Source organism: Corvus kubaryi, unplaced genomic scaffold (assembly GCF_017639235.1).
Source record: "Corvus kubaryi isolate FWS band 111438036 unplaced genomic scaffold, C.kubaryi_AGA036_p1.0 37262, whole genome shotgun sequence".
Lineage (NCBI taxonomy): Eukaryota > Metazoa > Chordata > Aves > Passeriformes > Corvidae > Corvus > Corvus kubaryi.
The window spans coordinates 296,140-366,693 of record NW_024581078.1 but is presented as its reverse complement, the minus strand read 5'-3'; the positions used below and the strand labels follow the sequence as shown (position 1 = coordinate 366,693).

The following is a 70,554-nucleotide window of genomic DNA, read 5'->3' as shown; positions in this document are numbered from 1 at the left end:
GAAGCTGCAGGAGATTTGGCTCCATGTCAGCCTAAGAAGCCCCCAGCGATCTAGCAACTCCCAGGTGCTCCCACCACAGGCCCATGGAACTGACAAAGTGAACCATGAAGTGAAGGTTTCCCCATCCTGGAGGAAGCTTCTGCATCCTGGAGACCTGCATAATGGGAGATGGGACCAACCTCTTTGCAAACAGCTCTTTTTCTAATTGAATTTCTCCCCCGCGTGGGTCCCGACACTTTGCTTGTGCACGGGGAAAGTGGAGTTTAAAAGGGAATTTCTGTCTTTTATTTCCCTGCCAGTGCAGGCGGGTGGGCGGGCGAGGCAGTTGGAAGGATGTTTTCCTTTCGTTTTTCAGTCTCATTGGGCCGCTATATTTAGGCCAGTTTCTAATTTTCTGGGCTTAATTAATGAGCTGAAGTTTTCACGCACAGGCGCTCGAACAGCTTGGGAAGTTCAGCCTGGCCACTGGGCAGGAAAAAAATTGTCTTTCTTCTCTGCTAGTTCTGGGAAGTGACCTGTAGATAACCTCAGAGGAAACATCTCTCTGGGGTCACTGGGACATGCCATCCCTGACCCTTGGGCACGCTGGGCATAACACGGCTTTGCTCATGTGATGCCAGATAGCCACAGTGCCTGCGTGCACCCTGACGTGGGGCTGTGCTGTGTGTGCTCCCAGCAGCCATCAGGTGCCCGTCCCAGGGACACAGGCACCCCCTGCACAGGGGGTTCTCCCTGTGCTCCCAGCATCTGTCAGGTACCGATCGCACCAATACACCTGGATGCCATCATAGGCACACAGGATGCTCTCAGTCTGTTTTTCCTTTTTTCTGGAATGGGTCTTGGATGCCTCATGGCTGCACACTGGGTACAAGCAGTCCTGCTCCTCCCTGAAAACCGGCCCATGGCCATTGCTCTAATCATGTAAAAGGGCTTCGGAGTGCAGGGTGGCTGTAAATCTTTCGAGTTTTGAGCCCCTTTCCAGCTTCAAGTTGCCACCTGGATGCTGGCCAAATGGCTTGGCTGATTTTCCTATGGACGTGCCAGATGCTCTTGGAGCAGCTCCAAAGGCACAGTGTCCATTTGTCCATATCACCTGCATGGCTTTTAGTGTTTGCTGGGGCGTGATTGTAACCCACTGCCAAAGGCACAGGGTGCTCAGGGAGATGGGTGCACAGCCCAGCTCATCTCCCCGGTCACCCATGGGGAGCCAGAGCAGAGCCATCCCTGGGATTTGCTGATTTTTCCCCAGCTGAGCTTCTCCTCACCCAGCACCTGCGGGGTTAATGCTGCAGAGGCCCTGCCTGCTCCCTGCCTGCTCCCTGCCTGCTCCCTGCCTGACGAGCTCCTCTCCGTCAGACCGATGCTCATCTGCCCAGATGTGTTAGGGCTGAGCCACCCCACGCCTGCCAGATGTGTCCCTGCACCCCTCTGCCCCCTTGCTGTCTGACCAGGGGCACTGTGGCAGAGGGGACATGCAGGTGCTGCCCTTTGCGTGCTGTGTCACCCCCCCCCACCCCGGGATAGGCTTAAATGTCCTGGAAAATTGGGCTAAGAAGGAAGGAAATAAGAACTGGGAGGGGTTTTGGTGGGGTCTATTTTGCAGTTCTTTTGTTCCCTGGTGTTGACTAATAATAACCGTGGCATTTGCCACCCACTTCACTCCTGGCCCCGGTGAGGATGTCACCCTTCCCTGGCACTGACGTGGCCACTGACAGCGGTGTCACACAGGCACAGGGAGAGATGCAGCTTGGGGCTGAACCACCCCTCACTCTGCACCCACTGCCCAGCACAGCTCTCACATTGGTCCCAGCTTGCTCATTGGGAAGTAGCAGGGAGAGCTCTCAGCGCTGTTCCCCACACTGATGTGGGGGATCAGGGATAAAAATCTGGAAACAAGGTGTTTCTGAGTGACAACGGCACAGATTCCCCCCAGCTCCCCATGTAAACACATGTACTCTGCTTCACTTCCCCCAGCACCAACACCACCTTAAAATAGATCTGCCTTAAAATAACACCTTGCTAACCCCAGGCAGATGTGTAGTTTTTCTTTTCCAGCAATCAGGAGGTTTTTTCCAGCCAGAAACTATTTAGCTAGAAATAGGAACCAGGGAGAGGGGGATGATGGCACCAGAGCTACAAACTGCACCCTGCAGCCACTGGCTAGGTGGCCCCTGGCTGCCCTGGCTGAGCAGCCCCCAAACTCTTTTGGGTTGAAATCACTCAGATTTGTGGGCAAGGAGGACATTTCTGGCACAGGAGGTGCTATAGCAACCGCGTGAAGGTGCTTGGAAAAAGCTGAGAGGGGAAATAAATAAAATAAAAGCGTTGGTGGAAAGTAGAGGGATGGTAAAAGGAGGAGAGGAGCAGGAGATCCCCGGGGTGGAACCTGGTGCCAAAGCACCCAGTGGTATTTCCCCTGGGCAGCTTTAAACTAAAAATTTCCCAAGAGCAGAATGGTACAGGAAGGAGAAGTAAGATTGGGTCCTCTGTGTATCCCAAACTCCCATGTAGATCCCAGCTCCATGTCCCTACAGGGTCTCTCTCACACCTCCCAAGCAGTGGGTGCTGTCACCCCTGGTCCCCCAGCACCATCCAGCCTTCCATAACACCTGTGTTTTTGGGGCTGATCCTCCACCCCACCCAACTCTTTGTTCTAAATAGAAGCTGGAACTGTGTCCTTGCTGGTGAAAGCCTTGAACTGGCTGGTGCATCCCTTGCTCAGGGGTGCTGTGATGTGCTGGGCACCACCCTGGCCTCATGCTGAGCACATGGGAAAAAATCCAAAATCTGGGGAGCTGTGTCAGAGGGCTGGAGCTGCTGCACGCCCTGGCCATGGGAAAAAAACACCTTTTGATTAGAACTTCCTCCATATTACATTTGATTTTATTTTTCCCTTCCCTTCCCAGCCCTTTCCTCGCTGCCACGTTTTGGCAGGATTAATTCGAGATAAAGTTACCCTGAGCTACGGCCTTTGCTTTTGTGTTCTCCTTGTCTATTTTCCGCCTCGCTAAACCTAGAAAAACTCCAGAGAAATTCTCCAGCTTCCAGCCTTACCAGGGGGCCCCGGCTCAGCCGACACTCATCTGCCGTCTCCGCGTTCAACCGCGGAAAAAACCCACAACACCTTCTGACAAGGGTTATTTTTATTTCTAATGAAAAGCGAAGCCTGCTGTGCACAGGTGGAGTGGGACGGATGACAGGCGCCAAGGTGCACACATCAAAATGATTGAGGGCTCATATTTCCCAGGGGAGACTCTTTTTGGGAGGTGGGGGAGACCCCCCAAGCCCCTGATGTTTTATGGTTTTGCAGCCTGATTGGTGACAAAATATCCCCTTTGTGTCTAGGAGGGATGAGGGTGGGGGCTTGTGGCTGCACCAAGCCAAGCCTCTGCTTTGTACTTTGCCAATCCCCCAAGTGCGGGGTCAGTTCATGGGCATAAATATGGGACTTGGTGTAAAAAACATGCCAGGGGCATGAACACGAGCCATGAGCCAGGGCTTGGTGTGTTCTGTCCCCCAGCAGGGTCCAGGGTGGGTTTTCCTCCTTGAAGCGAGGATGTCCTGAGCTGGAGCGCTGTGCCCAGCCCTCGGAAAAGGATGAAACGAAATCGGTTGCAGTAAGCCACTTTGAGCTCTCTAAGTGTCCAAGGCCAGGCTGGACAGGGCTTGCGGCAACCTTGTCTGGTGGAAGGGGATGGAGGATGATCTTTTAGAATGGCCAGCTTGTCTCTGGTGGGCTTCAGGCAGGGACGGTGATGCGCAGAACCGGAGCTGCTGCTGCTGCCCTCACTGGGCTTCCATCCCATGAGTTCAGTCAGTTATTGAGCTCTGTTATTACTTTTTTAACATTTATTTCTGGACTTGCAGCAATTATTTCTCCAGCAGGGTGGAGGTTATTAGGATAACTGCTCCTGTGGTTAGTTTAGATTAGTTTGGGATGGAGAAAGGCAGAGAGAAGCTGTTGCTTGGGAAGCGGTGTGGTTATGCATTGGAAAGGGCAGCTGGAATAGAAGACAGGGGAAGTCCTGCTGTCCCTCGAGGGCTGCTGGAGGGTACAGTCCTGCTCCCTCCCAGGAAGGTGGACAGGGAGGCAGCATCCTGAAACGCAGACCTGGAGAGCAGACCCCTGCTGGGAAGGCCGTGGTGCTCAGCCACCGTGGGAATTGGCACACGGGAAGCTTCTCCATGCAAGCCCCTGACTCACCAAGCTGAGCTGCAACTTTACTTGCGCCTCAGGAAGGCTCTCCCAGCTTACTCCAGGTTTGCACCACCAGGCACAGGAGGCAGTGTGTGCTTGTTGACACTCTCCCCCTCCCAGCCGCATTATGCAGCCCCGGTAAATGCCCTTTCCATCTTGCTCTGATCATTAGCTGAGAGTATTCCGCTCCAGAGCTCTGCAATAATGAAAGGCACTGAACTTCGGGATCTCAATTAACTATAGCAAATGCTCTAGATCCTAGGAAAATGCTTTGCTCAAATTATATTGCAATAATAATATGTGCATCCATTTGCTCCCCGGGAGCGTGCGCCATGGATCTCAATCCTGCTCCCTCTCACGCCCTGAGCTCCGGCCGTTCGTCTCCTTCCTGCCCAATGCACGGAGTCATTCCTAATTCCTGGGCTCCTCTGCCATCTCCCAAAACAAAATCGAGTCCTCATGCCACATGGCACTCCACCTCTTGCCTGATAAATTCATTCCAGCTCTTAATGAACGATACCACGTCGTTATAATTAATAAGGAGACGTGCCTGGTCCTTTGGCTGCCGACTCCCTTAATTGCAAGGCTGTCACTGCAGCAGTTGAGATCTTTACAGCTCAAAGGTCACGCTCCAGGTTTGGGGGGGAATTTGGGGAGGGGCGAGAAGAATCAGGATCTGCAGCCTTTAAATAGGAAAATGGAATGAGGCAGTGATGGGGAAGGATCTGGGCATGGTGACCTGCATGGTCACCTCCACCCCACCACGGCAAGCCTGGGAGGGTTGTTGTGGGAGCAAGAGCAGGAGATGAGTTTAATTTGCCTGGATCCACGTGAGAGTGGGTTGGAGGTGGTGCCTGTGTGGGATGTGGTGCTGCCTGCACGGACAGGGCCGGCAAAGCTGTGCCAGAGCCTTTACCCAGCCCAACAGCGCTGCCTTCCCAATCTCATCCAGCCTGCAGGAGTCTAATAAAACAAGTCCACACGTTACAAAATCAATTTCCTCTCTATTAATTTGGGTCTCTTAAGATTTATCATCGTCTTTCATCACCAGATTAAAAGCAATTGGCAAAGTCTCAAATAACCTTTTAATTCTGAACTGGAAGCCAAGATCCAGATACATGGAGCTGTGTCCTCTGGGCGGGGCACTGCCCGGATGGGATGGGGTCCGGCACCCCAGTTTGGGACTGGGCATGGGCACATCCACACCTGCCCTCCCCATGACGAGCCTCAGCCTGGCTCTTGCTTCGTGATGGAATTAATTACAGTTCTTCCTCTGCCTTCAATCGAAGGCTGCACTTTGATATTTATGTTCCCAGTTGTGGGTTGTGGCCTTGATTCATTAAGATTTGCATAGTAATTGTTTTCTTCTAACGATCTGGGGGGATGGCACCGCGGGGAGACGCGCCCTGCGCACGGGGGTGGGCAGGCTGGGGCACACAGCTGAGAAGCACCACCCACCCCAAGCATCCCCTCTGGCCAGGGTCAAAACAGGGCTAAAATGAGGCCAAAGAGAGCCAAAATGGGGCTAAAATAGTGCTAAAGGCTCTGCACCCCATCCCACTGCCCTGTGCTTTGTCCAGAACAAAGGATTGGGTCCAGCTCATCTGCCACAAGCCCCGGGGCGAGCGGGTGGTCCTGGATTCACATCACTGGAAGGGACCTGCAACCATGTTTTCATTGTTTAATATTTTTTCAAGTTAAACATCAAATTTCCCGCTGGACAGACCAAATTTGTGTGTGTTTCCTGATTTGCACATTTGGTTTTGATGGACAAAACTAGTCTGAAATGATCAGAACTTCCTTTCTGGTGCTTAGAAAGAAAAATTCCCCTGTTCATCCAGCTTGAGTTGGGAAAAATTAATGTATGAAATGAGATGAAAGACAGGAACCATTTCCAAATGATGGAAATACCTGATATTACAGAAATCCTCAGCCAGCACTGCCCTTTGCCCTCTCCTGGCTCCCCAGCCTTTGCAAAACCTCCAATTCCCGTTAATCTGTGTTAAATGTTTGGCTCTGGACTGGGATGTGAGATCTGGGAGAAGAAAATTCCCTTGCTGGGAGGAAAATAAAAATTAATAAGGAAGAAGAAAATCTTGTTTCCTTGCTCCAAAGCAAACCCCGAGTCTCTGAGCCCATCTTGGGAGCTCGGGGAGCTGCCGCTGCCTCCCAGGAGTGGCTCGGGACGGATGGAAGCGCCTGGCTCCCGGCCCAGATTGGATGGCTCCGCTTCCCCTGCCCTTCCCCGCTCCTCATTATATTTGTATATTTGTAGATGATTTAACATTTGTGTGGCGCTGGGTCTCAGTGGAGAGCAGCGCCTTGGCAGGGCAGAGATCTGTAACTCCATCAGCAAAACACCAACTTCTGCCCCAAAATGTGTTTGGCTTCTCCTGACCATGGCAAAGGCGATTTGGGCCAGCACAGCCATGTCTCTTCAATAATTTGTGAAGATCTCAGTGCTCCCAGCCCTCCAGAGAGAGATTTGATCCGTGCTGCTTCCCCACAACCTGATCTCAGCTGTGTTCTGCTTTTGTAGTTTTCATTTATTTTTTTCTTTCTTATTTTTTTTTTAGTAGAAGGGTTAAGCCTGTCCAGGAGCCTGAGAGAGCAACTCCCAGGCTGCAGTTTATCCATGACTATCACAAAATCCCAGACTGGTTTGTGTTGGAAGAGACATTAAAGCCCATCCAGTGCCACCCCTGCCAGGGCAGGGACACCTCCCACTGTCCCAGGCTGCTCCCAGCCCCAGTGTCCAGCCTGGCCTTGGGCACTGCCAGGGATCCAGGGGCAGCCCCAGCTGCTCTGGGCAGCCTGTGCCAGGGCCTGCCCTGTCCAGGTGTGGCCATGGCTGTGCACAGGTGTGGCAATGGGTGAGCTCCACATCACGCTGAGACCATGCAGGAGCTGCCCCAAACCTGCAGGATGGAAGGAGGCTGGAAGTAAATGACTGCGCAGCTCTGCACTGACAGGAAGAGACCATTTAAATCCAAAGCAAAGGTTAATGATATCGTGACAGTGCCGGAGGATTCGCAGCTTCCAGAGTGGGAAATTGCAGCTGAGCGGCGGCCGCACGAGCTGGAATAGCAGGGACGGGGTTGGGCTGGGAATCAAATCTACAGGGACAGCAGCACTGTTTCAGCTGACAACCCAGGAGGTTGTGTGGGGGTGACAGATATTTATTTGTATGTTTTTCTTATCAAAGGAAGTTCTTGTGTTGGCTTGGCAGGGTGAATGGCAATCCTTCACCAGGTATGTTCCTCCTCCTGTGGGGCAGGGTACAGAGGAAGGGTTGGAATCCAGCTCTGCTTTGGGTGAGTAGCTGCAGAAGAAAGAGGAGGATGATGATGATGGTGATGATGATGATAATAATAATAATTATTATTATTATTTTGTTTTCTTATCTCTGTACAACCCATCTGTTTGCAGAAGATTTTTCCTCTCCCAGGGCAGTGATGGAGATCTGACCACTGATCTCCTAATGGGGCCATATTCAAAGGGGAGGTGAAGAGTTCCTGGATAGCTGCTCACCTATGGGAGCTGCTGCATGGGTGCTCTCCTTCTCTGCCAATGTAGAGGTTTGTCCTCCTTGTGCTGCTGCTGTAGCGGCCCACAGATTTCCTGGGAACACCTCACACTGCCAGCGGTCTTGGCACTGAGATTGGGATTCAGGCTGAGCAGGGAGGGGCACAATGACGCTGCCCTTGCAGGTGGCATCGGAGCTCAGCTCGCATCTTAAGGGAGATCAAAGCTCTGGGTTCAATATTAAAAGAGCCACCCCAGCTCCCCCAGCAGCTGCCCTTTGCAGCCCCTGTCCTCTTTTCCCTAGGCTGGCTCCTGCCCTCCTTCTACTCTCATCAGACACACGCTGAGCACTTTGCAGCTTCTTCAGCTGCTCCTCTCCAGCGTCCCGTGGGATCCAAACCAGAAATGCCTCTTCTTTGAAGGGCCCACACCAAAGCCTGTATCGAGCTTTGAACCTACCATGTTTCATTGCCTGGAATAATTAAACATTTGCTTGTGGGGGCCAGAGCGCCTCTCGCTCCTGGGCTGTGCCAGGGAGCAGGGAAGGGTTGGGAGCATCTCCAGTGGGTTTTTGGGATGGCCATGGGTCTGCAGAGCATTTCTCCTAAAGCAATCATTTTGGCAGACAAAATTCACTGTCAAAGCTGTACCAAGTACCTTCTACAAGTTGTCGGGGCTGGGGGGGGGGGGGGAGGGAATAAAAGAGCAGCAGAAGGAGAGTAAGAAGAATTCAATATTTCTATTTGTTCTTACCCAAATAAATTGAGATGTATTTGTGGAAGTGTCAGAGAAGCCCGCAGGAATGATACTATAAAATAACACAGCTGCTTCATGAGTCTATGACAGACAGCACAGATTAATGTACCGGGGTTTTTATGGTCTGTTAACAACTGATATGGGTTTTAAATATATTATCTCCCATTGTATTGTCTGTCATTTTAAAAACTGCTCATGTCTATTGTGTTTGCTTTTAAGAGGTGCTTATGGAACAATCAGCCAGTCGCTTCCCAATCTCTCCTCTTCCCCACTTCCTAGATATATCATTATCTCACCCTCTTTCTCTCTTTTTTTCCCTAGATAGGTTTTCCCCAGCACTTTCATGGGCAATTTATTCCAAAACCTATCGAAGCCCCCTCATGTTCCTTAATTTCAGGAGCTTTAAAAAGCTTTTCCACCTTCACACCTGGTTATCTGGGAAATGTGGGTGAGCTGGGAGAGGGGCCAGGCTGGAGTGGTGATGGGGACAGAGGGGCTGGAGGGGTGTGGAAGGGGAAGGTGGGTGCCTGTGCCACCCCGGGCCATCCTCACACCCATGGAGTGACATCATGACCAGAGATGCTCGAGACCAACACTGACTCATCCCCATGCTTTATCTTCAGCCCTAAAAGTGTCCTTTTCCTCCACCTTGCACCCCTTAAAACTGGGCAGCCGTGGGGCTCCTGTGGGAGCTTTGCTGTGGGAGTCAGGGGTGGTCATGGATGTGCGTTTGCATCCATAACTTTCTCAAAAGGCTTGAATTTCTGTATTTGGAATTATATTAGATTGCAAGAACAAAGATGCCCTTTTGATGCTTTGTAGCAGCACTGGAGATAATGAAAGGAGAGGAATTTTGATAAGGATGAAAGATAGCTTCCTTCAGCTTCCCATGGCTGATAAAGAGCTGCCCAGATGAAGAGAACTTAGAATTAAAAGCACCACAAAAGTAAAACAAAGTAAACACTGCCCAGCGCATCTCTAACAAGATAAAATTACGCTGTGGAGGGGAGACAAACAGGACAATAAAGAGAAGCACTCAACACAACATGGAGAAGGACAGCATGGATTTGAGATGGGAACAGAGGCACTAGGAGTTGTGATGAGGGAACCAGCAGGCAGGAAATGCGCTGAAGGCATAAAGTTTGGGCTCCTGCATCCCTTGCTGCCATGCATGGGCAGCAAAGGGAACGGCCCCTTAATGCTGTTGTGAAGATGGGATTGAGAAAAGGTGCCAGGGTCACCTCCTCGGCGTGTGTCAGTCAGGTGGGAATGGGAAAGGGTGGATTTTCCATAAGTGCTGCCTTTAATTGGTGTCAAAAGTGCTGGGTCTGGCTGTGGAGTGGCACAGGGGAGGCAGCTGGGTCCAGCAGGAAGCCGTGGCCAGGGACACACTGGAAAAGGATGTCCAAGAACGTTCTGGAAAACAACGACCAAAGACATCCTCACTGGAAGCAGTGGCCGAGGAGCTCCTGGGTGGGGCCGCTGTGTCCCTGCTCTCAGGCAGGGTCTGAGCCCTGCTCCAGGGCCCCGGCTCTGCTCCTTGCTCTGCTCAGGGTCTCACTGCAGTTTTGGGGCTGCCTTTGGCAGCGGCTGGGCCCCGGCTGGGCGTGACCAGTGCTGGCCTTGCTCAAGGCAGTGCCGGTGCTGCCATGGCAACCAGGGATGCACAACTGCGGCTTAAATCCCCAAACAAACAAATCCTCCCCACCACCAAACACAAGGCCCCCTTCTCACCTTGCTCCCCACAACCTGTTTTTCCTCTTGGGACCTGCTGAGGAGCTGGTTCTGCCTGGTGACACGCTCACACCAGGGGTGCACCTTGCAAGTGTGCCAGTGCACGTCCACACCTGCAGGATCCTTTGACTGTGCACACAGGAGGAGCTCAGGACAGGGATGCAGCCACGCACACCACGTAGCATGTGACAGTCGTAGCCACAAGTTTTAGGTGTTTGGTCCGGCCCAAATCTGGTGTTTATATACATGATGACTTCTTGTTTGCCTGAAAATTGAGAGTTGTTTTTCATAATGGGAAATATTCCCCTTTTCACCTTCATCAATACTCACTGGCTGGGTCAAAATGCCCAGCTCAGGCGAAGCCAGGCTGTGTGGCTGCTGCCATCTCACCAGCCTGGACCAGATCTCCCAGCAAAACCCCGTGTAGGAGGCTCCAGGGCTGCACTGGGAGCTGCAATAAGAGAGCAGTAACTGATACGAGTTACTCCCTTGGGAATCCCAGTAAGTGCTTATGAAAGAAATCCTAAGAGAGGCTTGTAATATTTAATGGGGATAAAAAACAATGGGTGTCCATGGAAAGGATCGTAGGGAACAGCAGCCCATCTCCTGTTGGAAATGAATCTGTAGAAATGCTGGAGGATCATGAAGATCTCATTACATTTCTCTGAGTATTTTAAAACCTGGTGGGGTGAAGTGAACATGGAGAGTTTGCCTTTAACTGAATGAAGCTTTGGAAAAGAAGGTGGAGCAGTGACAAAGTGAGCGCTGGAGTCAGAGCATCCATCAGTCTGCGAGGGGGATGATTTGTGGCTGAAGGACTCCGCTGATATTTTGGGCAGCTTTTAGGGAAGGGCCTCTGTGAGGCCACCTGGGGTCGTCCCATCCCCACTGTGACAGTGGAGGGTGATTTCTCCCAACCCCTCGGGGTAACACACACTGCTCCAGAGCATCCTCTGATGGCAAAGGAGCCGAGGCCTCACTTTTGGGGGCAAATGGGGCACTGTGGGGACACTTTGCTGTCCTGGTTTGAAGTTCTCTGGTGGCATTGGGTGGGTCTCCTTGGGATGGGAGGACATTGGGGTTGCTGCAGGGATAGTCACGCTTCAGAAAGGAAATGCAATAAATATTTTCAAAGGCAACTGGGAAGAAAAGTTTTGAGCAGATTAGAGTTTAATCATTTGATCTCCCAGGTAAATATTAACACTGGAAAGCCATTTGTTTTATTTTCTCCAAATGCCTGCAGTGTTCCCAACCAGGCAGGATTTAAACCTGTTCTTATCAAGCTCTGGAATCTGTTATTGGTCAGCTCCTGCTGGGATCAGAAGCAAAAGGACACAACATTGGCTGGTCCCAAACCAGCCCTCGATCTTTGGGATCCACATGTGAACCTGTTGGGTTGTAGGACAGAGGATCATCAATCAAAGGCTGATTGACTTCCAAGACGTGCCTTCTGGTGGGTCTTCACACCTCACTGTTCATGAAGATCCCAAACCAGCCCTCGATCTCCAGGGTCCAGGTGCCAGCTGGCTGGGTCGGGGGACAGTAAACTGACCAAGGTCATATTGGCTTCCGAGCCACTTTCTCTGTGTCTCCATGTCTCGGGATGCAGGACCAGGGGAGGTTTTACTGCATCCCCTCCTCTGTTTTGGGTGTGTTGCACTGGGAGGACCACTGGTGTCCTTGTTGCTCCTGCTGATGCCATGCTACCAATCCTAAATCTTGGTGCCGGGAACGGACAGCACCTGGGTTCACCCCAAAGGATCAGCATGGTGGGGAAACCTCTCCATTCCCCTGTCTGCTGTGCATACCTGGTTACGAAGCCCTTTACAAATCCCTACGAGGCCAAAGCAAAGGGATCAGCAACGTGATCACCACAAGAAAGGGGAATCCTGAAGAGAGGGACTGAAACTGTTCCTGGAGAGAAGTGATGCCTCCTCTGGTGCCCATCTCCTCCTCATCCAACCCCATGCTCCCATCGCTCCCAGTCATGGCATCAAATGGAAAATTAAGTCATCAAAACCTTTCTGCACTGATTTCTTCAGACTTGTCTTCTGAAGTCCCCATGTGCTTGAGAACATGTGAAAATACAGAGGGAATAAACAGCAGAAACAGTCCAAACAAGCCCAAACAGATTGGAAACCTCAAATCTTACAAACCTTATGCAGCTTCACGCTTCAAATCACCTTAAGTATTTGCAGCACGCACCAGGATCTCCTTTCTATCATAATTAAATACGTCTGTCTCCAAGCAAAGGGAGGAGAGCTCGGGGGAGTTGTCACCATCCTTAATCTCAGCTGCCATTCCTCAGCAGTGCTATCAGGGCAGTTTCAAAACAGGGGTTTGGGGTGAAAAGTATCTTCCAGGATGGACTTTGAGAAATGTCCCCTGTCTTTGCAGCCTGCCTCGGTGTTTAAAAGCAGGGTGGATCCAGCCCGGGGAAGTGCAAGGTGGACCTAGAGCAGGAGGAATATTCTGTAGAGTTGGGGTTCCACTGGTTGAGCTGGACTCCTGGGCATCTTCGGGGCTAAGGAGGAGGGAAAGGGTGAGGGATGTGAGAGCGCAGGGTGCTGAGCCACCTCTCTCCACGGGCATCCTGTCTGGGCTGGGCAAGGAGCCAACCTTGTCCACCTGGTGAAAAGCTCCAAGAGGAGCTGGAGGCTGTGCTGGTGCCTGGTGAGCCCTGGCCCTCGGCAAGAGAAGCTCCCCAAATCCTCGCAGCCATCCGGCTCCATCCCTAGGTGGGATGCCGCAGCCGTGGGCAAGCACCCGTGCCCTGACCGTGGAAAAGCCCCGTCTCCTCCTCCGTGGGGGTAAAAAGTCTCACCAGGGGAAGGCGCCTCTCCACAGCATTTTCACTGATAAAAATGGGGCTGGCTTTGAGCGAAAATGCCACTGTGATTCCTCCAATGGGAAATCAATAGGAGTCCAAAATTAATTAACCGTGTCTGCAGTTGGGGCAACCAGTTAAATAAAGCTGAATGAGGCTTTCAGCCCGCAGCTGGGGCAGGATCCACCCGTCGGATGCCTCCATCTCGGCTTCCTTTGACCATCCCCCTCCATCGATTCCGCCCTCTTGCAGCTCCCCCTCCATCCCCGCTCCCACCGGGAGGTGCCGGCAGGTCCTTCCAGGGAGAAGGAACCAGAGGGCCCCACCACGAGCTGCTGAAGGTCAGACCGACTGCTGCTTTCCGATGGGGCGGGCTCCAGAGAGTAAACAATAATTAACCTTAAATTAAATCTGGTTGTAATCTTTGATTACCCGCCTGGTTCTGCGATGTGCCAAAGCCCATTTTGTTTCTGGTTTCCTTGGAGATACCACCCGGTCTCCCCACCCCCTTCCAGCTCTGCTCCAGCTTTTTTTTTCTTTTTTCTTTTTTTTTTTTTTTAAAGCAGGTTTAAAAACAGCTATTAGGAGAGCTTGTTAATCATCATCCCAGGCTGCTAATAGCACTCTGGCCACGGTTAATCACAACGAGCTGCAAGGATGCTGCAAATGCTTTCAGTGGAATAATTGCCCCCCTATTCGTTCCCTCCACGGCATCCCCTTTTCCTTTTATGCAGATTCTCTTCTCTGCCCAGGTTGGGAAATCTGGATGCAGGATACTTCTGGCTTTTTCGATTTTGGCTTGGCTGGTGGTGACACCCTGACCGAGTCGGGGAAGGGCTGTGCCCTGCCGAGACCCTGTTTGAGTTGCAGCTCAGCAGCAGCTCTTGCTCATCGGGTGTCCAGCAAGAGATGGGGATTTGGGAGCGCGGGGCTGTGTCCCGGGAAAGGCAGGGCTCGAGCCGGAGATCAGACGTCCCTGGGGATGTGGATGCTGTTAATAACACGCTGCGGCTGCAGCCTCCGCCTTTTCAAACCTCCGAGGAACTTCTTTTTTACTCATCAGTGCCCCGTACTTCAGATGTGCTGTCAGCTGCACTCAGAGCAGCCTTCTCTCCGAGAAAATAAGTGGAGGGGGATGAAGCTGGAGATAACGTACGTGATGCTGGGCTGGCTTCATCTCTAGGGCATCCTCCTCCCCCCGGAGCTGCTCCAGCTTGCTGCTGCAGTAGGTGGAGGAAGGTTTGGCCTCCCAGCTCTTAAATTTGTAAATCAGTTCAGCACATTGTTTTTTTCTGAGTTAAGCAGTTGCTTGAAGACTTCCCTGTACAAGCCCAGGACATCGGGCTGGTGCTGTAATAAATAAAGTTCCTGTCTACAACATCCTCCCGAGAGGAGGCGGAGGGCAGGCACTGCGGGGAGGGACCCCGAAATCCCTGATCCCAACAGCCCTGGCTGGCAGCGGGTGCTGCTCTGCCCCCGCCGATCCCATTTAGCGGGGTTTGAACCAGCGACCCACCCTTGCGGGTCTTAATTGTGGCTCTGGCTGCTTCTGCTGAAATGACAGATAGGGGACAATTCTGCCGGTTGACAATAATTGTTCTCCTAATTACAGCAGTGACATTTACTGGAAAGCCACTGCAATCCCATTACCTTCTTATGCTAAATTCTGTGACTTTAAAATTACATTCCCTGTCTCCTCCTCCTGGTATGAATCCCTCTGGATACAGGCGTGTTTACCTGCACCCATGGGGCATCATGGACGGTCCTGGGGGGCCCTGGAAGAGATGCTGTTCATTTGGGTTTGGGTGGGGTTTTTTTGAGGGAGATTGATATTTTTTGCATTTCTTATCCTGCATTTTTTAACCCGTCACCTGGATGGGGGATGCTGGAATGTTCAACTGGCTGCAGAAGTGACAACACCCAGGCTCTGCCACCCCAGGATTAATCCACTGCATTGATCCATCACCCCCAGAATAGCAGAGGACACTGGGCAGAAGGAGTTTGATAGCAATATTTCTTTTTCTGTGTTGCAAGTAGCCCCCTCAAGCCTGTACATCCTCATTCTCCCCCATCACCAAGAGAAAGGTGCCTGTGAATAGTTAATTTTTAAGACCCTTAATATTTTATAAATGGTTCTAATGAGCCGATGTTCTGTTTTGTTTGGCTGTTTGTGTGTCGTTAAGTCTGTGAACAAGATACTTTAATTTAATGTGTTGCCCTCAGAAATATCTTTTAATAAACACTAAAGCTCTTCTCTGGAGAGCCAGCGTTTGGTTAAGCTGGATAAATGATGATGAAGATGATGTCTTTCCATAGCTTCTTCTTTCCCCCCCTCCTCTGTACTTGCTTCACACTGAACCAGCTCAAGTCAATTATTTAAAAGGGGGGAAACTCTGATTTTCAGGATTGGGAAAGCTGAGGTAGGGTCATGCACAAGAGCTGTGCCCTAAAGCTGGACTGCCTTCCCGGACCACGATGCACCAGCACGGTCACGCCCGGGGTGTGGTAAGGAAAGGGCTGAAATTCAGACACAGAACCACTGCAGAGAAACCAGGGCCCTTCCCTCTGTGATTTGGAGAAGTCAAAGGGGTTGGACCACCTCCAAGGCAGAGAGGAGCAGGAGCACCGTCTCCTCTTTGAATTATAGCCCTCCCTTTCTAAAATAAAAAAAAAAAAAAGAGGAAAAAAGCCTTTTTCTGTCTCCAGGATGACTGCTGGGACGGGGTCATTTTTCTTTGAGAAACTGAGGCTCCCTTGTAAAACTTATGGAGAAATAAGGTCATTTGTCAATTCAAGTCATTGTCTTCCATACATAAAAAACATGGCAAGCGCAGCTTTTGTAAAATCTAAATTGAAAGTAAATAGCGAGCGGGCAGTTCTTGGTGATAAAACCTCCCATTCTGTAGATTTCTGGCACAATATTTATTTTATCCTCTTTATAACTACAAGGGCTGTCTCTGTGTGTTATTAAAGTAATGCATTTGCTTAACCTGCACTTAAATTCCCTCCCAACCTTCCCTGATTGTACATCTCACTGCTACATGTTCCCAGCCTGCTGGTCTCAGCTGGACAATTATATTAACTGCTTCTATTTGCAATTACTATGAATCATAAAGCAAGTCTGAATTGATTGTTTTTCTTTATTGAAAATGTTTAAACTTAATGCGTCGCAAATGTCACAGCCATGGGGCTGCTCCTCGGCTCTTTGGGAAGTGCCTGGCTGCTGATGGAGCATTAGGGATGAAGTTTGTCATCTCCTCCCCTCTGCCCATCTCTTCCCTGGCGATACTGAGTGTTCAAGGCCTGGTTGGAATGACCTGGTCTAGGGGAAGGTGTCCCTGCCCATGGCAGCGGCTGGAACACGATGAAATGCAAAGCCCCTTCCAACCCAAACTATCCTGGGGTTCCATGAATACACTGCACCAAAAAAAACCCCCAAACCCACAAGCAGTTCCCTTCATGTCTCTCTGAGAGGGATAAAGGCCCCCTTTCCAAAATGCCCACAGGTGCTGGCAGTGAGCTGAATTCAGAGGAGGCTTGAGCCTGAGCTCATCCTGCATCTCTTCCCTTGGGCTGTCTGCAAGGTGGAATATTGTGCTGCAGAGATGTTCTCCAGGAAATTTTGGAAAACACCCGGGACAAGCACAAGGTCACAGGCTGCAGCCACAGGGAACAGTCCTGGTGCTTCCCGCTGTTTCTTCCAGATGTTCCTCAGCTCTACCGACTTCATTTGGGGTCTCCCTTCAATGTCCCCCCAAGGTGCTCCACCCCGAGTTGGTAGGACAAAGTTTTGGAGGTCTCTGAGGCTCCTGGATATCTTTGGTGTCTCTCGGTGCAGAGGCAGGTGAGCACCAAGGGGATGATGGATTTTGTCCAGCAGGAATTGGATGATATCCCACAAAGCACTCTCATTCCCGCAACTCATCTTGCAGCCTTCAGTTCCACTTCGACTCTTTTTTTCAGTCCAGCCAGGACAAATTCTCCTTGTGCCATGGCTCTGGGGTGGTGGTTGGCCCTGGATTGCACTCGTAAGGAAATGGAGGTGACCTAAAACCATGGAAAACTGGGAAAGAGAAGAACACTTCTGGTTCTGGCAGGGCAGGGAGAGCTGTGTGAGTGGAGGCTTGAGCTTGGACAGGGCAGGTTGTGTCTGTGCCTGTGACTGACAGAGAGCTGTGCTTGGAGAACGGGCTACAGGAGACGACTTTGAATTCTTAATTATTATGTTTTAAATGTCACTGCAGGGCGGGTTGTGCCAGTTAGCTGAGAGAGCCAATGAACAGAGTACAGATGGGCCTGACCCAAATGCTGGCATCCCACAGCTCCGGGAAGGTTTGGATTTGGCTGGGATTTGTGTCTACCTTGCTCTGTCACTGTTGTCTTTTTGTTTTGTGGAGCCCAGAACACGAGGCTGATGATCCAGCTGTGAGGAAAAGCTTGGCTCACTTGGGAATGCTGCTCTTGGGGTGGGACCGGGATGTGTGTGGGACATGGTCCCTCCATCCTGTGGCCTCATCTCATGGAGGAGCAGGAGGGAAGCCCTAGGCTGGGGTGAAGATCTGTGCAACCCCTTTGTTCCCTGGAGGAGGCCTCAAGGTTTGCTTTTCTGCATTGAGGATCTGCATTTCTGACACTACAGGACTTGCACCGAGGTGGAGCCGCGCCAGCCCGGAGCATCACGGTGGGTAGAGCTGCTCCTCTGAGCTCACTCTTGCTTATGCCATAAACTGGGAGTAACTCCAAGGACGTGGGAGAGGTTGGACAGTGGAGAGCTAGTTCAGGATGAAGCAAGGCTGGCTGAAAGCCAAAGCAAATCCAATTTTCCTTCCACCCCTGAGACAGAAATTTGCGGAGCTAAGTTCAGATTCGACTCCACGTTTTCGTTCAGCTCAAAGTGCTCCCTCTCTTTTAGTCTCAACATCATCAAAGTCCCCTTCATAAGATTTGTATCTCAGACACATTCCTCTGCAGCTTGTTGCTAATGCATCCAAAATGGCAACGTCCCACATCCCATAATACTTGCATTTTTAAAGAATCATGTGCTTTTCCCCCCTTGTTTTTAAATCACTTTTTAGGTCCAGGCAGAGCGAGATAACGGTAGAGATGGAATCAATAGCACACAGAACCGATAGAAATTACCCAGCCTTAATAAACTTCACGCATGGCTTCCTATTGCAGCTGTACATCACCCCCCAAACAAACAGAGATGCTGCGCTGGGGGGTGGTGAGGACACGTTGGTGCTGGCTGAAATAAGATGGTTATTAAAAGGGTTACAGATGACGCAGTTTTCATCTTTTTTGCATGGTTTGGTTTCCTCCTATGCTTTTATTGTGTTCCTGATGGTTGTGGTTTGTAGCAAGAAATTTTTCCCCAGAAAATCCTGCCACAAGTCGCCGTGTTCCTAATCACTGTTTCCTCCCCTTGGGGCTGGGCTCTGCCTGGATGCACAGTCCCCGTTACCAGCCCTGCTCTTGAGTAATCGTGACAATTTTGGAGGGATTAATGTTAATATTCCCCCCAAAATGTGAACGTCCATCTCCTTTCAGCAGCTGCAACATCCTCCATGTGGGCGACAGCCGCAGAACGAGGTCCCTCTTCCCCTTCCCGGGGGAGATGTGGGAGAGATCAACACACCAAAGCAATTAAAAAATAATAATCACAGACCAGTAGAAAAGGAAAAAGCATAAAAAGTGGGACTAATTTTATGACAAGAAATGAGGCTGTAAAACCAGGAGCAATTAGAGCACAAAGGCAATTAAACCATTTCAAAAGGCTCAGTGAAATTTATTTACTTCTTCCTGCTTTTTTCTGGGAGGCTTTTGGGGACTGGGGACCTTTTTTTTCCCCAGTGCTAATGGGACCTGGCACCAGGAGTTTCCTTTTCACCTCCAGATCTTAACTCTGTGTTTCTGGAGTTGAATTTTTTGAGGAATGGAAAAAAAGGCAGGTGCTTCTCCTGGCAGCGGAGCAGCAGGAGCCATCCCTCAGGGCACGGGGCTGCTTGTGAAGGGTTGGGTTACTTGCTCCTCCCAACACCTCTCCAGGCAGAGATTTTAGGTAGTTCTCCTCACAAGGATGGATTACGAGGGTCAGGGAAGAAATGCACCCATGATGGGGGCAGGCCCTGGCACAGGGTGCCCAGAGCAGCTGGGGCTGCCCCTGGATCCCTGGCAGTGCCCAAGGCCAGGCTGGACATTGGGGCTTGGAGCAGCCTGGGACAGTGGGAGGTGTCCCTGCCCTGGCAGGGGTGGCAGCGGATGGTTTTAAGGTCCCTTCCCACCCAAACCACTCCATATAGGTGATGGCAGGGGGGGGAAGCTTCTGTGACTCCCCAAACCGTGGGTTTATATTGGTGTGCTTGGGAGCCGGGGTCCTGGGCTAAGCTGAGGATGTAGATTTAAACCTGGTGGTGCCCCAAGACTTCAGTGGAACATCAGGAAGATCCTTCGATGCAACCAGGGTTCCCTCACGGAACCAGCCTTCCCTCACGGAAAGCACTGGCCTCTGCATCAAACACGCCTGGAGACCGTGTCCTTGAGCATCCCACCACCTATTTTAGGCATCCCATTACCTAAGTTACAGCACTTAAAGTGCATCTCTGGATCTCACCCTAAATCCCGGGAAACTCAATAAGTGCTCACATGTTATGATGATGAGTTGCCTATAACTCTCTGAACACGTCTCTATATATATCTCCATATTCACTTACGGGATGAAACCAGCTGCCTGGAATATTTATTGCTGTGTTATTGATGCTCTGTGTTCCTGCAGGGGACCCTCAGCCCAGCCATGGGGTTTTGTGGTCCCTGGGGACATGTGAAGTCCTCAGTTCTCTTCCACAGCCTGTGATTGGAAATCTTGTGGAAGATTTGTGGAAAGTCTCCAAATGGCAGTCTGGCTCCAAATTTCCCTCTTCAGCTGTGTTGAACGGGGACACTTAAATGCATTTTGTGGACAAGTGGATGGACTGCCCCTGATCCCAGTGAGGTCAGTAAGAGACACTGAGGAAAACGTAATTTCCACATATTTTAGGACCTCAGTGAAATTTCTTTTCTGGAATTGCAACTTTATTCAGCTTGAAAATTACCTTGAAAAACTTGAACGTACTTGGTGCTTTGCTTTCCTTCTCTGCAAAATGGCTCAAACCCCATGGAGCAGGAAGACCTGGCTGGGAACATCCACAGGGCCCCCAGGGCGCTACTTTATCACCCTGATAATGTCTCCTTCCACCTCGGTCAGCAAATTGCAGTGCCTCTCAATGGCAAAGAGGCAACATAAAATCACCCTGTTTATTACAGTTACACCCTGTCCTCTGCAGCGCAAACCTGATGTCCTGGCTTTGGCGGTTGTCTTCCAAAAAACCTCTCCCTGCTAATAAAGATGCAGAGGTTGAAAATGAAACCCCAGTTAAGAGCACTGGGGATGCTGTAGGAGATGCTCTCTGGGGTGGACACACAAGGGTGGGTGCCCCTGTTGCAGATCCATCAATGATAATGATGAGATGTTTCATAAAGGAAAAATTCCCCCAAATTTAGAGCTGCAAGCTCACAGCCAGCAAAGAACCTGCTTCGTTCCTTGATGCCCAACTTAAATTTGTCTGAACCTCTCCTGATTTCTCCAGATGATTTCCTGGTTTATAACTAGAAGGAAATTCGGTTTTGAAGAGCCCGTAGCCTGAGATTTATTCCATTCCTGCTCCCTTTGAATCAGGAGCCATCAATAGTCATGGTGTGTCACAGGGTATCTAAATTACAACGCACCATTTCAGCTGCCTAATTGGATGAATGAATTTTAGAGAAAATTAATGAATGGTGAAGAGCTCACTTTTTAGGTTGGGTTTTTTTTCCTTTTTTTTTTTCCAGTTTTTTTTTCTCCCCATGCAAATTTCTGCCGATGTAAATCAATTGTCTGCGCTTGAAATTCATGAAGCGTCGAGGGGATCCCCACAGCTTTCCCAGCTCCCTCGTGGCTGCCTTGGGAACTGATGGATAAATACAGCCAGCCAAAAATGTTGATTTCCTGGAATACTTTTACAAACGGTTCTTTGGGGTGTTTTCCCTGCTCTTTTTCTGGCCCAGAGAAGGAGGATCTGCCTCCTCCCCCAGGACCCTGCAGCAGCCCAAGGACGGGAGCGAGGTGGGTGCAACCAGCTCTGGGCTCAGTTCATTGCTTCGGGCTTTGGCTTGGTGTAAAGAGACCAAGAATATAAAGGGATATACATGTGTGTGAGATATATATATATATAAATGCATAAAGTAATGTACCAACTGTAAAAAGTAATAGAATATAGAGTAAAAATATCTATATAAGTGTATATATATATATATATATTTGAATATATGCATACAAGTGTGCGTGTATTTATATATATATGTAGGGGGTTGGAACGAGGTGATCTCTAAGATCCTTCCAACCCAAACCATTTTACGACTCTCTCTGTCTATATAAAGAACTGTGGGTTTTTACTCTGCACACGAAGGCTCCGTGGCTTGTTGCTTTAGGGCTGCTGCCCTGCCCTAGGATTTCCCAGGGGGAGCAGGGGGCTCTGAATGATGCTCAGTGCTGCTGCAGAGGGGCTTGGATTATTTTTGGAGCTTTCTTCAAGGCGTGTTTTCTCCTTCATTTATTTTACCCTCCTGGAGAGAGGGAGACAGTCTGGAGCAAAAGAGAAAACGGAGTGGGAATGGGGAAGAGAGGGCAGGTAGGGATGGTTCGGGGGAGAGTGGTGCAGGAAGCTGACCTATTTCTCCAGTCATACCTGTATTTATACACAGGGCCTGGTGTGCTTATTTCCTCTCAGATTTAACAATGGAAAGTAAAACAGGACCCAGATAATTGACCTGGTTTAAACCACTTTGTAGGATTTTTAACAAAAAAAAAAAAAAAAAAAAGAAAAAAGAAAGAAAGGTCTCTCTGGATTTAAGAAACTTCAGCTGAAGTTTTGCCACTTGGAGCACATTTGAATCTCACCAGGTAACTTCATTTGGTTTCCTTAATGAAGGCTGCTCAGCAGGGTTAATTCTGCTTTCTATGTAAAAAGATTAAGTAGTAGTTGGGTAAAACACTTCATCACTGAAGTGATTTTCAGGATGTACTCACTCCGAAGGCACAGATGTAATACCTGCTTTTAAATTCAATTAGCTCTGACTCAGTTGTGTTGCCTGAATACATTACCACAGCTTGAGACAGTCACTGTTATTCTTTAAAGTTAAAAAAAAGGGAAACAGAAGAAAAAAAAAGAAAAAAAAAGAAAAAAAAAATATTTGGAGATTTCCCCTAAATGTGTTTTATTTCCATCAGTATGTCATGTGCCTTAACAGCTCCTGACAGCCCCACCCTGGGTTTTCCCCTTCCCTGGCAGCAATTCCCACACCAGCACAGAGCCATGTGGGGCTCTGGGGTCCCCAAGGGGGAATGGGTGCTCAGATCCCTAATTCACAGCTTTTCCCCTCTTTTTTGACACTCTCATTCCTTGCAACTTCTGCAATTTGGGGCTTTCCCTCTGTGCTGGCCACTGACTCCCCACGTGTCCCAGAGCAGGTCCCTGCCTCTGCCACTACCTGTTTATTAAATTTTTATGTGGCATCAGAGGGAAGGGCTATTTGAAAGCTGAATTAATTAACGCTTGTAAGACACTTGGAGATCCAGGGATGAAAGGCGCAATAGAAATGCAATTTATTTTATAATTATCGAGACAACCCTGAAAGACAACGAGGCTCCTGTTGGCGTGGGATATTTTATTTTAATTAAATCTGGGGCCGTGACGTTTCCATGGACAGGAACCTCCTGGAGATGATGTCTGTCCAGCAAAGCATTGCACTGGTGGTTGGCACTGGGGCTTGGGGATGGGAACTGGGGGGACTGGACTGTGGCAGCCTCCAGGACTGTGAGGGGAAGAGATTTTTTTGCAGGAAAATAAGTGCTGAGCCCTAAATTTTCCTGTAAGGCATAGAGAAGATTGGGGGGTAGCCTGCTCCCCTATTTGGGATGGGAGCAGGCAGAGCCTTCACATGCCTCGGGATTGCTGAAATAGAGGAAAAAACCCCCCAATTCATAGCAATTTAAAAATTAAAAGTGTATTTTAAGGTTATCCAAGCAATCCTGAATGTCTGGCTTTTGGTGGCTTTTCCCAACACATCCACTCACTGTTTGCCCGTTTCTCTGGGCTATAAACCATCTGTTTTCTTGTTGAAGTGAATGCACTCGTGCTCAGGCTGCCACGCACTCCAGGTCTCCGCGCCCAAATATTTCTCCAGGGATCTGAACGGCTTTCAGGGATCCCTCACGCCCCTCCTGCCACCTGCCCAGGGCCACCATGGCTGGGTTGCTCTGTGCATGGTGGGTGTGGCTCTTGTGGGCACAAGGTTCATACCTGCCCTAATAAAATCAGAATCTCAAGCTCTGGAAAATTAACTACTTTCAGCCAGAGTGTAGTTAAAAAAAAAAAAAAAACAACCTTTCAAATGTAATTTTAAAATGCCCCTTGTTGTGTGTGAAGCTGTGCCACATTTTGGGTGAAACAGAGTTTTTTATGCCCCACTGCTGTTGGATCCAACCCTGAGATGAGTCTTGGTCCTGCAGAGTTCCCCAGGTGCCAGAGGGGAGCTGGAATCCACAAACATAAGGATTACTCCTCAAAATTTTGCCTCCAGGATTCATTTCTGAAGGGCTCCTGCCAGTTCCCTGCCTGCCACCCTGATTTCTCCACCTTGCTTTCACTGCAATGGTGAAGCTGAGATCGAAATGCAGCTCTGCAAACACCCTGAGACAACCTTGACTCTGAAGAGGGAGGCAGGGGAGGAGAAAAGAGAAGCAAAAGCTTTTTAGATTGCTGGGGAAGTCGAGGCATGGAGAAATTGCCATGAGAAAAACTCCATCAGAGGCGGGAGCTGCAGTTGGATCTTCATATCTTCATCTAAATTTGTTCTTACAGTCAGGCTGGGTTTCTCCTCCTGGGTCTGCACCTCGTGAAAAACTCCAGGTCCACCTCAGCAGAGCGAGATACAGTCGGGCTTTTTGAAATCACTTCTTCCATCATCACTTAATTTCTCCGCGCTGCTTTCTGCCAAAGACAGCGGGTTCTCTGGCTGCCGTGCCTTGGCTGGAGGAATTCTGATTAAAACTATTTTAATAGCATTTTATTCTTGAAAGCCTTGTGGGCTCTGCACGCTGCATCCCAGATCAGAGCAAGGGCAGGGCTTCCTGCAGCGGAGGAGGGTGTGCGGAGGCTGCAGAGACACTCTGGTAAATCCAGCCACAAGTGCAGCTCCTCTAATGAGTCTCCCCGGGTTTTCTGGCTCTGAGAATCCTCCAGCACTAAAGACAGAGCGAGAGACCCTGGTAGCTGTGCTTATCTGAGCAGCAGGCACGTTGGCTCATTGATTTAATGCAGCTTTGCTCCATAGATTTTTTTATTTGGAGCTGGTGAGGGTCAATGGGGGGAAGCACGAGGCGGCAAAGCCATCCCGGTTGGGAGAGGGTGGTCAGGGATGTGGCTGAGGATGGAGCAGGGATGGAGGAGGCTGACAGTGTCCAGGAGCCCCAGGGACGAGGTCTGGTTGCACCCCCAGCCCCCCGTGTGACAGTAAATCCCATCTGAGGGGACACCTGCAGTCCACACAGTCTCTGCCCATGGGGACCCCCACTGACCTGAGGGGTCCCACAGGCAACGGAGGAGCTTTGGGTCCTGGCTGCAATTAGCAGCTACTGCCTGGAGCTGTGTGACAGGTTCGAGGACAAACTCATCCCTTTTTGTGCCTGAGCCCATGGCCAGGGGGCTGCAGGGGACAATTTCAGCTCTGTTTTTTGTTTCCCATCATTTTCAGTTGCTTTCTTGCTTTCAGTTGCTTTCTTTGAGGGAATACCCCAAGACTGCCTGGTTGGTGCTCCAAGATCATGGAATCATGGAGTGCTTTGGGTTGGAAAGAGCCTTTAAAAGCCATCCACTGCCACCCCTGCCATGGGCAGGGACACCTTCCGCTATCCCAGGGTGCTCCAAGCTCCATCCAGCCTGGCCTTGGGCACTGCCAGGGATCCAGGGGCAGCCCCAGCTGCTCTGGGCACCCTGTGCCAGTGTTTTGCTTCCCTCAGGACAATGCTCCTGCTGCAGCACCCACTGCCCATCACCCCGTGGGTACTGGCTAGGCCAGGCTTGGTGGGGCTGTAAGGACGTGCCCAGATGCAAGGAGAGACTTGGGCTTCTGCAGCACTGGTGGAACTGGGGGAGCATTTGGCCTCATCAGCTGCTGCAGGGGACATTTGCTGGGAAGCAGCAGCTTTCTCCGCTGTGGAGAATCCAATTAAGCTCTTATTAAATTAATTTGCTTTTTTTTTCCTGTCCCTAACTTGCTTTCAGAGCCTTGGGCTGGAATTTTCCTAAAGGAGCCTCTAATGGTGGTTGTTGGGTCCTGGCAGAGGCTCCTGCTGGCTCCAGGGCTCGAGAAGGGACGTGTGGGCTCAGTTCTGGGGACAGTGATGAGATGGGCTTGGGGCCCCCGGCCCCAGCAGGAGCAGGAGGCTCTGGGCTCCTCTCCCCTGCAGACCCCACCACTGCACATTCCTGGAAGGGATTGGGTTGGGAGGGACCTTAAATCTCAGTGCCACCCCTGCCATGGGCAGGGACACCTCCCGCTGTCCCAGGCTGCTCCAGCCTGGCCTTGGACACTTCCAGCAATCCAGGGGCAGCCACAGCTTCTCCGGGCACCCTGTGCCAGGGTCTCCCCACTGGGACCAGGAGGAATTCCTTCCCAATATCCCATCTAACCTTGCCCCTGGCAGTGGGAAGCCATTCCCCCTTGTCCTGGGAGTTCATGCCCTTGTAACAGTGCTGCAGAAATCCCTTTGAAAGGGGACAGCCCTGTCCCCAGCTCACCATCCTGGCGCTGGCTTGAGCCCCCACCACCTTCCCCTCTGCTTATGCAAGGGATAAGGATGGAAGGAGGGAAGGATTTGGGTCCAAGCCCGGTTGGCCAGGACAGGGTGTCCCCAAACCCTAATGAAAGCGTTCACAGCCTGACTGGAGCTTCATGGGGAGAAATATTTGATTTTTCATATGAGTCAATGATGTTTCTCTGCCAAAATGTATAAAAGGTACAGGCTGATGAGTCAAAGGCAGCTCCATCTCCATAATGGATTTGTTGCCTGGAAGGGGGAGGCAGGGATGTCTCTGTTAACCTCCCCAGGCCCCACAAGGATGGGATGGAGGGGCAGAGATTATATATACATATATATATATGTACAAACACACAAAATACATATTTAACCCAGCATTTGAAGTGCCAAAGCAAACCCACAGCTTTTCATAGAAGCACAAGCCTTGGATTTACCTTCCAGTAATACCCACAGACCCTGTTGCTCCTCTGATGCCACGTGGGATGTGTATCAAAGGGTGCAATTTAATCTCTGTTTTAAAAAATATAATGGTTTTACATCAGTCTCATGATTCCCGGGTCCTGTCTAATGATATTTTATTTTTTCTACCCAGCAGCACCGTGATGGACCTGCCAGCTTTTCTGTTCTATAAAGATTTCTTCTTTAAATGACAGGAAACATGATTTCCCCCAATATTTATATTAATTCTATGCCATTATTGCTTTATTTCTGGGCTCTGAAAGCAGGAAGATTCGTGTTTCATAATCCATGCAGGAAGGCTGAGTTGATATATTGGTTGCAAATGAAGAAAAGCACGTGTGGCTCTTCCCCAGTAGGTTTAATTTTATCCATCTGGCTCAATCACGGCAGCAGATTAAGTAAAAATTTTCACTGGAGTTGCGTTGGCATAACTTGGCTTTTTTTTTACTTAAATATTGAGGTAGTTTCTGGTCTGGGGAGGAATCTAACTCCGTATTCCTTGCTTTTACTTTCTTCCTGTGGGTCCCAGCTGGGCACCCTTGGCTGGCAGCTGAATTCATAAATTGCTTCAAACCAAATCCTGCACCAAAACAAGCTTTTTTTTAATCCAACCCCCTCGGATCTGCAATCCTGGGACTTGGTCCAGCATCAGGAATTATACATGGGATGTAGGAGGAATAACTCTGCTCCTTTCACCGGCACCGCTGGTGCCAACGAGCTGCTCAGGGGAACACTGGAAATGGTGAAATGTGCCACAACAAATCAGAGAATCACGGAATCATGGAATGGGTTGGGTTGGAAGGGACCTTAAAGCCCACCCAGTGCCACCCCTGCCATGGCAGGGACACCTCCCACAGTCCCACGCTGCTCCAAGCCCCAATGTCCAGCCTGGCCTTGGGCACTGCCAGGGATCCAGGGGCAGCCCCAGCTGCTCTGGGTACCCTGTGCCAGCCCTGGACCTTTTCTGTCTGTCCTCAGCTTGTCCTTTTGTCCCCTGGGTTTCACAGAAGGGGCTAAAAATTACGGTAGACTTTGAGTGCTTTTGTCAGTGGTCATTATTGGAGCATGGAGCTGGAGTTTCATGATTTTCCTCCAGGCTCTGCACAATAGTTTTCTCCAAGTGGTTAAAGCAGATTGTTTGGACAAGCTCTGTGGATTATAATATTTAGCCTGTTATGCATATTAAATTAAAATATTTATTTTAATATTGTAAGATGAACCTGAATCACTTAGTGCTGTGGAAATAAAGTGTCTCCACGTCACCAAAGTCCAGGGAATGCAGGGGACACTTCAGCCTCCTCCCTCTCCATTGCACTAAAACCCATCACGCTTTTGAATTTCCCGGCACTGTGCTCAGTGATGGGGGTGGCATCAGGGTGTCCCACACCCCACCCCGGGGGTCCCACCCTGCTCTCAGTGTTGCAGAGCATCCAGAATCCTCCTCATCCCACATGGGGCTGCAGCTGGCGGCAGTCACAGCTCCACAGCAGTTTATTACCATGCTGGGGGGCAGGAGGACTTTTTATTATTGCTCCAGCTTCCTTTCCTTTCTCATTTTTTGCTGAAAGCACAAAAACTTGTTATGATTTACCTCCTGACACAGCGGGCTGAGGTCCACAGGCAGCCACAAATCAGTGGTGGAACAAGAGTCTGTTTGGAGCAGGGCCATGGATGCAGGGTGCTGTGCCTGGGGGCTGTGTCTCCACCGGCTGTCTGTGGGGTGACCAGAGCACCACAACGTCCCCAGCGTCCCTTTTTTTGGGAGCTGTGAATGTGCTGCTGCATCTGTTTTGGTTGTAATTGTGTTCACTGGGGGTAACTGACCCAGGGCACGGGCTGGGGACCCCCATGGGGCTGTAATGATAAAAACAACTCCAGTCAGCACCAGGATAAGCCCAAATAACCATCTTCTGCTGTCACTGGGCCAAATATTCAAGGAGATTTGGGGAATGCCAGGCAGCAGTGAGGAGCAGCCGTGTGCTGAGCTCCCAGCTCGCTCCAAGGACACTGCCATGTCCATGGGGCAGGATGAGTCCTGATGCATCTGGGACCCAAAACGACCCCTGAGCCACCCAGCTCGTAGGACTGGGCTGAGCGCTGCTGGAGGAGACCCTCATGCTTTGGGTAGGGTAAGAGGGCTGTGCCTGGGAGAGGGGAAAGCCCATCCTGCTCTTTTCCTCACTTTTCCTGCCTGTACATTGCATCCCTGACACCCTTCCCGAACTGTTTCCAATCTGGGCAGCCAGGAGGGAGAGCTGGAGGCTCTTGTTTGGGAATTAACATTTGTGCAGAGCCAAGAGCCACAGGTGGGACTGGATCCGGATCCAAGGCCACCAGTCCTTAATTAAATCCTAACGAGTGGCGCTGGAGTCATTAGTGCCCATCCGTAGCCTCCAGCCAGGCACAGGGACCAGCAGGAAGGACCAACGAGGCAAAACTGAGTCCAACATTAACTCCTTAAAGCCCCCAACCTGTGCAAGGCATTTTGGACTGTGCCCTGGTTTTATTCCTCATCTGGAGGATGCATTCCCATGAGGACACCTGGGTCACACCCGACTGCTCCATGGAGCTGATGGGGTGCATGGGGCAGGTTTGGCTTCTTGAGTCTGCCTAATAAGTTTTTAAGCAATATAAGAGGTTTTACTGCATTTCTGGCTTTGTTCTAGTGCTCAGCTGGTGGAGCGGGGTCACACTCTGCTCCATGTTACACCACCAGTGAAGTCCTGCTGGAGAGGATGAAGTGGGGTTGCCTCCAGGGGCTCAGCCCCTCATCCCAAACTGGAGCGTTAGGAACCAGCCCAAGTCTTGGAGCTGTAGATTTAATGTGCAATGTGAAATGTTTGTTATAATTAATTATGATAACTCTGAAAACTCTTCACATAAATAGACAGGCCCTTTTCTTCCTAATTTCATTCAATTTAGCTGTCGTTCCATAAATTTCACAGTCAGTTCTGCAAAAAGCTGCAGTTTCCAGTAGAGGATTTTTTAATTCTTGTTATTTATTTATTTAATTAGTAATCATTTTTTTTTCTTTAATCAGTGAACTAACTTGATTCTTACGGTAAAAAGCAAATCAGATGATGAAAACTGATCCAGAAACCAGGGGAGAATACAGAAATACGGGGTCACATGCAGGAGTTCTGCATGTGACCCCTAATACCTTAATAATAATAATACCTAATATACCTAATACCTTTAATAATAATACCCCTAATACCTAATACCTTTATTAGGCAGTGGTGGAGGATGTTGTTTCACCCCAAAACCCACCCAAGCATCCACCCAAGAAACCACAACTGAGAGCAGGATCTGGCCTCTCTGCTCAAGGCTGAACATTCGTGGCACGTTGCAGATGTTGTGCTTTCAAGCTGCCCCATCTGAAATGGAGATATTTTTCGTCTTTAAGAACCAAGGCATGAAATAAATAAAACTCCATCTCCTTCTACTCTTTCACCCAGTAAGTGCTGCCCCCCCTTCCCTTTCTAACAGGTTATTAACCAGCCCCGAGCTGGGATGGAGCCATGACGTTCCCCTCGCTGTCCTCACGCCTCGTTGCTCGTAATAAATCACCAGCAGCCACAGGAAAGTGGGGGTTAACAACGCGTGACTCCGTCCTCCATCTCCCTGTCCGAAGGTCTGGGGAGTGAGGAATGGTCACTGCTTGCCTGGAAAAGAAGACTAAAATGGGAAATCAAGGGAAGTCAAGGAGGTGGGTGGCTGGGGCAGGGGGCATTCCACAAATCCCCCAAAATGCAAATGTTTGAGATGCTCAAATGTTGTTGTCTCATCGATGTTCTTTGCTGGCCCTTTTGGCAAGATGATCTAACACACAAGGAAAAAGCAGAGATTGAACAAATATTTCAGTGACAGAGTTACCTGGAAAAGAGGCTAAAACAACAAAAGACAATTATAGAAGAAAAACAAGGACATGATTTTCCTAATGTAATTTCAGTCGCTCAGAACAGTCCTGGCCTGATAAGTGAATCTTTTACTTCTATTTCAAGCAGCCTTTAGCCACAGAGATCAGATATCTGTTTCTGCTGCTTTTATTATCAAAAGAAATCCGTATTAGTTCGGTTTTTGCTTGGAATTCAAGAAGAAAATGTTTCCTTCCTGACAATTTTATATATTTATCCCTTTGGCTAAAGCCTTTGATTCTGCAGAGCGCAATTAGCAAGTGGCGGGTGTGCAGTTTGACTTCTAACCGGAGAAACTCCCAGTGCAAATGGAAAGCAGGGCTTTAATGAAACGCAACATTTCCTCTCACCGTCTCTCTGTAATTTATTCCGACCCACAGACACCTGAGCCGGTGGCAGGCGTGCACATGCAGGAGTGTATAATAATGACAGTGTCCTTGTCAGCCACAGCCCTCTGAGCACCACATAAAGCAAAGGCAAATAGTGCAGAGCACAGAGTCATGGAATTGCAGTCTGGTTTAAGGAGATATTTTTCAAACAGTTCCAGGGATCCAGGCAGCCACAGTTTCTCTGGGCACCCTGTGCCGGGGCCTCACCACCCTCACAGCCAGGAATTCCTTCCCAATACGCCATCTATCCCTGCCCTTTGGCAGTGGGAAGCCATTCCCTGTGTCCTGTTCCTCCAGGTGCTTGTCCGAAGTCCCTCTCCAGCCCTCTTGGAGCCCCTTAAGGCACTGAAAGAGTCTTCCCAGAGCCTTCTCTTCTCCAGGCTAAACAATCTCAACTCTCTCAGTCATTCCTCATAGGAGAGATGTTCCAGCCTTCTAATCATCTTTGTGGCCCTACCCCAGTTATTCACCTGAAAGACAAATCCACCAACCCCACCAAGGCATGGTGTGGGCCAGATTCTCCTCCCAAGCTGGCAGCAGTCTGGGGGCCCCATGGAGTCACTGCAAGAAGGATCTGCCCCATGTCTGCCCCATGATCTGTGCCTTGCTTCTGCCTGTGGGACCACAGCAGGCAGTGGGGCAGAAACCGCAGCTGTAATTCAGAGTGAGCAGCCCTCTCTCCCCCAGGATACCTCAGCTGTGTTCAGGGGGATGTGCTCGATCTGGACCTTTGACTCCTGATTGGGGAATTTGGTGGGGTGAGATCTCCTTGCACCTCCAGAGAGCCTGACTCATCTCTGGGGCTGGCACACGAGGGACCACAAGGACAAAGTCCCTGCAAGTGAGTGCTGTGAAGAGCTCCCTGCTGAGAGGAGTGTTATCCTCTGTGAGGACGAGGGACCTTTGATTTAGTGAGAGATGTGTGAGACAGGAGCTGACTCAGGCAGGGAGATGCATTTCGGGTGGCGGGTGGTGGAGCGGAGCAGCACATTCCTGTCCTGTCACCTCCAGGTACCACTCTGAAACATCTCTAATAACCCCCATCTCCACAATTCCCAGTCCAAGGGAGGAATTATGATGGATGAGGTCAGCCAGGATGATTGAACTCTCTCTCCTGGCCTTAAACCCAGGAATTTATTGAACAATTTCAGCACAGTTGATGCCTGTAACTCTGGTGGGGTCTCCCTGCAGGTGATGTCCTCGATGTTCCCTGTCAATGCTGTCAACTTTATTTATGGCATCTACAAATTGTCTGGGGCCTCTCACGACAGCAGAGACCTTTTACCTGGGCAGGGGAGATCTGTGGGAGGGGGGGTTTGTTTGGGCTTTCCTCCAGGAAAGCTCCCTTCACCATCGGAAGGTGGGAGCTCTCTGCAGCCAAGTCCTCAAACCTCTGGCAAGTGAGATGGAAACGGTGACTCAGTGCAGCTGCAGGGGGAAATGCAAACCCACCCTCGGCAGCACCCGCTGTGTCCCCTGCCCTTCCTCCCCACCACCAGCCCTCTCTTTGGCCTCACTCAACCTTCCCCAGGGCTGTGTTTCATCCCTCCCCAGCTCAGCACCTGCATTAGGGCACAGCACGGAGAACACGGAGGAGCCTCCTGCCAGTGGGGTCGTGCTGGGCGTTTCCTGGGGTGGCTGGGCAGGCACAGCTCAGCACCGGACACAACCCAGCCGTGACCAGACACCCGCTCCTCTCCTGCTACAAAACCACCTTTTCTCACCCTTAACCTCCACCCTCTGCCAGCAGAGGAAGCCGGGAAAGTGATTCCCCAGTGTCCGAGCTGCCACAGGGGTGGGGATAATCACAGAAGCCCAGAATGGCCTGGGCTGGAAGGTTCTGGGAAGATCATCTCATTCCAGCCCTGCACACAGGCATGCACTCACCCATGCATGCACACATGTGAACACACGACACCCACTCACATGCACACACGTGCACAGACAGACACGTTCCCAACCGAGCACCTTGGTGGGAACCTGGTTCCTCTTTCCAGGAGCTTGGATATCCAGAAAGGACAAACATTTTGGTGCAGGCTCACATCAACACCCAGCTTCTGCCTTTCCACCCCTGCTTTAGTGAAACACACGGCTCAATCCCCTGTGTCTGCGCTGGGCACTCCAGTTACTGCCGTACCATGGCTGGCCTGTGCTCCTTTGGGGAAAGGAAAGCTCTCCCCTGGTGTACAATAACAATGACTGTGTCGCTTTGTATGAGGCCAGTGTAACTTAGGTGGGAACAAAGGAGCTGGATTGTTTGCCTCTGAGATGGGGGAGCAGAGCTTGCAGCAGCAGTGACTCAGAACAGGATTTAGGGGTCATGGGTGTATAACTCCCTCATCATGAGCTCCCAGCACAGAGCTGCAGAAGACGTTGATGTGATCCTTGATTGAGCTTTAAATTAAAAAAAAAAAAAGAAAAAAAAAAAAGAAAAGAAAAGAAAAGGAAAGAAAAGCTGGGAAGTGTTGTTGAGTCTGCACAGTGTGCAGGGGAATATGACCGAGGGAATCTGCCTGGGTGCTGGACCAACACTGCTCACCACAGCAGAGGGTAAAGGGGCTTCCCTGGGCATTGGAGGCTGGGGGTTCACCAGGAAAGGTTGGAGAGCGCTGGTGCAGAGGAATTGAGTTCCTCTGTGTGTATCGGGCTGGAAGTGGAGCCCAGAGCCTGTCAAGCCAAATGCTGGAGAAGCCCTAATTGCTGGAAGCTGAAGGCAACCTTGGAGGAGGACACACTGCAGGGCAGTGAGGGTTGATGGAGAGCAGGGGACCAGGGATTTACTGTTGCTCGGAGCCTATCAAATGAGATTTGCTATTGCTACAAACCAGAGGCTTTAATTCAGCTGCTGGAGGAGAGGAATAGCTGCAGCGTTCGCGTTTGGGAGGAAAAGGAGAGAGAGTCACCGTGGCCCTTCCTGACCTTAATTCATAAATCCCTCCCACTCCTGCCCTGGAGAAAAGGCCGTCCCACTCTGCCCTCAAGATGTTCGTAACACTTGGAGCTCTGCGGCAAGGCCATGGCTATAACTTATCCTGAACCTCCTCCAGTTGTCTGCAGAGTTGAGGAGAAATGGTTTCTCAGGCGCACATCTGGCCAGCTGTGCTTCCAGGTGAACGGATCACGGCGGGGTGGGAGGTGGGAAGCTGGCTGGGCAGCAAGCATGGCCGTGGGGGTGTAGAGACTCCCCCCCAAGACGCACTCGCCTGCCAAATCTCCCTGAAGTATTTGATCTGATTAACAGACTTGAGATCGGGAAGGAATTTTCCACATGTCACTCTGGCAGGAACCACGGAGATTTTTGCCTTCTTCTGTATCATAGAGTGGAAAACATCTGGGCATATCAATTATCTGTGACTGCAGGAGACGTGAGCATCAGTAACGCCTCGGGCTGCCTGAGACAGATCCCTGGGGGCCCTGCACAGCCCCTGGGCTGACTTTGGAGCCCGTCACCCCCTCCCACACAGGGCTGGGGTGGTGAAGCTCCATCCAGAGCACCTGCACAGGTTTCAGGTGCCTCACAGGACTGGAAAGTGGGGAAATAATCCTGAGGACTAACTGGGGTTAAGCCTAACTGGGATTACTGCATTCTTCTGTAAGGCTGTGGTTTGACTTAATGGATCCTGAGTGCACTAACTGGCTTTAATTGTGCTGAGCAGCCTCACCTCGAACCCCACCTGGTCACTCACAAATGCTATTTAAGCCCAGTGCAGGCTGTGTTTGGAGTTTGTTCCACCAGCTCTCCTTTATTCATGGATTCCCTGTTGTCTTGTTTCCAGGCTCATCTCCTGCCTCTCAGGACCCTGGAGCTTATTCTAGAGGTGGTTGTCATCACGCTCAGGTACCCACAATGTCTCCTGCACATTTGTGTGCAAACAAGGCCCTGTTTGAAAACCTCTGCTGGTCACCATCGATGTATCTGATGCTAAGAGAGTTGTTGTCTGTTTCCCCAGTTTATTTCCAGCCAAAATCTGTGCTAATTTGGGATAAATTAGCCTTGATATTCCCAGTTTCTGCCAGCCCAAGGCAGCACTTGCCTGCTTGGTCATGGTGCTCTTGTGTTAGTCATCTTGCAGCTCAATGAGCACTGGCAAACACATAAAGCAAGGAATGAGCTAAAATTTCCAAATCATCACTCAGAATAAAATGTGACTTGTTGGAAAATGTCAACATGGCTGTTTTGACAGACTTTTTTTCCTTCTAAGCAGTTTTGTCAAAGCCAGCCCTCTCCCTCCGAACACATCTTGTTCTCTGCTTTTCCAAATGGAAGGTCTTCACTGCAACAACTCCCAACACAGCTTTTTCCTAATCCTGCCAAGGTCCTACCACATCTTCTTGAGCTCAAACATTTCTCCTTCCAAGAGTCAAAAATTCAGCTTCAGGCTAAAACTTTGACTCATTGGGAGGAACCTCTCTCTGCTTGAAGGATAAAAGCCAAGTGGAGTCCCTGAGGTCCCCCAGACCAAAGGAGAGGATCTACTCGTGCAGGGTGGGGATCTCCAGCTGCTTCCCAGCCTGCAGCTTTCATCTCCTGGTTATTCCCTCCCCTGCCACCCGCCCCCTTCCATGCCAGCCTCCTGCTTTTAATTACGTTGTAGAAAAGTCTCACAACTCAGCGATTCAAGGTGGCATTTGAGAGAAATGATTCCCTTTAGCATAGCTGACAGCTAATTTGTGTAAAGTTTAATTACAGCTAGCATTAATTAACTGGCAGTGTGTTGCGATACTAAAGCACGACCATCTGTTCTTTAAACTGCCTCCCCCAAATTTCAGCCCTAATAATTTTGGTGCCGAGGAGGTTGCTCTGGTGGACCCGGTGTAACCACAGCTGCTGTGGGAGGGTGGCACCCACCGATGGTGATGGAGCACTGAGTGAATCAGAGCTTCCAGCCCTGTTGCTATGTAGGGATCAGCTTCGGAGGATGTGCTTTTGGAGCTGTATTGTGTATTTAAGTGGAGGATCAACTCTTACCTCACAGCAGAGGGAGGTTGGTCATTTGGGCTGGTCCAGCAGCACGTGCCAGTGCCTTGTGTGGGAGTGTTTTGTGTTTGCTCTGTGGAGAAATGTGTGAGATCTGAGGGTTGGGAAAAAGGCTCCAAAGTTTGCTGCCCTGCTGTGGGACAGGGTTGTGCCAGTGCTGCTGGGGGTGCACCAATACCAACCCTCTGGAAAAGCAAAGCTGGTAACAGCTCCAGCCTGAAAAGAGAACCTGAGTGTGTTCACACACGTGCCCGGTCCCCGGCTGTGTCCCGCAAGGTCGGCTTGCAGTTGCTCCTGGTTTCAGTCTGTCCCTCCCCTGAGCAGACACGAATAGTCTTAGTCTGTAGCCAGCAAAAAACAAGCACTGGGAGCTCATTTTGGCTCCTTTTTGCCAGAGGCTGCTGTGTGGAGGCGGATTTAGTGCTGGGAGGTGAGTGGCACTGGGTGCACACAGGTTGCAGTGGGCTCCAGCAAATCAGCCCGGCTCATCCTTCAAACAGCTCAGGACCCCACGGGTGAAACTGGGATGGGGCAAAACTCTGCAACCAAATGTGCCAGAGCTCTGCCCTCGGTAAATCCTGTCTAACCTCAGCACAGCTGCTTTGATCTCCTCGTCTCATCATGTAAATCTAGCTGAAAACAAATTCATCTCCAGTGAGAGACAAGCTTGTCCGCCAGGTTCTCGGCCAAGCCTTTGGATTCACGACTTTGAACAGGGCTCAGCAGCTGCTGGTGGGAGGAATTGCTTTGGTCAAACTGCAGCTCCCAGCTTGTGTCAGCTGCTCGTTTCAGGGTCGAACAGAGCCTTTCCTTCCAGCTGCCCAAATGTGGAGGTAACTCAGTCCCTCAGCTCAACACTATGGCTTGGGTCCAGTTTTTCCTCTCCTGAGCTCTTGAGTCTTGTGCTGGCTCATGGAGTGAATGTTTTTTTGGTGCTGGGATGGAGCCTCTCTGGTGGCCTCTCACAAAGATGTCCAAAGCTGGAGAGCAGGTTTCGGCAGGGATCTGATGTGCTGGGGGTAGGGCATGGCTTGGGATAGCACAGGAGTCTGGGATTTGGGTGGTTCAGGCTTTCGTCCCTGCTCTGACATGAGCTGCCTGTCTGAGCCTGCTCCAGTGGAACCCATGGGGGACGCTGGGGCTGAGCCTCTGCTGTGAGCCCAAGTGAAATCCCAGCTTCTTCAGCTCTGCTGCTTCCACCACTTTCCTCGGGCACAGTGTGTTGTCGATGACAGGAGACATGTGCTGTGTGACACGCTGGCAGACGTGGACAGACGTGGTTGCCACCCACACTCTAACCAAACGCAGAGAGGGCTGAGTTAACCCTGGAGGGTGAAAGGGTGAAACCTTGGCTCTGCTGATGTTGGTGTGAATCCTCTCTGGACTCCCAGGTGGGAGTGAGGGTGAAATCCCACCTCCCAAAAGCTGTCTGCAGTTCCACTTCCACCTTCTTGTCACAGGAGCTGAAGTCGTGGTTGCACCCAGCCAGGTCAGCCCAGGATGGGCAGTTCTGTGCCTGGCTGCTGCCAGCTCCCTGCCTGCTGTGGATGCAGCGTAAAATATTATTTAACATCCCACGACAGTCATTATCCCTAATCCATTTCACTGTGCAAGAGCACTGGAGATTCCTGCAGCTCAGCTGATGGGAGACAACCCAGAGCTCTGCTTTTTGTACTGCTTTCCTCCCAAAATCTCTGTTTTGCCAGGCCTGTTGCAACCCAGACCCCAGTAGTGTGCAGCTGTGTTAGCTGAGCTGTATTGAGTGGGTGCCTGCTGCCAGCATCTCGTGGGCATCCCTGGCTTGCCAGCCTGGAATATGTTCCCTGTGAGCAGTAGGATTACACAGATTTGTTGGGATGACGTGCCTGGATGCAGAGCTGAGGAAGCTGCAGCAAGTACAGCGCAGGATGATTCTCTGGGGAGAAGGGGACGGTGCCTCCCCTGCTTTGCTCCCAAGGATTCCCCTGCTTGGACGGGTCAGAACTGCATTGTTGAGGGGGAAATCTCCCTCCCGCTTCAGTGATGGGGTTGTGGGCAGACCTCTGGCAAGCAAGAGTGTTAATTAAATGTTTGCTGGTGTTTGAGGTGTCTTTATGCAAAACAGCCTGGCAGAAGGTTATGGTGCTGCATGGAGAGCATCTTGTTACTGCTACCATAAGCTGGAGGTGGGGAGAGGGAAGCAGAGCCTGGAAGAGTGAAGGACATGCTCTGAGAGGGGACTCGTGGGACCCAGGAGAGGATAGTGGGGGGTCAGTAGATTGGCAGGGCTCCACATTAGGGGGGAAAATCAACACAGCTGGCTAAAAAAAAAATCCAAAATTCAAACGTTTTGGAGCCGTTCATCCTGACCATGCCATCATGTCTGGAGCCCTGGGCTGCCTCTGCATCTGCTCACCTCCTGGTGAAAAGGGGAGGGATAAACCCATCCTGGAGGCAGGTGGGCCGTGGTTCTCACCTGGGCTGTTCGCAATTAGTCTAATGAAGAGGTTCGTGTGATATTGTTGCCCTCTATTGGGCCCAGCCTGAACGGCTGGGACGGTGCTGATGCACCCACGTCGGGTGGGGAAGGGTCCGGGGCGGTTCCCTGCTTTGGGATGGAAGCAATGCTTCCCCAGTTAATTGTGCTGGAGCTCCTTGGAGAGGGAGTTCCTGCCCGGAGCTCTCGTGAGCAAAGAGCCAGAGCTAATGCCAGATGGAGGTAATGAGCCTTGCTGTGGACTTCAGTGGAATTTGGATCAGACCATTTGCAGTCTCAGGGGATGAGTCGGTTCTGTGTCGTCCTAGTGATGGGCTGGAAATGTGCCCAAGTTATTTTCAGAGAGGTTTGTAACTCCAAGGGACTCGTCTGAGCTCCCCTCTGCTGCCCTTTGCACAGCAGCAGAGGTGTTTGGGGTGCCAATGCCGCATCTGTGGTGCTCCTTTGGGCGCCCTACGTTTGCTGGTGGGGGCTGCAGCAAGGCCAGGAGTCCTGTCCAGGCTTCCCAGGCTGTACAGACCCACCAGCATCACTGCAGGGACTCGGATGGGAGATGTGAAGGCACCACTTTCAGTTCTTCCCTGACCTGGACAGGGCCTGGCTCTTGCTGCAGGTGCTGGGGATGAGTGTGTGGAGGAAATCTGGCTTTAACCTGGGCATGGTGGAGTTGTTTCCAGCAGCCCAGGGGAGGCTCAGGTTGGATGTCACCTGCAGGCTGTGACACTGATGGGCATGTTTAGCAGAGCAGCTTCCCCATCACTTTGCTCTGGCTCCCAGATGCTGCAGAGGCCCTGGGCTGGCTGAGGCTCAGACTTGGGGGGGATTCTCTCATCTCAGTGAGGTGTGCGTGGGCTGGCCCCACAGGAATGCCAGCACAATGGAGAGAAAGCCTTTTAGTAGATTGATTCAATATTGGTTTTGAACTCGTTCCCAGTGCAGGGAAGCAGAGGCTCACTTGTCAATGACAGGGTCCATACGTGGAGCACAGCAGGACTACACAGCCCCGAGGTGGGATGTCCAAAGTGCAGGCAGGGCCAAGTGGTACCCAAAGAGGTTCCTCTCCTCTCTGTCTCTTCCTTTGCTCGCTGTTCATGCTCTGTCACTGTCACACTGGCAGGACGCTGAGGGGTTGCAGCATGACTTGGCAGTGCTGCTCTGGTACAGGAACGTCATGTGGAGCTGGGGAAACTGCTACCCAAGAGCAAACGCACCAAAATAAACAATACCTCCATGAAAATTAAATATCCAGAACCAGAAATGGCTTGCTTCTCTTTATTTCTTTTGAGTGAGAACAAGTAGGTAGAGCTGGAATGGCTGGGAGTGTTATAAATGATGACATGCCTTTGAACTAGCAGCTGGGTGAATGTCTCATCCCACGCTGTCTATGTTCGTGCTCCCCTGTCATCTGCTCGCAAGGACTAATAGAGATGAAACAATCCAAGGATGGATTTCCAGGCGGAACGGTTCTGCCAGGTGTCTCCTCATGCTGTAGGAAGGGACTTTAAAAAGAAAAGAGAGGCAACGGTGCCAAAATCTATCTGGTGAAGTTGAGGGAGCTACAACAGGGTAAATCTGAGGCCTTGGGAAGGAGGAAATGGATGGCTTGACCTTGTGCTGCAAAGCCTCACAAATCCTGCCCCTGAGAGTCATGGAAAATGTGTGCCTGGTGTCAGAGGATGAGCTCAGTTTCTGATGGAGGGCTTTGTCATCCTGCCATCCCACCTGGCTGGAAGGACTGGCCATGGCTACAGAGACACTCTTTGCTCTGCACCTTGCAAAGGCCCCCTTAAAGACCTGAACAAATACAGTGTTGTTCCCTGAGCACCATGTCACTGCTCTAATTCCATGGAATTTGTTCCATGGAGCACTTATTCCTGCCGTGGGAATCCCAGCCGTGGGGACAGACACTGGACCCTGCCGAGTCTGTCTGGTTCTGCCTTTGCACCACTGGCTTGAGGTCAAGTGCTTCCAGGACTCCGTCCTAAATAACCCACACCAGGAAGGATTTGAGGGAGGTTGAGCTGGAAACCTCTGACCAGAGGCCTCGTGGGGTGCCAGCAGCACTGGGCACTGCTGGTTAGACCAGAGCTTTTCTGGAAAGGTCAGGTCAAGATGAAGGTTTCATATATTTATTTCATTGGCCAGAGCAAATGCCTCTCAAATACTAATTAAATGTGTGTCACTCAGACAGGGCTATTGCTGGGGTTATTTTTCTTGCTCCAGTGATGAATATGGCAAATTAAATCAACAGTATCTCTTTTCTTGCATTCATTTTCTCTCTCCATCACATGCTTGAAGGAGAGCAAAATCAAACTGACAGCTGAAAGGGTTTTCAAATCCAATGGGCAAAATGCTTGGAGCCTCTTCCTTTGGACTGCAGGGCTCTGCTGAGACTCCCCCTTCCTTCTCTGAATCAAAATCTCCATCTTAATCCGTCTTTTATCCTGTCTCCAGTCTCCCTGTTTGATTTTTACCTGCTGACCTTCCATGTGGCTCCCTGCTGGCCTGTGCTGTGTCTCCTTACAGGAACTGCACACCCAGTCCTGTAACAGGTCAGCTGAGAGATCTGGACACTGTAATCACTCTTCTGTCACTGGTTCTGATGGGGCTTCCTACAGCCCCAAACTTGAAATTTAACAAGGCTGAGCCCTTAGGGATTATCTTTACTATTTTTCCAAAGAGGGTGAATGATTTTCCTTAGAAGGTCTAAAAAGTTGAGGGGGTAGAACGGGAAAGATGCTGAGGTCCCTTCGTATGAAGGGATGTGCTAAAGACACTGCTCCCGTCGGACCAGCACTGCTAGAGCAGCTCTGTGCTGCTCGGGGTGGTCTGGGCTGATGCACAGCTCCTCTCCTTATCTGGGTAAATGTTGTGCTGATGAATGAGGCCAGAGCTACATATCAAAATCAATCAGGATTCCAGTTAATTAGAGCAGTCGGGACCAGGTCAGTTTTCCCCCTCTTTCCTCCAGCCTTGTGGCAGAGGGACACAGAGGTCAGAAGAAAAAAATCTGCTCAGATCTCCATCCTTGAACTACTCCAGTGGTTTACACTTAGTCAATAAACAAGAGTAATAAGGAGATGCTTCTTGGAATGGGTAAATAGGGAGCCTTGGATGTGCCCCGGTCTCCAAGCACCTCAGTTCCCTGCCTGTAAAGTGGTGAATTCCACTGTTTTGGTGTCCCTGGATTTTCCTCTGCTCCAGACTCTTGGGCTTCTCCACAGAACCCTTCACACCCCCTGATTTCTGGGAGAGAAGAAGACACTTGGGTCAGTAAAAGACAAAATTTAACTCATTTTTTCTTTCTTTAGGATCACTGCCACATATTGGTCTTTGCTTTTCAGGCAGGAGATGCCTCTGTGGAGGATACTTCCCAATACCTCTGGTGTCAGGCCAGCCATACCTACGTTCCCTCCTTCCCAGAGCTACTGGGGCTTGTGGGATCTGGCACAGGGAGACTTTTTACTTCGTTGATAGATCATTTCTTAAATTTCTGGAGTAGCGTCTCTGCTGATTTCAAGAAAGCAGTGGAGAGATTTGTGGAGAAAGAATGGTTTGGGGTCAGGGAAGGAGTCTTGTACCTGCTCACGCCTCATCTCTTTAAGGGAGGTGTGGAATCAATCTTTGTGATTAAGTGGAAGAGCAGGTAGCTTGAAGCCTCTGGGACTTTGCAGTCTGCTCAGGTCTTGGTGCAGAGGCAATGGGAAGAGCTGGGTCTTTATTTTCTGAGAACATTTGAAAGGGAAAAGTACCAAAGAGCAGAATTGTCCTGGTGCAAAACCAGACACTGAGCGAGAGTGTGATCTCTGCTGATAACAAGAAAGGAATAGCAGTGACACAGCAGAGCTGTATCTTGCTCCTGATTACCTCAGCATGGGAACATCACTTGTTTCCATTGGGATGAGGTGTTGGTACTCCCAGTGTGGGCTTGGCCGTGGTCTGCTCAGCCCCAGCATTGCACCAAAGGCTGCGTGTGAGCTCAGGGCTGCCATGCTACAGAGGACTGGGTGAGTCAGGCTACTTTTCTTTCAAAGCACTGATCCCATTGCCTTGTATTCTTAAGTAGCTTCAATCCATCTTACTGCATTACAGAAACTGTTGATTGTTCTACTGCAGGACTAATAACCAGCCTGCTCTGCAGATTACCCCGGAGAGCTGGATTCCTGGCGTGGCTGTACCAGCCTGCCTGGGAGCAAAGACGCCGTGGGTCACGGGGTTTGTTGAGGCCCCCATGAAGGTCTCCGTGAGCAGGAGAGAAAGGGAAGCATTGTGAGGTGTGGACAAGAGGTGAAAAGGGCTATGGAAGTGGGTTCGTGGGAGGAAAAACCAGGTGTCAGAACTTGGGGTGGGAAAACCTGACCTGGAAAAGGATGAGGCTGAGAAACAGACTGGATGAAGGAAGGTCTAAGAGTTATAAAGGGCCAAGTCAATGTCCCCATAGCTGTCTGAGGAAGAACAGGGAGTTGGGTGGTGAAGCCGCCTGTGCCCCAAGCTCCCTGAAGCCCATTGCATGAGCCCTGAGAGCGAGGTGAGGCTACCAGAGCCAGCCCCATCCTGCTGTGAGGGGAACAGAGGCCTATTCACCACTGGTGGGCTTGGACATCTCTGAGGAAGGTCCTTCAGGTGAAATGGAGACAATGGCTGCCTTACAAGAAAAAAACATCCCGCAATGTGCTTGTGTGGGGGCAGGCCCAAGGAAGGAAGGTTTCCATGCATGTTGCAGCCTTTGGATAGCAGAGGTTTCTGGCCCCATGGGCAGGCATATTCTGTCCTTCATCTCCATCTGAGATGGATTTTGGAGATCAAAGGTAAGGCTCTCTGCTGCTGTGATGCTATTGATGTCAATCAGGTTGTGCCGCAGGGAAGTTGGCTCTCTCTTTTTAATTACAGTCAATATTAAACTTGAGTGCTCAAGGTTGAAATTCCTACCTTTGTCCTGCTCAGGATCTATAGATCATTCAAATCTCACTTAAACCCTCAAAGTAGTTTTTATATGTTGTCATCAAGGCTTAGTGCTGGTTCTCCGCAAGGAGGAAGATGTCTCCAGTGGACAGGCTGCACATGGGGTAATCGGCCACCCTAATTGCTCCTGGTGATCTATAAATTAAATAAGGTGACAATTAAATCACCTTGTTGTTCTGGCTGCCGAGTCAATAGCTCCCAGTGCTGGATCACCAGCTGCTCCCCTCTGGGTCACAGTCTGATGATTCTCCCAGTAATAAACTGAACCATGTTTGTGCAGGAAAAGCCTGCAATAAAATGTGCAAGAAACTGCAGAGAACCTCCTGATAAATGAGGTCTGTAAGTCATCCTTTGAGGCCATACTGGAACTTGGTTATTGCTTAATAGAGTAGGTGCAGTGGAGCTTGGTTTATGGGGTAGGAGCTTCCTAAAAGGAGGGAAGGGCCCCTGGCAGCTCAGTTAAGCACAATGCTGGGGTGCTCCCCCAAGGCAGAACTACCAGAGGAGGTTCCACGGAGATTGTACTGGTGCTTCCACTGGTGCTCTGATCAAAAATGTACTTGTGGAGCAGCCTTGGCTCTTTCCACACTAGGGCTTTGATGGGTTCATTAGGGCTTTGGCTGCTCCGAGCTGGCTGGACCCATGAGACTGCATTCACCTTCCCCATCACTCCCAGTTAAACTTCTGCACAGTGCTTATATGGAATATTTCAAGTTATCTTTTTCTGGCATAAGTTTGGAGCTCTGCATATACCTTCTGCTTGAGCTCTGGGACATAGAAGAACCAGGGCTCCTTTCCCAGTAGCTGCTGTCTTCTCATCTCTTGCTTTTCTGTGGGATTTGGTGACAATTAACTCACTGCCATTGCATCATTTCTGCAGAAGCCATGAATCCTTCTGGAAGATTTGCCTGTGCCACCTCCCAGCACGGCCTTTTCCAGACCTCATCTGTTCCTTAACCTCCTTTAACTTCCCTCAACTTCCCTCCTGGTTCCCAAGCAAACTGCAGCGCTGCTGAACTGGGACAGACCCATCCCTGAGGTGCTGTAGGATATTTAGGATGTAGGATACAGAGCTCCATCACTGCTCTCACATCAACAGCCCTGCCTCAGCAAGACCCAGAGCTCTCGTTCCCCTTTTCCCCTCTCATGTATTGTCTGCCGTGGTTTATTTTAAACGCCGGGATAGTGTTGCCTCCGGAGAAGTCAATGATCCTCATCCAGCTGTGAGGCCTGTGTCCCACCCTGGCAATAAGCTGTCCTGGGAGTGCCATTAGTGCTGATGGAGGGCTGTGGGTCTGGCAGCTGTAGGGCTGGAGGTCAGGCTCACTGTGGCACACATTTCAGATTTCAGCACAGTAGGCTTTGATAATATTAAATGCAACGAAGAGTTTCTCTCTTACCCAGATTCTGTTCCCTTTTTTGTTGCTCCTTTTTAAATCAAGGCACTGCAGTGTTGCGTTGTAAGAAGGATCTATTTTTCTACTGACCCATTTCAGTAAAAATTCAGCCCATCTAGAGCATATGCTGCTTGTGAAGATGGAAAGAAATTCACAGATATTAAGGACACTGAGATCAACTCATCTCACCTCATGCATAACAGCCTGCAGAATTTCCCCCAGGACTCTCCTCTTGAGCCCAGCACTCTGCAGCTGGATGACACTGTGGCTTTTTGTGTTATTATCAAGAACCATCTCAAAGTCTGGCTCAGGGGTCTTGTCCAAGCACTTCTCTTTCATCGGTAGGATGTGAGACACTTGCAGTGGGAGGCAGCAGCCAGCTTTGGCCCCTCATGCCACCAGCACACAGAACACACTGGCTCTTCAGTCTCCTCCCTGTGTGTCTGCAGCATCTCTGCTTTCTCAGACCTTGGGTGGGGAGAATGAGGGCAGTGAGGGAGTGCTGAGATGGCTGGGAGTCCTACCTGCATCTTTCCTTCCGTTCCTTCCCTTTGAGGGCCTGGTCTTGCCTGTCTCAATGGGGCCATGGACGCAGGGGAGATTTCATGTCAGCTCCAGATGCTCAGCAGTGGATGAAGATGATGCTTGTGCAGCTTAGCGAAGCCAGTCCTGGCTCCTCCTAAGCTGCTGACAGCAAAGTTACCTCCAGAAGGCAATTAAAAGCCCTAAATGAGCTTCCTGCCACTAATCACCATCCAAAGGACCTGTCTGCTTCCTCAGAAGGAGACAACAGCCTCTGCCTTCTCAGGTTCTTTGGGAGGCCTTGTGCTGCAATGGAAGTGATTCATGGCTCCCACGAGACTGCACACCCTGCAGAAGAAGGCAGTTTTCTTGTGAACTGACTTAAAAATCATTTTTCCCCATTTGTTCCACAAATGAAATGAAACAGCTCAGTCTGAGGACTTGCAGAAAGACTTGTTTCCATCAAGCCCTTGGAAATGCTGTCATGTTTCATTCCAGGAGAAATTGGTTTGAAACTTCTCCGCTGCCAAAAAAAAAATATATCTGAAACTGCATTTTCTTCTCTTCCTCCCACCTGAAGCTGTCTGGATTGCCTTGGGCCCGAAGTGATGGATTCAGGTCCACTTTGTCAAGGGTCAGTGCATGTATTCATGTATCTTTTCCAAGCCTGAATAACCCAGGCGCTGTTATTTTCAGAAGTCACAAAGTTTTCTGTGTTGCAGAGATCTTGCTTCTCAGTTTTGCAGCATGATATTTTCAGACTATAATTTTCTGAACTCCTGGCCTTTTGAGTACTAATGTAACCACTAAAAAAGAAAATAATCCAAGGCAAGAATCTTACTTGATGGCCGTAATTGTGTCACCTTGTTGCACGGTCCAAATAGAGTGATCTGAAGACAGCCCACTCCTTGGATACTGCCCGGGAGAAATAGGGTGGTTTATGTTCTGAGAAGAGCCTTTGATCTGGGAGTTCAGCCTTGGTACAGCTGTGCAGGTTTGATGTCTTGGTCAAAGTACGTTAGAGCTGCTCATTTTCTTAGTTTTTGGCATTTACTAAAGACGGTTTATGCCTTTCTTTTATATGAGATTAAATGCTAATAGTGGTTTTGTGGGGGTTTCCAGCTCTGCATCCCCATGTGCAGTTTGGGACTTGGCTGCCTGCCCCATCCCCAGTGGGTGTTGGAGCCACACGAGCCAGCCCAGGGAGCCAGTGCCTCTTGCAGCTCATGCTCTCGCTTTAAGCAGGACTGGAAATGCATCCAGAGCCTGCCCAAACAAGACTCCTGTACCTGGTGTGTCTAGAGAAAAGATGAAGATCTGTTTGCATCATGTTAGTACATAAATCCAGCTCTCCTTAAGGTGCTTAGGCATATTTGGATAATGACCTGGAACAACCTGGGTAGCAGGAGGTTCCGTGTACCTGTCACGGCAGCCTCTGTGAGCAGGGAGATTGCCAGCCAGCAGGCAAAGGCAGCCAATTATGCCACGCTCAGAAGCATTTCATTCTTTTTTCCATCTCCCCAGCTCCACAAAGCGAATCCTGCTGTAGAGACCTCTGCCTCCTGCTGGCATCACCTCCTGTCTGAGGAGATAGCGTGAAGTGCCCTCAGTATTGGCAGCACGGTTTTTCTGCTGCTGCAGTTAAAAGCTGTGCCATCCTTTGCAGGGGACTGTACTGAGCTACCCTGATGCTCAGGGACAGCCTGTGGCAGTCCCTCTGTGTGCTGGGGGCTTGTGAGCTCTGTTCTTGCTGGGAGAGAGAGGAATTGCTTGGAATTGCTTCACATTTTGCCCGATATTTTTTGTCCATCTCTACTCATCAGGCTGGGAAATGATTCCTGCTGGCTGCAGCACATCACAGGTCTCACAGATTTTGGGGGATGGCTCTTAGGTAACACTAAAAAGCAAGATGCAGCTTATTTGTGTGTGCACCTGTGTGTCCATGCCTGTGTATTTTGGGAGGGAATTGAGGAAGCATTCTAGCAGATGTAAACCAGCTCCCATACCAAATGTTTTTAATCCCTGATTCCTTCCTCCATTTTTGCTTTCCCCCCTGTTGCTCTGGCTCAAGGAGTTTTTGATATGTCCAGCTGAGATTTCATGCTTTTCTTTCATTGTGGGGACCAGGGGAGGGGAGCCAAAACTGCAGTGTTAATTACTTCCCATAAAAGCCAGCCTGGAGCAAGGACTGAAGGAAGCACAGCAAAGATTTCCTTTGGTTTAGTGATAATATATCTCTGTCACTGCTCAAAAGGTGCTATCCTCCAGTAAATCAAACCCTTCTCCTGTGCTTGGATGTGTTGAAGAGGAAGATGATGCCTCTTCATGCCCTTTTCTCCAGGCATCTCCTTCATGGTCCTGTTCCTCCTCATCTGCATCCTTACCTCACCCATAGGTGTTCACCAGCTGCTTCAGAAAGGATGTGTTTTCTTCCAGGGCTGGATGTGGAGCCAGGCATCGTTGCAGACACTGGGAAGCAAGGGAACAAAGCAGGATCCTCCATGGATCCCTTTCTTGTGTCCTGCCACGCAGATCACACAGTCCTGTATTTGTCTCCCTGCTCACACATGTGCAGCTTTGTCTTGCAAGCCCCTCTTGTGCCAGCCAACCGTCTTTGGGATCATGGCAATAATGATGTAGGATATGTCCCTGAAATCCGGTGTCATGAAAGTTTCCTGCAGCATTGCCGTGACAAGAACTCACACGGGGTTTTGGGGGTAGAAGTCTGAGGTACGTCCCTTCCTCACGTTGCCAAGGCCCTTGCAAGCTGGAGCTGAACATTCGTGCTGAGTGCAGTTGGGTGGCTCTGAATCCAGATTTCCAGACTTCTCCCAAAGGAAAAGTGTGAGAGATAGTCATAGAGACACTCTCCCACCTGGATATTACCACCATGCCAGGACCTGGAGCCACAGGATGGGAATCAGAACCTGTTTCTGCCCTAGAGGCAGGTTTGGAGGTTCCCAGGACAGAACAAACTTGTCCTTTTTGTTGTCTCTCACTGCTAAGCAACACTTCTTGTGTCTGCAGGCCTGTGGCATCACCCAGTGACTGTCCCAAGGCTGGGTCATGGAACATTAACAGCCAACCTGCCCAAACTGCTTCTCCCCTTCCTTTTCGGTCTGCTCCATGCACGTAGCTTCTCATTTCATCTCCCTCTGGCTTCTGTCAGTTGAAATAAGTCAGTTGGTAACTCAAAATGGCAGGGGCTGAAGGTCTTTTTGCCTGTGTGGCCTCACTCTGCCATTACCCAAACTTCTGACAGAGCAGATCCAGCTCCAAGGCCCCTGTGAGACCAGCTCCATTGGCTGGAGGGGAGGAGTGTTGGGACTTGCTGAGCTAAGCTTCTGGATTCCGGGATCACCACAGCAAGCGTGGGTGGTAGGTGATCTTGGGAGGGACTCCGACTTTTGTATTGGAGCTTTTCACCTTACTTTGAAACTTCAGCTGCTGGAAATCAAATGGCTAAAAAGACTTCCAATTCTATGTATAAAAACTGACTAAAGTTCTGGTGATGGTGAAGAAAGCTGAAAAAGGAGGGGAAAGCATAAAGCACAAGTGGTGTCCCTCCCTCACAGTGTTTGACAGCAGAAGCCCCCATCTTTTAGGCAATTCCCAACTCAGATGGTGACTGCTCAGTGCCCAGAGGAATGCCAGTCTGATGGGAATGCAGTAGCTCTACTGCTTGTCAGAACAAACCAGGATTGAATATGCAATGAACCCAGGTTGGTTCAGAACCACAGATCCCTAAAAATCTGTACCTTCTAACAAACAGCCCTTTTTGTTTAATGATCCAAGTGAGACTAAACCTGTGGTTTCCAGTGCAGTTGTGTTGGACCTGTAGTTAAAAAAATCACTTGTGTACCAGGCAACTGATTTGTTACTAGCCCCCTTGGGCTCTGCTTGAGACAGATTTCACTGGGAAAAGAGCTACAGAAAATGTCAGCAGACAGTGTGTGTGTGCGCCAGAGACTCCCAGCAGCTGTGATTTCAAATCGATTTTATTTTCCCCTCATCTAAAGAGTTTTACACTTGCAAGGAGACATTTTGATGTACTGGGAAACAAACCAAGGAAAAGGTTTGTGGTGTGGGGAGAAGGCAAAGGATTTCCAGTAGAATGGGAGATAAGGAAGACTGTGGGGGTACACTGGGAGATCTTTTTGAAGGTGCATTTCTGCGTTGTTCTTGTGCTTCTTGTGATGGCATCTACCCTTCTATAGTGTTCTCGAAAATCTTTGCCTCTTTACTTGCACTCAGTGCTCTATTTCTGCCTCAGATCAAAGCTTTCTGTACTGCCAGTGACCTATGCGAGGGGCAGGTCTGTCTGTGGGGCTGGACAAGGAGCTGTGTGTCTGTGTGAGCTGTGATAGATGTGGGATCAAGGAACCTGTTATCCCCTGGCTGCTCCAGCACCACCTCTTATATCCTACACCTGGCAAGGCAGCAGGGAGCAGCCATCCTGGATTGCTTATGAAACCCCTCAGATGGAAGGAGAAATCCAGTGTGTGCAGTCTCCAGCCTGGATCTCAGGAACCCAGACTGACGTGGGCAAAAGGACAAATCCTCTCCAAGAGATTGGAGGGCAAGGAAGAGGGGAATGGGGCACAGAGAAGGCTCCAGGCAGTGAGGAAAGAGGAAAAGCTGGAGTCTGGATGGACAGCAGGGCACCCATCTCCTAGCCACAGGCAGTGCAAGATGGGAGATCAGAGCCTTCAGCCTCCTCTGGAATCCCTGAATGCTCCTGCAGAAGGAAGGAGAGGAGAGCTGAAGACTTTGGCCAAGATGGTCTTCACTCGCAGAGTCCAAGTGGTGCCCTGTTTGCTCTCGTCCCCTCTGGGTTTTCCATTTGCACCACTGCTGTCTCCTCCATCCCTGGGCTGGGAGGCTTTGGCTCCTGCTGGGTGAGCTTGAGCCAAGGATCCCACCATGGTGTGGGGCTGTGCCGGGCTGTCTCCAGCGCCATGCTGTGTCCATTATTGTCAGCACTTACTCTCCTCCTCATCCTGCCCTGTTATAACCATGTGTTAAATACATTGCAGATGCTCCTGGACGTATTTTTGACCCATTTTCTCTGGAGTCCCTGCAATCTACTTTGTCGGAATAATTGCAATTTATTTAAATGTCAACAAGCCACACGTGGGAGACAGCAGTTGTGTGCAAGAGCAGAGCAATTACAGGGAACGGGTCCCATTTCACCACTTGAACAAAGAGCCGAGCCAGGAGAAAGGAAAAGATCATTTGCCTCTATTAACTGATCACTTACCCCAGCACTCCCAAAGTCCCCATGTACCTTTGTGCCTCTTCTTTGGGGCCATCACTTCGTGCAGGAGCTGGGGTATAAAACCAGCTCTTCCTTTGGCTTGTTCTCCACAGAAGCATCTGCTCAATCCAGAGGAATTTAGTGGTGATTTAGACCCATGTAACTGCTCACGGAATCCAGTTCTGGTCCTGCCCAAACAGCTGAAACTGAAACAGAGATGCAGAGGAGCCTGACCTGTGTGGACATCATTACAGCTCCAACAAAACAGCACTGCAGGCCCCAGATCCAGCAGTGATTTAACTTGAGGAATAAGTGTAGATGGCTTTTTCCCCTCTGAGGGTTTTGCAGCAGCCTGGCAGTGGGATGATGTGAGTTTATACATAATCAGACTTCTGGTCCTTTATCTGTATGAGGTCAGTGCCTCACAGGCCCTGGCATTGCCCAGACACACACCAGGCTCTCCCACTCTCGGCAGCCAAAGGCCAGGAGCAGAAAAAGCCATCTGGGGGTAAGTGCTTTGCTCAGGATATCTTGGCAAGTATCCCTGGTTCTCACTCGGTGCCCCTCTTACCGGGACTTGCTGCTCCTTTGGGGTCAGGCTGTAGGATGAGTGGTCGAGGCTCCCCAGAGCTGGAATACTGGGGATTGCTGCAGAGGAAGATCTGGGGCCATCTAGTGACCTTCCACTGAAAACTTTGTGCTTCCAGTGCTCCCAGTTGCTCTTAGAAGATATGTGGGACACGTTTCCTCCCTGCTGCTGACTGAGCAAGTCCCCAGCTCGGCAGCAAGCGGGCTGGAAGGCAGACCTGCAACTTCTTAATGATTTTTTTTTTTGCTATGAGCTGATTTAGAAACTGGTGCATGTAACCACCTCCTTTCATCTAGGATGAAAGAAAAGGATAACCCATGTCTTTACAGAATAGGGAGCTGTAACAGTCAGAGCCCCCACCCAAAATGTGAGCTGGGAAGAAGAGAAATGGAGCTGTTTGTGCCTCAGCGTTTGCCACCACAGGTGAGGGGTGGGCAGCAGGTTTGTGGGTGCACCATCCCCTGCATGTATCCCGGTACTGTGTGCTCCTGGCTCTACCAGGTGCCTCTCCTGGATTTCCCAGGGGTCCAGGCAATCTCTTCTCTGTTATTATCAACTACAAGCATGATAATCTGGACCCTAATGCGTACAGGAGATTACAAAGCAGTGTTTTATGGACCTGCTACAAAAGTACCCATAATCTGCTAATGCCCACAATTAAAAAAGGCAGCGGAGCAAATCTGGGCCATTGCAAGTTAGTGCCCATATCTGGAAATGGATTCCAGTTCCAGCTGTTGGCCTTGAAATAGAAGAAAACATCTTTATTAAATATTGGTGCTGGAAATAATATCTTTTCTAGTTTTGGCAAAATGCCTTGCAAAGCTTGGACATAAAGCAAAGCCATCTCTGTTCATCAGGTTTTTTTCTCTTTTTAACTATCTGCATGTAAAAAAAAGTGTAGAGATTGATACTTACTTCATCAATCCAGGTGTTGTGGTAAAAATGAACTGGTAACTCTGGTAACGGATCCCCTTGGAGTTAACCTGTCTGTGCAGCTTTTGGGACGGAAAACACTCCTAATATCCCCCCTATTCTCTCTGTGTCCCCCATCCTGTGATGTACACACCTCACAGGACTGGGCACTCCAATTTCCCCACAGCCGTCAGCCACACTCTGGTGCCCTTCACTCTTGACGCCTTCCCACCCAAATTCTTTGTGCGTTGTTCCTGCAGCTCCATCCCTCTCTGGGGGTGCTTGGGCAGCTGTGTGCCTGCCCTGTGGAGCCAGTGGTGCGGCAGAGCCAGGAACGTGGGTCCCTGGGGGAATCTGCAAAGTACAAGTTGTTATTACTCACTACAGCAGAACAATCAGCAAGGGCTCTGTAACGCAGAAAGATGGATTGAAGCTGCTTAAGACTAGAGGGAAATGGAATCTCTGCTTTGCAACAAGGAGTTTAACTCCTGCAATCCCCCCCTTGGTGAGTGATGAGACCTGAGCAAAAGCCCAGATTTGAAAATTGCTGGATTCAGGGAGGGAGATGGGGCCATGCAGCAAGAGCCAAAATCCAACCTAGATCTCAGCTCGGCACGGTGATGTGCCAGTTCCATCTTGTGAAGGGAACTCTCTGCATGTGCAGCTCTTTCCTGATAGTTGTGGAGAGGACCCTGACGTCTCACCCAGCTCAGGTGCGACCAGTGCCAGTACAGCCCTTAGGTACCCTCTTTTTCTTTTCCCTCCTGCAGTGATCCCACTGCTGCTGGTCCTGCAGAGTCAGGTTTCTCCACGTTTCCATCCCAGATATGGAGATTTCCAGCTGGAGAGTGAACTACAAAGAGGACAGAGCAATGAACTTCCAAGAGCTTCACAGTCATGATGACACTGTTTTCTTCTCATGTGCTTCTGGTGGATTTTAGGCTGTGAAATAAGAAGCTCTTGGTTGTTATATGTTCCTTATTTCTTCCCACAGAAGTGTGAGTCCTGCTTTCCCCCGGCTTTGCCTGAGATGAATAGCAGATCCTCTGCTGTTACATTAAGGCAGCTTTAAACATATGATAAACTAGCTATACAAACCTTTGTCATCCAGGGCATAAAACAACCTCTAACTGCTTAGGATTAAGGAGACACTTGTCTTAAATCAGCCAGTTATTTTAAATACTTCTCTGTTAGCTGTCAGATGCCCTGACTGCCTGTTATCACACCAGGGGATTTGTGTTAGACTTCAGCGCCAGACTCTGCTCTGAGACTGGGGCCTGGGGTAAGGAGGGGCTGGGGCTCCCAGTTGTCTCTCCAGCAGCTTTCTATGACAAAGGGAGATGAGTCCAGCATGCTGAGAGAGGAGTCAGGCTGCAAGGACTGGCGTGGGAAACTCTGGTATCTCAGAGGGCTTCCAGGATTGCTGAGGGAGCACATGCTGACTGTCTTGCTCTTCCGGGTTAAAAGGAAAGTCAGGGAGATCCAGCTGGTCATAACAATGTGAGGCTAGAGGGGAACAAACAGCAGGTCCATGCATACAGGGTTTTAAAAACACAGATTTTCTTCAATGCTAAATGATCACACTTTGCAATAAAATTTGTTTTGATTTAATTCTGCTGGTCATGAGCTCCCAAGAGGAATTGTTGTGAGCAACTGCATTGTGGCTGGGACTGTAGGGTCGAGGCAGAGGTTTTCAGCAGGGAAGGTTCCTCAGCTCCAGGGTGAAGCTGGAGAGGGACCTGCCTGCAGCTGGGAAGGGAAAGGCTTCTGCTGTCTCCTTTTCCCACATCACTCCCTCCTGTAAAGACCCGAGATGTGGTGCCAGGAGGCTTGAACCGACGCCGGAGCACTTGCGCACAGGTGAGCAGAGACTTACCTGCCTTGGAATTCAGCCGATTTCACTGCTGCAAGTTCATCCTGTTAATGAGCCCCTGGGGAGGCAGCGGGGAAGCTCACCGAGGCCATGGAGCCATCCTGGCCTCCCCAGCTGAGCCCTCCTCACCCGCCAGAGCAGAGGCCGCGCTCAGCTCCTTGTTTTCCCCCCGCGATCAGCTCCCTGCTCCGCGCCGGGCGCTCCGGAGCTGCCCCGGGGCCGGCGGGGCGGAGGCTCCGTGCGCTCCTCCCGCAGCGGCCGCGCTCCGCGAGCATCGCCGGCCTCAGCGCGGGGCCGTCCCCTCCCCGTCACCGCTGCACCCGCTGCTCTTGATTAAGTTTCTCTTGCAGCTCTTCCAGGAAGCCAGGGGCCTGTTGTTTTGGAGATCGCCTTAATTTGTTTATTCGTGCATATGTTCTGTCTTGTACAACCGCGCTTCGCAGCTGGTCCCGAGCAGCCTACGGCACAGGGGAAGCAGCAGGTTAAGTTTGAACCAAAGGAAGTCGCTGAAAGCCGGCCTGACGTGTGGATCCGAGGGTAGGCTCCCTGAGATTGATGTGGTAAAACACAGTGCCATATTGGCTTAGATAGCATCTTTATATTTATTGCTGGTTTCCATCATAATTTGGGCACAATAACAGTTTGTTTCTGCAGAAGATCAGTTAAGCTCAAAGAATTAAAGGTAGAAAACTCCCTGTCTCTAATTGTATTATGCAAATGTAAAATTTCCCTGCACAGGGCAGGGGGTTGGAACTAGATGCTTTTTAAGGTCCCTTCCAAACCAAACCATTCTGGGATTTTAAATTCTCTGAGAAAGGTGGAGAGACAGGGATTTAGGCTGAGACTTGCCTGCTGGACAGGACTTGTGCTCTCCAGAACCAGACATCTGCAAAATCTGGTTTCAGAGGTGTTGTCTGGCCAGGACAGACGGTGCAAGGTACTCTCCTGAGGAGGATGCTCACACACCTGTGAGGCTTGGACGCTGCTGATGCATCCCTGAGGTACCTCCTCCCTGCTTTCCCTGTGTGTCAGGATCCTGCCCTGCACCCCTGCACAGGCCAGCTCTGCTCACAACAGAGGCAGACTCACCAAAACCTTGGTGCAGCGAAGGGGTTCTGCCCCCACGGTGTCCCTGGGGAGCTGGAGAATGGCAGATCCTTCTGTGCTGCTTTCCTGCCTGTATAACCTGAAGAATCTGGCTCTATCAGAGGGAAAAAAAAATCATTTGGATGTTTTACTGCTACTGTAAAGCTGTTACTTCTTCCCCACCCGCCCTTTAGGAGGAAAAAAAAAGAAGCCTTGTTTAATCTGCCAGCTTGCAAATGGCACCTAAATAACACAGTTGTCTTTGGCTCAGTCGATCAAAGGGCTCTGCCCAGGAGGACGGGGACACTTTGGAGGCTCAGATTAGTGTTGTTTCAGAGGAATTGGATGCTTCTTTGTGTTGTTTTTAAATGATTCTCTTTCCAGGTTGAGTCTGAGCCAGATAAGTGAATGCATAGAATCGATATTTTGCAGAACTGCTAGAAAATTAGCCAGGTTTAATAAACTTCATGCATGGCTTCCTATTGTAGCTGTATATCAAAAGGAAAATAAATATATTGACTGGATTTTCTTCCAAGAGTATCTATAAGTCACTCTGTGAAATGAGGCAATTGCACAAATGGCTATGGGAGGCTGTGCCTCATAGGGTAGGAAGGGATCGTGCTCAGGACATCTGGGTCTTCTTGCTAATTTACCACATGACCTTGAAATTCAGGCCAAATTTTCATGTATGCCCACAGAATTTGTTTTGCTTTTTGACTCTGGAATGTTATTTCAGATGCTGAGGTAGCTCCATGTTTGGCCCTCCCCACCCTGTACCAGGCGAAGCTGCTGGTGGTGCTCCATTCCTTGGAGAAGGATCCTAACAGCTTTCCCAGGTTTATGTTTTTATCATGGCTTATTTTTTTGGTGGTTCCCCTGCAACGTGGAAATGCCATTACTCCTTTCCCATGTGGGGATTATGGATAAATGATCTGAGATCTATCACAGCAAAGTGATGGAGAGGTAGAACCAGGCAAGACTCAAACCTCAGGTTTCTCAGTTGTTTGGATCTGCAGCTAAATGCAACATTTTCTGAGATTCAGGAAGAAATTGTAACTGTTTTCTCCTTGTGATGTTTCCCATATTCCAGATCTCGCTGCAGTACACAAATGGAGGCATATGGAGCATCCAAACTCACCTTCATCCATCTTCATTTGCCCTGGCTGTAATGGACAGTGGCCACACAACTGTCCTCTGGAAATCAGGAATGCGAGACCGTAACTGCTGCTCCATCTATTTGAAACAGTTGCACATAATTGTACAAGGCTTGGACACGTTACTCCTAATCCTGTGTGCAGCTGCCTGCCAGGGGGTCTGGCACGCCAAGGTCTGAGCGTGGAGTGTGTCGGGCACTGCGGCCGATGGAGCCAGACGGCTCCACGGGGAGGGACAGATGGACCAGCCCTCGGGGCTGCCCTCCCCAGGGATGCTCCGTGCCCGGGGAGGGAGGAGCAGGGGGATTCTCCCTTTACATGGAGCCAAGGTGCAGTTGGGTGAAGGGTGATGTGAGGGATGAGAGTGGGTCAGCTCCTTGTCTCAGTGCTAAATGAAAGTGTCCATTTCTGGGTATGAAAAGACTTCTCCAGGACTAAAATTTGCTGTTTATACCTGGAATCACCAAGGAAAAGAGGTGATTGAGTCTTCTTGATGTACAGTTAAAACTGGAGCAAGAATCAGATCCTCTGAGTTTCTTTTCCTTTTCATCTTCAGTTTGCAGTGCAGATGGGACATCACTCTTCCCTTCCAGCGGCTCTGCCACTGTCCCTTGTGGGTTTTATCTCATGTCTGAACTCAATACAGACATTTTCACTGACGGTTTTGTGATAGCCTGGAGAAAAGGAGGCTCAGGGCAGACCTCATTGCTCTCTACAACTACCTGAAAGGAGGTTGTAGCCAGGTGGGGGTTGCTTTCTTCTCTCAAGTAATAAGTGACAGGACCAGAGAAAATAGCCTCAAGTTGTGCCAAGGGAGGTTTAGGTTGGATATTAGGGAAAATTTCTTCACAAAAGGGGTGGTCAGGTGCTGGAACAGACTGGCTGGGGAAGGGGTGGAGTCCCAATCCTTGCAAGTGTTCAAAAGGGTGTGGATGTGGCACTTGGGGGCATGGGTTAGTGGTGAACCTGCGGGTGGTGCTGGGTTAATTCAATAACCTCAGAAGGCTTTTCCAACTTTAGTGATTTTGTGCTGCAGAAGGTAGACCCATGGCTGGCATAAATCAACAGAGCACCCAAAACTTTGTTGGAGCACGCAGAGGTGGTGCTGGTGGAGGATCTGACTCCTGTTATTTTCGTTACTGAGTTGAAGCTGTTTCTGCAGCTCGTTGAATGGAGACAGCCCCTCCTTCCCCATAATGAGGTGAAAGCTGGAGCAGTTTTTTAGCCACGCACCTGCAAGGGGAAAACAAATGGGGAGGATGAGCAAGCCATGGGTGGGTGTTACTGCCTGTTAAATACATAACGTCGTTTGTCACTTAAGTAACCTTGAAACAGCATTCCTTGTGCTAGAGCCGCCGCACCGGCACCGCCGTGGGCAGGGACGAGATCAGGACATGGTTAAGCACCCACCTGCCACCATTCATCATCCAGTTAACCCCACAGCTCAACTTCCCTTCAAAACCACACGTTTTCCTCTTTTTCACTCTCTCTCCACACCTGCCTGCCCCCTCCAGCCCTCAGCATCCCTGGTTCCTGTGCTTGCAGGGAGATGCTGGGGAGCGCCTGGGGTTTGCTCCTGCTCATCCACCAGGGATGTGCGTGTGGAAAGTGAGATCAGATGGAGGAGTGCAAGGAGCAGAAAGGTTTTAGCGCTGATGAACTCCCAGGGAATGCAGCACAGCAGAGGCAGAAATGAGGCTGTGAACTGCAGATGTGCAAGGGATGGCAGGAAGTGCAAGAGGGGACAGTGGTGGGGGTGTGGGCACTCTTGTGTGCATCAGGAATATGTCAAATGTGTGTGCACTGAGGCTCAGGCAGGTCTAAGGGGGGATGAGAGTAATGCCCAGGTGAGGAGGGTCTGATAAGTGTATAATTCCAGGAGCAGGGGTGTTGGTGTGTAAATAGGAGGGGATGGGGTTGTCCCTCCACGTGTGTGCAGCCAGCACGGTGCAGCAAGGGCAGGGGATCAGGCACCTGCCCTCCCCACCATGGGCAGCACATGGTGCAACTGGAGCAAATTTGGCTCAGAATCACAGAATATTCTGAGTTGTAAGGGAGCCACAAGGATCAGAGTCTAACTCGTAAGTAAATACCCCACAGAGGGATCAAACCACAACCTTGGCATTATCAGCACTGTGCTCTAACTCACATTGCCTTGCAGTGAAAATTGCTGCTCACAGATCTGTGTTGGGGCAAACATCGTGTTTATAACATGAAAATGAACGTGGGGTTTGATAATTACTTTTCTTGTTTTTCTTTTCCGTCGGATTTCTGACTCTGCAATTCCCAGTGCAGGAATGCTGATGGGCAGATGAAAGGTTGGCTGCTGGCAGTTCTCCAGCTCAGCTTCACAGACCTAATGCATGTCAGCTGCTGTGCCCTGTCTCCGAAACCCTTCCTCTGTCTTGTCTTGCTGGATGCTCTCTTTGGTTGCTGCCCTACCTCTCAAGATAATAACAAAGCCTCTGAAAAGGTGGAATTTCCCTTTTCTCTTGAATGGAGATCAAGGGGAGAGTTGTGTCCCAACGTGCAGGATAATAAGCAGTGTAAGTTTACTCTCTGTCTCTACGCAGTTGTGGAAGTTGGTTGTTATCTGTGTTTTCTGGAGGAAATGAGCCAGTTTTGTCAGGAGAGGAGTGTTTGGGGTGATGCTTCTGCAAGAGCTGCTGGATCAGGGTCACAGCTTTTGATTTGGACTCCAGCAGAAAATGTTCCATTTGGTACAATTCACGAGACAAAAATTCATTGTTCCAAAGTTATTTTTTTCATTTTCCCAAGTTGAAATCCTTTTAAACTGGGAGAAGAAAATAGTTATGAGTTTCAGTACTGACTCATTTCAAAATCTAAGGCATCTTTTTTGATCTAACATTTTGGCTGATTAAATAGGAAACCCTTTTGTCTTACACATTACGAAACATCAAGGTCTCTTTTAGATCCACTGGTGTTTTTATTAGTCTCTGAAATTCTTGTGGAATAGATAAAACATCTCCCACCCAGCTCTGCTGTGTCAGTTAATGTGTGAGCAATCACAGTATGACATATTCACCGAGGAGTGTATACAAATTGAATCTCTACGTGTGGTTGTCAGGAAACAAAACATGCTCAATATCTGATGATGTTTCAAAGACAATTTTGATTTTTTTAGCAAAGCTTTTGTGGAAAATGCAGCAGCAAAGACATAAAAATTACTCCTGCAATTTGGAAACAGGTAAACAAGAGGTATTAAAAATCGATTAAAATACTATGTGGTCATCCCTAGGGATGATTTCTCACATGTAAACACATCTTTGGTGAAGGGAGGAACGAGACCAGATCCCAATCCCCGGGGGTCTCAAATCCCATTGAAGTAATTTGCAACTAGATCAGGCTGAGTCTTCAAATTTGATGTAGGCACCAGCTGAGGCTGCAGAGCTCAGCAGCAGTTCAAGCATCTTTTATCTCCTGGGTGGTCCCTAAGTCAGAGCTCTCATCTCCTCTTTCCCCCTCCTTTCTCAAACTAGGCATTTGCTGATGCCATTGTTTAATCCCGCCAAGGATCTGCTCCATTTTCCATGCTCCGAGGTAATTTTGGCGAGGCTACTTTGTTCTTGCATGCCAGTTCGAAAACACTCTCTCAGGCAGGTCTCCTTCCATGGGGCAGTTGTAATCCTGTGAGATTTGTGTGTAATATATCTCCTTGCCTATCTGGTTTTTATTCTGGGTGAGGCTAATGGTGTAAAATCCTAGCCCTTCCTCTGTGTGGAAGCAGCTAACAAACAGCTCCTCTGATAATTCCTTCCAGATGGGTCCAAGCCGGCGTTTCCCTGGCGCAGAGCTCTGCAAATGGAACAGGCCCTTTCCCAGCTCTCCAGTACACAGTGTGGTGGGGACACGTCCCACCACTGGTATTCCAGAGTACAGAGAAGTTCCTGGGCTCATCAGAGCACAGCGACACCACTGCTGTGAAGGCACGTCCACATGGGAAACACCAACCCACAGCAAAGTGATCCTGGGCACATTCAGAGGGACAAACCCTTTGGGCTTTGGGTGATGCTCATTTCTCTACCCACTTGGTAGATCCCTGTGAGCAGTATGGGTGGGGAGGGGCGCCAGCCTGTGAGGAGAACAAAACTGGGAGCAGATAGGGAAAAGTTGGCTGCTTTTCTTTTCCTCCCCTGGCACAGTGGGCTCTCTCTCTGTCATCTCTCTGCAGCTGAGCTGTGTCGGGGCGGGGGCCGGTGCTCCCTGGGCCGGTGCTGCGGGACCGTCCCCACGCCTTGGCTTTGCCAGCCCTGGGTCTTTCCAGGTCGTGAGAAAAGCAGGTCAAGCATGTGAGCATGTGGCTGCCTTTCAGGCACACACTGGAGAACTGTTCTATCCAGAGAGATTTCCCTTTATCATAGGGAGTTACTGGAGCGGCCAGAGCTGCAAAGCAAGGATTTAAAAGCATCTCTGAGTGTTGGAATTGAGGTGAAGTCCTCCTGCTTTAGGGCACAAGCTCAACTCTAAAGGAGGGGACAAGATGGAAATTTTCCTTTGAGAAGATTATGTTAAAACTTTCAAAAAGGTGTTTGATTTGATAGGAGAGGATTTGCATCTTTGCCTGCAACAGCTGATACCACGGGCTGTCGGGAACAGACTGTCCAAGGGAGGTCTCAAATACTTGCTGCACACAAAAGCCGTGTGTCGGGAGCAGAGGGGTTGCAAGTATTTCTTTTGTCAGGGATACAAAACTTAGCAGGCTTCATTTTGAGGATGCCTTTTATGAGATGGGGGGACCCCCACTGCATCCCACTGCTGCATCTCTCTGTTCCCTATCCCAACACACTCCCAAAGCAGCCTGGCTCTGTCCATTTGCCAGAGGGGGTCAGAATGAGGAAAAGTCCTGGTGCTGCATTGCGATGGTGCAAAATGCCCAGCCAGCAGGGAGTGCAGGACAGCAACCTCATGGACAGCATGGGAGACTGGCCCTGCTCCAAGTCTGGCTCTTCCTTCATCCCTGTGTACTAGGAGGACATAAGATGGCACAATCTCAAGGCACTTTTCAAAGGCACGTCAGTAATTCTCATTATCCCCCTTGCAAGGACCACGGGCCAGCATTCTGCAGTGCTTGGCTCCTTTTCAGGCCAGAATTTCTGTCTTACATTGATGCTTTCTTTCAGCTGAAGGAAGAAGGCGGTTGAGTTTTGCTTGGATTGTCCCTGGCAGAAAAAGAAAGCACCCACGCGCTCCATGTGCTTTGCAGGCTGATCCAAAGCCTGGTGGATCCATTCCCTTTGACTTCAGCACCGTTTGTGTTTCGGCCGACAGTACAAAGTGGTATCGCTGCTGCACGAGTGGCTTGTGCTGCTGCCAGCAGTGACCTCATGGTTCTGAGAGTTTCTGTGATTTATCTCATCTGCTTCCATCTCCAGAAGATGGTTGACGAGCTGTACCTGCTACCTGGAGATGGGAGGAGAGGCAAACGCAAACACAACCCCACAGGGTCCTCCTGTGCTGCTGAAATTCCTCCTGCCCAAGGATGGAGAGAAATGCAGACTCACCCACACAAATTCTTGCCCTTTAAAGCATGCAGCTGTTCTCAGGCAACCTGAAAACTTATTCTTTTCCCCCACCAATTCAGCTGTTGCAAAAGCTTCCTCCCTTCTCCAAACTTGAGCTGTAACTTGGATGGTTTTGCTCCAGCAAATAACAAAATGAAGAAGCTGATTTGCAATCAGGATGTTGCTTCTTCCAATGATGCTCCAAACAAGGTGTTGGTGTTTGATAATGTAGGAAAGACTTTTCTGAAGGGCAGTGGGGAGGACGGCAGCTGCGTTGGTGTTCTTGGCTTTGCCAGCTCGGTTCTCTGCAGGTTTGTTGTTGCGGTTTCCCCCAGCAATTCTCCAGGCATGTTGAATTCCTCCAGGCTGGATCTTTCTGCTTGAAGTGATGGGATTTTGGCAGAGTTTTCTCTTGGAGCTGGAGCAGGCGCGCTGGAGTTGGCAGATAGGACCACATGTGCCACCCATGCTGCAATTTCCATGGAGTGGTAGTGATATTCATCAGAATAGGGCTGGGCCTTGAGATGTTTTTCTGCTCATGGCAACAGGCATTTCTCGCCAGGCTGCCTCTTGCCTTGAGCCAGCGCGTGGATACGTTAGCTTTCAGCAAAGTTATTCTTGGTCGATGCTGCTCTGAGGTGATGAAAAATAGGCCCTTCTGGATATAAAAATGTTTTCATTTTAGAGTGTTTGGAAAGCAGCGCCAAGGATGACAAAAGCAAACACCCACCCCAAGCAAAGGAACGCTCCCAGGAGCATCTCCAGAGTGTTTGAGACCTGGGTGGTGCTCAGAGGAGTGTGTTGGCATGAAACCATGGGGGAACATGGGCTGGAGGAGCTCTGGGTCCCAGCAGCCCTAAGCACAGCTGCTGGGTTGGGGTGCAGCTGTGTACAGCTACGCTGAGCCTGAACCGGGGCTGTTTGGTAACCGGGGATCACAGAATTGTAGAAAGGTTTGGGAAGGGAGGAACCTCAAAGATCACCTTGTTCCAGCCCCTGCCATGGGCAGGGACACCTTCCATGAGACCAGGTCACTCCAAACCTCATCCAGCCTGGCTGTGAACACTCCCAGGGATGTGCAGTCGTTGGACCAAGAGATGTGATGAGTGTGATGTGTCTCTGTCTCTAGGGTTTAAAAAGACAAGGCTCCTATAACACGCTTTGTTGTGCTGTCCCATGCCTGTAAACACCTCCTCAGGCTCGCCCTGCCTCAGTTTACCCTTTTCTTCTACAAATTAGATAAACCCACCCCAATAAAGCCCTGCTATTGACTTCACCACGGTGTTTTGAGACTTAATTAACAGTCTGCAGAATGCACTGAGATCATGGGATGAAAGCAGCTATAGATATGCAAAGCAGCATCATTATGCAAAGATAAAATTTAGAACCTTTGTAAAATAAGTGTTGAAATGAATGTATTGCAGTGTGTGCCTGGCTCTGCTCAGCTCTGGGCCCTCCTGTTCGTTCACTTGATAATCCCAAGGGAAACAGGACCAAAATGAGATTTATGGGAGAAGTGTGAAAATGCACAGGCAAGGTCTTAAAATCAGATTAATGAAAAAAGAGAAGCTCTGAAAGAAAAGAAAGAACTTTTCCTTCTTATCTCTTGGAGGTCTCTAAACTCCCGTGTACACACTACAAGCTGCAAACGAAGGGAGAGCCAGAATCAGGTTTCAGATTACTCATGCTTTATTTATTTCCTTTATTATTTTGCATAGGGAAAAAAAGTGGGGGGGATAAGGAATGAATTTCAGGTATAATTTAAAAAGAAAAATGTCTGAAAAGGGACACACTCCATCAACTAATTAAACATGTAACAGAGGTGCAATATTCCCAATTAACTACAAAGTTGTGCTTCCACTTCTAATTGCTGACAGTTTCTTTTGGTGACTGTGTGCAGATTAATTGTCTTCAATGGGGAGCTGGTTGGCTTGATAATGTAATGTTTGAAGTGGAGGTAGTAATTGCTTTGATTACATTTGTGGTTTATTTTCTAAATGGCAGCTGGAGGTTGGGCCTGAGGTTTGCAGTAGCAGCTAAAAAATTGAGAGATGAGGGGAAAAAAGTAAAGTTTCTTTTAGGAGTCTAAACCTGGTAGAGCAAAACTTGGGGGTTTGGACTAGATGACCTTGTAAGGTCCCTTCCAAACCAAACTGTTCTATGATATTACTACCCATGAGCTGCTTCGTTCAGCAAGGGAATGTGCAGAGCAAAGGAGTGGAGCTGGGAAGGGGCTGGAGCACCAGGAGCAGCTGAGGGAGCTGGGAAAGGGGCTCAGCCTGGAGAAAAGGAGGCTCAGGGGGGACCTTTTGCTCTCCACAACTCCCTGACAGGAGGGGGCAGCCAGGTGGGGTCAGGCTCTGCTCCCAGGTTACCAGCAACAGGACAAGAGGATACAGCCTCAGGCCACAACAGAGGAGGTTTACATTGGATATTGGGAGTATTTTTTCACCCAACAGGCTGTCCAGGGTTTCCCAGGGCAGGCCCCCATTCCTGGAGGGATTTAAAAGTCATGTGGATGTGGCATTTGGGGACATGGATTAGTGGTGGCCTGGCAGCGCTGGGAAACGGTTGGACTTGATGATCTTAGAGGGCTTTTCCAACCTAAACCATGCTTTGACAAGCTGGGGAGGGCAGCCAGGGAGCAGGCAGAGGTGCAGGCAGAGGTGTCTCCGGCGCTGTCTCTTCCCTGCCTGAGGGATGGGGTGGTTCGGTGGCCACAGATGTTCCCTCCATCCTCCTCCCCAGTGTCCTGCAGCCTCCTGGCAGCCAGCAAGGAGGGAGGAGCCGGCTCCTTCCCAGGCATCCCACCTGTCACTTGGGTCACTCTTTTGATTTTTTTCTCACTGGCGTGGGAAAGACCACGGGCAGGAGCCAAGCTTGGAATTCAAACCCCAGCTCCTGCCCCGCTTTTGGCAGCTGAGAGGTCTCCTCACTGGAGCTGAGGGATTCCCAGGCTTTTATCCTCTGCTGGCTGTCAGCTCTCTGGTATGAGATGAAGTCACCTCCTTCCCTCCTCCTTCCCAGTCCTGCCACTCACAGCAGCCCACCAAAGCCCCCCTCTCCCAGGCTCTGGCTGGCTGGGGAGCATTCTCTGCCTTTCTTCCCTGCTGCTCTCTGGCCCCTTATCTTTGTGTTCTCTCGTCTTTTCCAGCTCTGGAGCCATTAGCAGAGCTGACCCAGGTCCAGGAGGAGCATGTGTAGGAATTGGATAAGGAAGAGCATCCACTGGCCTGTGAGAAAACTTGGCCAGTGCCTGTGCCAAGTCTGTCTTCCATTAGAGTGATGCCAGCATGTGCCAGGCAGAATGGGCAGCAGGACAACACCTGGGCCCCAATCCCTCTGGCCACACAGCCTCACCCTCTCTCCCTGCATGCTTCCTCTTCTCTCTCCTGCCCCCTCTTTGCCCTGGGCGGCTTCACTTCCCCTTGGCCAGCCCAAGAGCTGGGCTGAAGGGCAGTGTGTGCAGAGGGCAGGGACCCAACCCAGACACGGCGCTTCTTCCTCGAGAGTGAGACTATCCTCTCATCACAATTAAACTGGGAGGCAGGAATCGATTTCCTATGGGCAGAGGTTTGACAGAACCTCTCTATTTGCAATACTCTGAACACTGCCCACTCCAGTGAGCAGCAGTGACCGAGGCAGCGGCTCTGCCTGACAGACCATGGGAGCGCGCGGATGCTGGGGACAGGGAATGCATCCCCTTGCTGGGGCAAACCAGGGGTTAACAGCCGTGCTGGTGAGGGGGGAGGTTTATCCTGAGGTCTTTGAAGCTGGGGAGCAATGGGCAGCTGTGCCAGCAGTCAGCAAGGCCAGCTGATGCCCATGGTCATTCCTCAGCTGCCAGCAGCCCACAGTGAGGGGGTTGTTGTTGGAACAGCTCTGGGCCCTCTGGAACACGTTTGTAACAGCTTGTACCTCCCAGCGAGAGAGAGCTGCTTTTTGCCGTCTGTCAGATAATTAATGCAAGTGGGGAAACTGAGGCATAAGCTTTGCATTAAGTGTTTGCCAAATAGAACCTTCTCTGGTGCATTTTTCCCCCGATTTTTCCTTTTTCCTACCTTGTATTCCTGTCTTGAGCAGTGGGAGCATGTCAGGACATTTTTTCCCATGTGCCTTGACACAACCTTCGTGTCCTTCTTCCAGGTTTGCTATGTCTTGATGGACTCATCAACCCTTTCACAGGGGGACTGTGACCTGCATGGGACACCCCAATCACAGCACACACTGATATGAGGGAGAGTGTTTTATGAAGTGAACACTAATAAAATCCTCTTTCAGCAATGCATCATCATGAATGTTTTCTTGTCACTGTTAAGGAAGATGATTAGATTCTCTAGTTGGTGGTAGTGCTCCTGTATCCCTCTTCCTGGGAAGCTGAGTTTCCGTGGTTACAAGGTCCAGGGCTCTGAGCAGTAGAAAAATTAGGATCATTAAAAAAGAAAAAAAAAAGCCTGATCAAAATGATCCGAAATATCTCATTGTGCAAATCGGGCACTCCCAGCTTTAAGGTCTTCAAAGAAATCTCTCAGTGAGGTGTTATCCCAGAGCCCCTCTGAGCAAGGCTGCGGTTACAGGAAATTTCATCCAGCGCTGACACTGTGATGGTGTTACCACCTCAGGGCAGGGTTTCTGATCAAGTGGGAGGCTCAATATCTTTCTTTCTTCTTTTTATTTTCTTTTACTTTTAAATTTTTTTAAAATTTATTTTATCTCTTTTTTATTTCATCAAAAGTTGGACTCGGTGGTCTCGGAGGTCTTTTCCAGCCTTAATGATCCTATGATCTACTTCTTAAGGGGAAACTATTCATGGCATGTGGGAACAAGGGAGATCTCCCACTCTCAGAGAATTGGGAGGGTTCTGTGGGGGATTTTGGGGACAGGCAAGTGAAATCTAAAGAGGAACTTCATACAAGGACATGGAGTGATGAGATAAGGGGAAATGGCTTCATACTGGCAGAGGGCAGGGTTAGATGGGGTATTGGGAAGAAATTCTTCCCTGTAAGGTGGGGGAGGACCTGACACAGGATGCCCAGAGAAGCTGTGGCTGCCCCATCCCTGGAATTGTCCAAGGCCATGTCAGATGGAGCTTGGAGCACCGTGGGGTACTGGAAGGTGTCCCTGCCCATGGCAGGGGTTTGGAACTGCATGAGCTTTAAGACCAACCCAGACCATTCTGTGATTCCATCAGCGCCAGGTTTAGACCCTACAGCTCTGCTAAAGCCCAGACTTGGAGGAAGAGCTGCCTGGGTGTGGGGAGAACCTGCAGACCCTTCACTTCCAGAGCTCGGCCCCTCCTCAAGCAGCCCTTGAAGGAGATGCTGCTGCTCCTGCCAGGGCCAGCTTGGGGGTGTGGGAAGGGCAGAGCTGCTCCCCAGGGCTGGACCTGGCAGAGAGAAAAGAGCTTTAGTTCAGCAGGAAAGAGGCAGGCACTGTCTGTCCTGTGCCCCTCGGCCTGCCAAGGGCTGGGATTGGGGTACCAGGGCCAGCCCTGTGCCCTCTCTGAGTCAGGGCGACACCCCAAGACAAGAGCTCGGCAGCTCCTCAGCCATTGCCATGGTTTCCTGGAGCATCCTCTCACCGCTCCTCTGGGAGCTGGAGAAAAGGGATCTTCTCACTACAGGAGCCCTGCTCGGTGATTTTCTTCTCTTCTGGTAGGAAGAAAAAAAGAGGCTTTTTTGTTATTATTTTCTGTGACATCTGCAGTCATGAATTGGGCCTATAAAACACTGTGTAGGAGACTGTTCCTCCTTCACTTGATCTCCTTTCATTCCCAAGAACATTTTTCTCATCAAAGCTTGCAGATTTCAGACACGCCATAAGATATTTTTAATCATCTTCTGTCACGAAGTTTCCAAGTTAAAGGAGCCTGTGCCATGCAGAGAAAAGTCTATTTATTCTCCCTTGTTTAAAATACTCTGGCAGTCATTTTAATTACAATGCCTTTTCCCTACCCCTCCTGGGATGTGCAAACGTATTTACACAATTTACAGTAGAAGTGGTTTCCTTCCCCCATCCCCTCATGCCTTCCCTGTCACCTCCCTCTTTCCCCCATGTGTGTAACGTGCGCAGTTCCAAATATCACAACTTGGCAAATAAATATTACAAGATTCAATAAGAGGGAGCTGCATTTGCAAGTCTGAGGCTAATTTAATAAATGATGGCAGTAGCTTTAAAACATGTCTCCTATTTAAAGAGCACAACACCGATCTTTGGAAGGAGCTGTGAAGTGGGCTAAATTTTTTAAAGGCTTTAAATGAATCCTTTTCATCTAAAGCTTGGAAAATTAAAAGTCTCCCAAGCTCGTTTTTGTGCAGCTTCGTCAGAGCAGGCATAAAGCAAACCTGAGCCTGGCACTGAGCACTCTGCAGGCTCTGGGCTCAGCGTGGGACACCGAGTGACGTCCTCAGACTGAGCCTTTTCAGGGAAAAAAGGAAGTAAAACTTGTGTGGAAGAAGATGTAAATACCCTTTATATTTATAGGAGAAAGGAGTTGAAGGATGCCTTGCTGCTGGTGTGGAGCCCTGAGTGCGTGCATGGGCTGGGCTGGAGGTGCTGCAGTGCTGGTTGTGCCTGTGGCTTGGTCCCACTTTGTACAGGTAGCTGGGACCAGCTGTTGAGGAAAATGGGGTAGGGTGTGGTAGAACCCAATGCAGAGGTCAGGGCTTGGCCAGATCTCCCCATCTCTTCACCATTTCTAAATCCCACATATCACCGCCCTCACTGCCTTTGTCTTTTGTGCCTGCCTGCTCTCACACAGCTCTTCCAGTATGGAGCACCCCCAGCCACCTTTTCTCTCCACCCCCCCTCCATGCAGAAACACAGCTTTAGGAGATTATAACAGAGCCTTCTGGCCTTGAACTGTATTAAAACTGTGCAAGTAGGAGATGGTTTTGGCAGGCTGGGTTGGGTTGGATTACATCTCTTCAGATCTTTTGCTTGCAAGATATTTCAAAGACCCCCTTTAACCAGAGCTCGCTTCCTTCAGAATCCTGAATTGGTGCAGTTAGGATCTTGGCTGGATTTGATCAGAGGTAACTAGATCTCAGCAGCAGAGAATAAATATAAATATGTAACTGACTTGGTATGTTTATATCTCATACCTGGTCCTCCAAAGTTTCCGTGGTGTGATGTCCTCACTCAGGAGCCCAATGTCCACAGAGGTGCCAAAGCCCACACTGGGCCCCTGGGATGGGTCTGTCCAAGCAGGAGAGAGCAAAGCAATTCCCAGTGTCAGGGTGGACACTGTGGACTTTAAAACTTCAGCCAGAAGCCAAACACCCATTGGGGTGATTCTCTGAAAAGCCTCGTGGGCTTCGACAACTCTCCATCGCTCCAATGTGCCCAAAGGAGCACTGACTGCTGCCCTGTCACCCTCTCTTTCTCCTGGGAGGTCAAGTTATCCCCCTTTCCTCTCTTAATGCCATCAGAGACCTTAAACACCTCCCTTGGAGCTTGATTTTCAAACTAGTCCGTTTGCTCGGCAGGGTGTAATGAACTCAAAGCTCTGGTTTGAGCAGCTGGAGCCTGGAGCGGGTAGTGGGGTAAGAAAGGACAGAAAATATATATAAATCCTTCTTCTGCAGGCTCTTATCCACAGTGACAGCTACAAAAAAGCACTTTATGGCTCCAGTCACATCACATGTCAGCATGATGTGCACCATGGGGAGACCCACCACAGGATGGCTTGGAAATGGCACATGCTCTTAAAATTTTCGGGGTGATAAGCAAAAAGAAAATGGGAAAAAGATTCAGAAAAGACCCAAAAGGCTGATGTCTTTCCCTTGGAGAGAGAGGGCATCAGAGAAACAAGAATGGCCTGTTCTGGACATGGTCAGGACACTGAGCAGCTCATGCAGCTCCATCCTGAGGCAGCTGTGCTCCCCCTCAGCCATTGCCACAAGCCAGACTTCACTTCTGGAGGGAAATACCCACAATTATTGTATTTTCCCCCTTCTGCAAGTTCACACCTTGGGAAACCTTTCAACGCACCAGGTGAGAGGTGGGAGGAAGGTCTCCAACAAAGCCAAGTTGCTTTGCTCTGGTGCACCTGAGCTGTTGATGCTGACTGACAATATCTGGCCACAGCTTCACTGGACCAAGAGAAGTTTGCAGGCTCTGGCTGAGCTGGTGTTTGTTGAGAAGCTGAAGAAACCCCCCTGAGGTGGCTGCTGACCAGAGGTAAGGAATGAGCAGTTTCTTTGCTTGAGTTTGAAAATTAGAATGACACCATTGGGAAAGAAAATAATAGCTGAGAGAGAGCTTGTAAGGAAAAGCAAATCAAAGTACACCAAGGATCTGTCAGTAAAGAAGCTCTTTCATGCCATATTTTAAAATGTATTTCTTCTTTTGAATTATGCTTTGTATTTTTCATTATATAAAAAGAGGAATAGGAGCCCCAGCAGCACATGGTATGGTTGGATGTCTAAGATATTAACTGAATATTTTCCTGCCTTAAGGGTCAGGCAGGAACCGAGACTTCAGCTGTTACCTCCCGTGTTTCCCAGGTATTTGAATAAAATTAATGTTACTCAGAAGAATTGTAACAGCTTGTACCAAAATCAGGTTCTTGGAAGGGCTGTGCTGATTTTGGGGGTATTGTTGGTGTGATAAGCCTTGTAGTGAGAGCAAGGAGGGTGCAAGCTGCTTGTTAATCATGAGTTTTGCAGCCTGGTTTAGGTAAGGGCTGCTCTGAGGGGGAGTTTATGGAAGAACATTGGGGTGTATGCTTCTGCACTCTACAAATGGGAAAGAAAGTGGTATCTGCCGTGCAAAGGTGTCATGAATGGTTGTTCCCCTCTTTGTGGCTGGTCGGGACCTTTCCACCAAGGGGGAAACTATCAGATGTGGGGTTTTGCTGCAGCCAAGTTGCATGTCTTCATAAATCCTAGAAGAATTTGGGTTGGAAGGAACATCCAGAAACCATGCCTGCAGTGAGCAGGGACAATGCCTGCTGGTTACTGTGAATCCCCAGCGAGGAGGGGGATTTGGTGAAGATGTTTTGGTTTTGATGGTGTTCCCTTTTGTGTTTTGGTGGCTCTTTTTTTCACCTCATGACCAGGAGGCAGGGAGAGCCCTCAGTGAAAAGCTGAGCCCAAAATGGATCTTTTAACACAATCCTGTGTCACA

General features: G+C 49.9%; 2 long non-coding RNA genes across 7 annotated transcripts; one reads left to right on the top strand and one right to left on the bottom strand.

Annotated features, from left to right (window-relative positions):
• Window positions 1-49,012: 49,012 nt before the first annotated feature.
• On the bottom strand, window positions 49,013-53,888 carry LOC121662783. Its single transcript, XR_006015421.1, has 3 exons — window positions 53,667-53,888; window positions 50,320-52,732; window positions 49,013-49,770 (listed from the first exon to the last, which is right to left on the bottom strand). It is a non-coding gene; the product is annotated as an uncharacterized LOC121662783 (long non-coding RNA).
• On the top strand, window positions 52,752-62,701 carry LOC121662782. 6 transcript variants are annotated; one of them, XR_006015420.1, is made up of 5 exons: window positions 53,923-54,200; window positions 55,486-55,585; window positions 55,840-58,449; window positions 59,404-59,464; window positions 59,685-62,701. It is a non-coding gene; the product is annotated as an uncharacterized LOC121662782 (long non-coding RNA). The 6 variants fall into 6 exon arrangements; XR_006015417.1 differs by adding an exon at window positions 52,752-53,650 and having other exon boundaries at window positions 54,014-54,200; window positions 55,840-62,701; XR_006015418.1 differs by having other exon boundaries at window positions 53,921-54,200; window positions 55,840-59,464.
• The last annotated feature ends 7,853 nt before the right edge of the window (window positions 62,702-70,554 follow it).